General features: G+C 43.0%; 1 protein-coding gene across 1 annotated transcript; it reads left to right on the top strand.

Annotated features, from left to right (window-relative positions):
* Positions 1-10,498: 10,498 nt before the first annotated feature.
* Positions 10,499-51,315, top strand: LOC120064828 (ERC protein 2-like). The gene is made up of 19 exons (XM_039015425.1): positions 10,499-10,597; positions 12,512-12,673; positions 12,957-13,223; positions 15,140-15,214; positions 17,629-17,784; positions 19,274-19,441; positions 21,852-22,019; positions 23,464-23,601; positions 28,262-28,402; positions 28,647-28,787; positions 35,689-35,921; positions 38,368-38,532; positions 48,388-48,520; positions 48,723-48,883; positions 49,174-49,321; positions 49,754-49,802; positions 50,086-50,292; positions 50,337-50,392; positions 51,289-51,315. Exons 1-19 carry the CDS (start codon positions 10,499-10,501, stop codon positions 51,313-51,315), a joined length of 2,694 nt encoding a protein of 897 aa, XP_038871353.1.
* Positions 51,316-67,754: the final 16,439 nt, after the last annotated feature.

Genomic DNA, 67,754 nt, shown 5'->3' with positions numbered 1-67,754 from the left:
GTGCTGTGTTCTGACTCCACCCTGTCTGAAGTGATGATGTTTTGTTCTGACTCACCCTGTCTGTAGTGATGATGTATGTGTTTTCTGACTCACCCTGTCTGTAGTGATGATGTGTTGGGTTCTGACTCACCCTGTCGTGTAGTGATGATGTGTTGGGTTCTGACTCACCCTGTCTGTAGTGATGATGTGTTGGTTCTGACTCACTGTCTTTAGTGATGATGTGTTGTGTTTCTACTCACCCTGTCTGTAGTGATGATGTATTGTGTTCTGACTCACCCTGTCTGTAGTGGATGATGTGTTGTGTTTCTGACTCACCCTGTCTGTATGATGATGGTTTGTGTTCTGACTCACCCTGTCTGTAGTGATGATGTGTTGTGTTCTGATTCACTCTGTCTGTATGGATGATGTTGTTGTGTTCTGACTCACCCTGTCTGTAGTGATGATGTGTTGGTTCGGACTCACCCTGTCTGTAGTGATGATGTTTGTGTTTCTGACTCACCTGTCTGTAGTGGATGATGTGTTGGGTGTTCTGACTCACCCTGTCTGTAGTGATGATGTGTTTGTGTTCTGACTCACCCTGTCTGTAGTGATGATGTTTTGGTTCTGACTCACCCTGTCTGTAGTGATAATGTGTTGTTTTGACTCACCCTGTCTGTAGTGATGATGTTTTGTGTTCTGACTCACCCTTCTGTAGTGATGATTGTTGTGTTCTGACTCACCCTGTCTGTAGTGATGATGTTTGTGTTCTGACTCACCCTGTCTGTAGTGATGATGTGTTGTGTTCTGACTCACCCTGTCTGTAGTGATGATGTGTTGGGTTCTGACTCACCCTGCTGTAGTGATGATGTGTTGTGTTGTGACTCACCCTGTCTGTAGTGATGAGTTTGTGTTCTGACTCACCCTGTCTGTAGTGATGATGTTTTGTTCGACTCACCTGTCTGTAGTGATGATGTTTGTGTTCTGACTCACCCTGTCTGTAGTGATGATGTGTTGTGTTCTGACTCACCCTGTCTGTAGTGATGATGTGTTGGTTCTGACTCACCTGTCTGTTAGTGATATGTGTTGTTTGTGACTCACCCTGTCTGTAGTGGATGATGTTTGTGTTCTGATCACCCTGTCTGTAGTGATGAGGTGTGTGTTCTGACTCACCTGTCTGTAGTGTTGATGTATTGTGTTTCTGACTCACCCTGTCTGTAGTGATGAGTGTTGTGTTCTGACTCACCCTGTCTGTAGTGATGATGTTTGGGTTCTGACTCACTCTGTTCTGTAGTGGATGTGTTGTGTCTGACTCACCCTGTCTGTAGTGATGATGTTTGGGTTCTGACTCACCCTGTCTGTAGTGATGATGCTTTGTGTTCTGACCTCATCCTTGTCTGTAAGTGTCTGAGTGTTGGGGTTTGACTCACCCTGTCTGTAGTGATGATGTGTTGTGTTCTGACTCACCCTGTCTGTAGTGATGATGTGTTGGTTTCTGACTCACCCTGTCTGTAGTGATAATGTGTTGTGTTGTGACTCACCCTGTCTGTAGTGATAATGTTTTGTGTTCTGACTCACCTGTCTGTAGTGATGATGTGTTTGTGGTTCTGACTCACCTGTCTGTAGTGATTGATGTGTGTGTTCTGACTCACCCTGTCTGTAGTGATGATGGTTGTGTTCTGACTCACCCTGTCTGTAGTGATGATGTGTTGGGTTCTGACTCACCCTGCTGTAGTGATGATGTGTTGTGTTGACTCACCCTGTCTGTAGTGATGATGTTTGTGTTCTGACTCACCTGTCTGTAGTGATGATGTTTTGGTTCTGACTCACCCTGTCTGTAGTGATGATGTTTGTGTTCTGACTCCTGTCTGTAGTGTGATGATTGTTGTTTCTGACTCACCCTGTCTGTAGTGATGATGTGTTTGTGTTCTGACCACCCTGTCTGTAGTGTATGATGTGTTGGTTTCTGACTCACCCTGTCTGTAGTGATGATGTGTTGTGTTTGACTCACCCTGTCTGTAGTGATAGTATTGTTGTTCTGACTCACCCTGTCTGTAGTGATGATGTGTTGGGTCTGACTCACCCTGTCTGTAGTGATGATGCTTTGGGTTCTGACTCACCCTGTCTGTAGTGATGATGTGTTGTGTTCTGACTCACCCTGTCTGTAGTGATAATGTTTGTGTTCTGACTCACCCTGTCTGTAGTGATGATGTGTGTGTTCTGACTCACCCTGTCTGTAGTGATGATTTTTTGTGTTCTGACTCACCCTGTCTGTAGTGATGATGTTATTGTGTTCTGACTCACCCTGTCTGTAGTGATTGATGTTGTTGTTCTGACTCACCCTGTCTGTAGTGATGATGGTTGTGTTCTGACTCAGCCTGTCTGTAGTGTGATGTGTTTGTGTTCGGACTACCTGTCTGTAGTGATGATGTGTTGTGTTCTGACTCACCCTGTCTGATATGATGTATTGTTGTTCTGACTCACCCTGTCTGTAGTGATGATGTTTGTGTTTCTGACTCACCCTGTCTGTATGATGATGTTTGTGTTCTGACTCACCCTGTCTGTAGTGATGATGTGTTGTGTCTGGACTCACTCTGTCTGTAGTGATGATGTGTTGTGTTCTGACTCACCCTGTCTGTAGTGATGATGTGTTGTGTTCTGACTCACCCTGTCTGTAGTGATGATGTGTTGTGTTCTGACTCACCCTGTCTGTAGTGATAATGTGTTGTCTTGTGACTCACCCTGTCTGTAGTGATGATGTTTTGTGTTCTGACTCACCCTGTCTGTAGTGATGATGTGTTGTGTTCTGACTCACCTGTCTGTAGTGTGATGTTTGTGTTCTGACTCACCCTGTCTGTAGTGATGATGTGGAGGTTGTGTCTGACTCACCCTGTCTGTAGTGATGATTTGTTGGGTTCTTGATCAGTATACTCACCCTGTCTGTAGTGATGATGTTTGTTGTTCTGACTCACCTGTCTGTAGTGATGATGTGTTGGGTTCTGACTCACCCTGTCTGTAGTGATGATGCTTTGTGTTCTGACTCACCCTGTCTGTATGATGATTGTTTGTTCTGACTCACCCTGTCTGTAGTGATGATGTGTTGTGTTCTGACTCACCCTGTCTGTAGTGATAATGTTTTGTGTTGTGACTCACCCTGTCTGTAGTGATTGATGTGTGTGTCTGACTCACCCTGTCTGTAGTGATATGTTTGTGTTCTGACTCACCCTGTCTGAAGTGATGATGTGTTGTTCTGACTCACCCTGTCTGTAGTGATGATGTGTTGTGTTCTGACTCAGCCTGTCTGTAGTGATGATGTTGTGTTCTGACTCACCCTGTCTGTAGTGATGATGTTTGTGTTCTGACTCACCCTGTCTGTATGATGATGTTTGTGTTCTGACTCACCCTGTCTGTAGTGATGATGTTGTTGTGTCTGATTCACCTGTCTGTAGTGATGATGTGTTGTGTTTCTGACTCACCCTGTCTGTAGTGATGATGTGTTGGTTCTGACTCACCTGTCTGTAGTGAATGATGTTTGTGTTCTGCTCAGCCTTCTGTATGAGAGTTGTTGGGTTCTGACTCACCCTGTCTGTAGTGATGATGTGTTGTTCTGACTCACCCTGTCTGTAGTGATGATGTGTTGGGTTCTGACTCACCCGACTGTAGTGAGATGTGTTGTGTTGTACTCACCCTGTCTGTAGTGATGATGTTTTGTTGTTCTGACTCACCCTGTCTGTAGTGATGATGTGTTGGGTTCTGACTCACCCTGTCTGTAGTGATGATGCTGTTGTGTTTCTGACTCACCCTGTCTGTAGTGATGATGTGTTGTGTTCTGACTCACCTGTCTGTAGTGATGATGTGTTTGGGGTTCTGACTCACCTGTCTGTAGTGATGATGTTTGGGTTCTGACTCACCCTGTCTGTAGTGATGATGTGTTGGTTGTCTGACTCACCCTGTCTGTAGTGATGATGTGTTGGGTTCTGACTCACCCTGTCTGTATGTGATGATGTTTGTGTTTCTGACTCACCTGTCTGTAGTGATGATGTTTGTGTTCTGACTCACCCTGTCTGTAGTGATGATGTTTTGTGTTCTGACTCACCCTGTCTGTAGTGATGATGTGTTGTGTTCTGACTCACTCTCTGTAGTGTTGATGTTTGTGTTCTGACTACCCTGTCTGTAGTGATGATGTTATGTGTTCTGACTCACCCTGTCTGTAGTGATGATGTGTTGGGTTCTGACTCACCCTGTCTGTAGTGATGATGTGTTGTGTTTGATACTCACCCTGTCTGTAGTTATGATGTGTTGTTTCTGAATCATCCTGTCTGTAGTGATGATGGTGTTGTGTTCTGACTCACCCTGTCTGTAGTGATGATGTATTGTGTTCTGACTCACCCTGTCTGTAGTGATGATGTGTTTGGGTTTCTGACTCACCCGTGTCTGTATGATGATGCTTTGTGTTCTGACTCACCCTGTCTGTAGTGATGATGGTTGTGTTCTGATTCACCTGTCTGAAGTGATGATGTTGGTGTTCTGACTCACCCTGTCTGTAGTGATGATGTTGTTGGGTTCTGACTCACCCTGTCTGTATGATGATGCTTTGTGTTCTGACTCACGCCTGTCTGTAGTGATGATGTGTTGTGTTCTGATCACCCTGTCTGTAGTGGATTGATTTGTTGGGTTCTGACTCACCCTGTCTGTAGTGAGATGCTTTGTGTTCTGAACTCCCAACCATACATGTCTAGCTTCTGGCTGCCTTAGCGGGTCCAGTGTTCCAATCTTAGCTCGGTTGGCCCGGGGGGAGTTGCGGCCCCCCCCCCCCCCAGAAATATCAGAGAACTTGCAGGTTTCTTGGTGGAAGAGTGGGGTAACATCTCACAGCAAGAACAGGCAAATCTAGTGCAGTCCATGATGAGGAGATGAACTGCAGTACTTAATGCAGCTGGTGGCCACACCAGATACTAACTGTTACTTTTGATTTTGACCCCCCTTTTTTTCAGGGACACATTATTCAATTTCTGTTAGTCACATGTCTGTGGAACTTGTTCAGTTTATGTCTCAGTTGTTGAATCTTGTTATGTTCATACAAATATTTACACATATTAAGTTTGCTGAAAATAAACGCAGTTGACAGTGAGAGGAAATTTCTTTTTTTGCTGAGTTTATAATTGTTCCTAAGAAGGGCCTGAGATCAAAGTCAATATTCAGACCACTAGGGGTAAATGTTTTTAAATATGATATCCAGTAAGCCTCCCTCTGTAGTAGTAAGATGTGGATGTTACCTCCTCTCCTTGGTAGAACAACACGCTGAATGCCTGTGTATTTGAGGGAGGAGATGGGATGGTTAGCTTCAACAAAGTGAGCTGCTACTGGATAGTCAGTGTTCTTACACCTGATTGAGCTGCTACTGGATAGTCAGTGTTCTGACACCTGACTGAGCTGCTACTGGATAGTCAGTGTTCTGACACCTGACTGAGCTGCTACTGGATAGTCAGTGTTCTTACACCTGATTGAGCTGCTACTGGATAGTCAGTGTTCTGACACCTGACTGAGCTGCTACTGGATAGTCAGTGTTCTTACACCTGATTGAGCTGCTACTGGATAGTCAGTGTTCTGACACCTGACTGAGCTGCTACTGGATAGTCAGTGTTCTGACACCTGACTGAGCTGCTACTGGATAGTCAGTGTTCTGACACCTGACTGAGCTGCTACTGGATAGTCAGTGTTCTGACACCTGATTGAGCTGCTACTGGATAGTCAGTGTTCTTACACCTGACTGAGCTGCTACTGGATAGTCAGTGTTCTTACACCTGATTGAGCTGCTACTGGATAGTCAGTGTTCTTACACCTGATTGAGCTGCTACTGGATAGTCAGTGTTCTTACACCTGATTGAGCTGCTACTGGATAGTCAGTGTTCTGACACCTGACTGAGCTGCTACTGGATAGTCAGTGTTCTGACACCTGACTGAGCTGCTACTGGATAGTCAGTGTTCTTACACCTGATTGAGCTGCTACTGGATAGTCAGTGTTCTGACACCTGACTGAGCTGCTACTGGATAGTCAGTGTTCTGACACCTGACTGAGCTGCTACTGGATAGTCAGTGTTCTGACACCTGACTGAGCTGCTACTGGATAGTCAGTGTTCTTACACCTGACTGAGCTGCTACTGGATAGTCAGTGTTCTTACACCTGACTGAGCTGCTACTGGATAGTCAGTGTTCTTACACCTGACTGAGCTGCTACTGGATAGTCAGTGTTCTTACACCTGATTGAGCTGCTACTGGATAGTCAGTGTTCTTACACCTGACTGAGCTGCTACTGGATAGTCAGTGTTCTTACACCTGACTGAGCTGCTACTGGATAGTCAGTGTTCTTACACCTGACTGAGCTGCTACTGGATAGTCAGTGTTCTTACACCTGACTGAGCTGCTACTGGATAGTCAGTGTTCTTACACCTGACTGAGCTGCTACTGGATAGTCAGTGTTCTTACACCTGACTGAGCTGCTACTGGATAGTCAGTGTTCTTACACCTGATTGAGCTGCTACTGGATAGTCAGTGTTCTTACACCTGACTGAGCTGCTACTGGATAGTCAGTGTTCTTACACCTGACTGAGCTGCTACTGGATAGTCAGTGTTCTTACACCTGATTGAGCTGCGGTGTTCAGGAATGCGTTGTTTTAATTGTCTTTTCGTTTGTCCCACGTAGGCTTTCAGATATATACAGGTGATGAGATCGATTACTCCCTTTGTCTTGCATGAGATGATAATTCTAACAGGAATTTTTCAACCTGTATGTGGGTGTCTGAAGAAGGATGTTTTTGAAGTGATATTGCACTGTGAGCATGAGACACATTTGTAGTTCCCATTTGGAATGGGAGTCAAGAGTGTCTGAGTGGGCTCAGGGGGCAGGTCAGATCTCACTAATGCATTCATTCATGCATTCATTCACACTTATACATTCATACATACGGTTACTGACTACACTAATACATTCATACATAATATTACTAACTACACTAATACATTCATACATAATATTACTAACTACACTAATACATTCATACATAATATTACTGACTACACTAATACATTCATACATAATATTACTGACTACACTAATACATTCATACATAATATTACTGACTACACTAATACATTCATACATAATATTACTAACTACACTAATACATTCATACATAATATTACTGACTACACTAATACATTCATACATAATATTACTGACTACACTAATACATTCATACATAATATTACTGACTACACTAATACATTCATACATAATATTACTAACTACACTAATACATTCATACATAATATTACTGACTACACTAATACATTCATACATAATATTACTGACTACACTAATACATTCATACATAATATTACTGACTACACTAATACATTCATACATAATATTACTGACTACACTAATACATTCATACATAATGTTACTGACTACACTAATACATTCATACATAATATTACTGACTACACTAATACATTCATACATAATATTACTGACTACACTAATACATTCATACATAATGTTACTGACTACACTAATACATTCATACATAATATTACTGACTACACTAATACATTCATACATAATATTACTGACTACACTAATGCATTCATACATAATGTTACTGAACACACTAATACATTCATACATAATGTTACTGACTACACTAATACATTCATACATAATATTACTGACTACACTAATACATTCATACATAATATTACTGACTACACTAATACATTCATACATAATGTTACTGACTACACTAATACATTCATACATAATATTACTGACTACACTAATACATTCATACATAATATTACTGACTACACTAATACATTCATACATAATGTTACTCAACACACTAATACATTCATACATAATGTTACTGACTACACTAATACATTCATACATAATATTACTGACTACACTAATACATTCATACATAATATTACTGACTACACTTATACATTCATACATAATGTTACTAACTACACTTATACATTCATACTGTACATAATGTTACTAACTACACTTATACATTCAAGTCCGTCACTGGCCGCGGGCAGCATTTGGTACTTTAACGCACGCACACATTCATCACTTCTCCCTGCTCCGTTATCAGATAACAATGTGGCTCGACACACAAGTTAACTTCTCTATCTTAGTATATACATTTCACACTTACTTCAGTAACCGATTATGGGATAAATAAATAAACAGACAAGTGTTCATATTTAATATAAGTAATATTTATTATACTTATCGATGTTATGGATGAGCGCGTTGTTTGTTTGTTCTTTTCCTCTCTCTCTCCATCTCTGTAGCTTCCGGGTATGCTGGATAAGGACCCGAGCTAAGGGAATTGGGCTGACTTTGTAGTGCCTGTCCCGAATGGCTCATTAATGTAAATGGGCATATTGAAAGACACTGTCAGTAGTGATGTAATTTTGTAAATGTTATATTGTGATATTGTTTCATAAAAAACGTGTTGCAATGTATATACTTTAGTATGTTTAGTTAAATGGAAAATGTAGGTTTGTATAGGTAATTGCTCAATTAATTAGGGTTAATTGTTCTGAGGGGAGGGGCTAGCCCTACAAAAGGAGCCTCTCTTTCAGTTCATAGGGAGGCATTTTGGATTGAGCTGTGGATGGGGTAGCATTGCTTTTAGCTGGCCCATAAGGTATATGTTTGATGGCAGTACTGTTGTTTTTGTTCCAGAATCACTTTGTAAATAAACACCCTTGCACAGAAGAACTTCTGCGGCTCTGCCATCTTTTTATTTTGATAGAGGTTAGGTTTTCCAGTTTAGCCTTCTGGCCTACTCTACGTGACATACATAATGTTACTGACTAGCTGGGAATAATAATCGAAATAAATATGTTTACAACTAATGTCAGGATAAATTAATTTCCACTCATTTAGTGTTACGTAGTTTACATACAGCATTTTGATGAATAAACAATGATTGTTCAGCATATGACTTATGTGTAAACATACATCTTATGAGATGGTGGATTGAGTGTGAGAGAGGGAGATAAAGAGAGGCAATAGTGAATTAGTGTGAGGAAGAGAGCGGATGGCAGAAGACTGGTTGAGCATGTGTGAATGTGGTTTTGTGAGTGTGACTAAAGATTTGACAGGTTTTAAATGGTTTCAGTGTACTGGCCCAAGAAGGCTGGGATGCTTACATGAGGGAGTTTTGCCCAACGCAGCGGAAAGATACTGGCAGTCCATTAGAGACAGCCTGAGAGACAGCACTCTGCTAAAGGGACCACTACCCTCTGCTGGATGGAAGAACATACTACCACAGCACAGGCTTAACACTAATAGGGCAGGGTTCTCCAAACAAGTTTACAGAGCAATGCTTTTTTTTCTTAAATTGTTGTACATAAAACACTGTAAAAACACTAGCAAATCAGCTCCAAGTGATTTTAATTTAAGAAATCGGTTCCAAAGTTTTCCTATGCATAATAGAGATATATATGTAATCGTGTACAGTGCATTTGAAAATTATTCATTTTGTAACGTTACAGCCTTATTCTAAAATGGATTACATGTTTTTCCCATTAATCTACACACAATACCCCATAATGATAAAGTGAAAACAGGTTTTTAGAAATGTTTGCAAATTTATAAAAAAACAAAAACAGAAATACCTTATTTACATAAGTATTCAGACCCTTTGCTATGAGACTCAAAATTGAGCTCAGGTGCATCCTGTTTCCATTGATCATCCTTGAGATGTTTCAACAACTTGATTGTCTCGAGGCACAGATTTGGGGAAAGGTACCAAAACATTTCAGCAGCATTGACGATCCCAAAGACCACAGTGGCCTCCATCATTCTTAATTGTAAGAAGTTGGAAACCAACAAGAGCTGGCCAAACTGAGCAATCGGGGGAGAAAGGCCCCGATTATGTTCCAGCCCCCTGACCATCCACTCAAGAAAAAATTGGGTGAATCTATTTGATTATCCCTGATATAAGGGGCTGTTTTCCGGACCCAGATTAAACCTAGTTCTGGACTTAAAAGTACATTCATTAATCTTGCTTTTTAATCCAGGGCTAGGCTTAATCTCTGTCTGGGAAACCGTCCCCACAATAGCACACTAGTATGAATTTGTTCTGCCTTGTATCAATTAATATGGTGAGACTTAATGCCGAAATGTATTCACCATCAAATAACCTCACAATTTCACTCTTTCCATTAAGGTTTCCATTATATTTTAGAGTGATTATAGTATGTGTTTGTGTGAGTTTGTGAGGTTCCTAACTGTATCATTTACATCCAATAGTGATACATGATTTGAGGGCTGGATGGATTAATAAATAAATGGCTAAAATTCTGAAACGTTTCTCACACATTCTTCACACGTTCTCACGTTCTTCACAACATTGTTCTCACGTTCCTCACATGTTGTTCTCACGTTTCTCATGGGAGCTCTTACAGTAGCTCATATGTTCTCCACGTGCGCTTCATGTTCCCGAGTGTTCTGATGCTGTGTTCTCCGTGCACTGTGTTCTCTCTGTTGGTTCTGCCCGTGCTACTACAGCTGCTGGACGCCAGGAGGACCAAGGTTTGTCCCTATGTCTGCCACCGCTGCCCTGGCCGCCGTGTGTGTACAACATAGAGTCACCACCAGTGTGATGTCGTCGTGTCTCCTCAGTGACCACCAGAGACCTATGCCCCCCCCCCCCACACACCCCTAGGTCATATCTCAAATGGCACCCTTTTCCCTATATAGTGCACTACTTTTGACCAGAGCTTGTGGGATCTGGCCAAAAGTAGTGCACTAGGGCCTATATTGTGAACAGAGAGCCATTTTGGACATACTCCTAATTTGACTCTTATACACACCCGAAAGGAGTGTGATGGGTCTAGCCTGTTCCGTTCCCTACACCCTACCCTCTGACCCTCTCCCTTCCCCTACACACTCTGTTTAACAGAGTGTTGTTTGTTCAGCTATTCCTTATTTACTCCAAGCACACCTGATCCTCCTCGTATGTTCCCCCTATACAGACCAACATACTGTGAGTGTGGTTCTCATATAGGGGTGTGGCTGCTCCTCTGCACTGTGTGTGCATCCCTTGTGACGCTATAGTATACAATAGACTGTGTTTTGTTCTGTATTTATCTGCCCCCTAAACTCCAACACCCAGGCTAGGTTCCAATGTCCACACTAGCATACCACTGAGAATGCATGGCCCAATCAGTGCACAGTGGTATGCTAGCGTGTATATTGGGAGAGTCACAGAGCCTCAGTCTCCTTTTCCCTTGTCCTAAACACACTACACACACTACAATGGATGTGTGACTCGTTTAGTTATCAGGTACTGTACCCCTTTACTTTTCCCGTGTGCTTCCTGAAGCAGTGTGTGCAGTCTAATGGAGGAGCATTGCTTTTCCCTAACACACACACACACACACACACATGCATGCACGCACACACACGCACGCATACACACACACATACACACACACCACCCTAACACACAGCATATGGATGGGCATGAACCCAGAAGTCCGCTGAGTCTACTGCTGTCGGTTAGTCTCCAGCTCTGTGGGAACATTGTTTACTGTGCTCTACATGGATCTCTGCTGCTCTCGACTCAGGCTGTATGGACAGCACCCGCCCTACAATAATGATAGATAATTATCAATAATGCTGCAACAATCATACATGAAAGCAGCACAGCACAACCTCCTTTGAAAGTGCAAGCTGTTGAACGCAACCGTTAAACAATGAACACTTGACATGATCGTCAAACTATTATCGAAGGATCATGGTCCTACAAGTTCTTTGCTTTCCTACTGGAATAGGGTGCCATTTCGGTTGCACAATCGGTTTCTCCCAGCAACACACAGATTCAGTCATTCACTGGATGGCTTTGTTTAAATGTCTCTTTTAGTATTCCTGTTGTCAAAACCTTGAGAGACATTCCTAAAGATTAGATGACTGATATACAGTACTGTACATAGATAGCAATTTACAGTACTCACTACTCACCCTAAAAATGGTAACAGAAGATGGAAAGCAACAAGCCGTATAGTTGATTATGAACAGTATATAAAACAGTTGTATTTTCTCTTTCTCTTCAACCCATAATTTCTCATGATGCCATACTTTGTGTGTGTGTGTGTGTGTGTTTTCTATGTGTCTTTCATGCCATAGCCAGGTAAGGCCTCAGTTCTTTCGGCTGTAACTTCTCCAGAGGATGAATAGATTACAATGTGTGTTTGTGAGTTTCTCTGTGTGTGTTCTTCCTAATGCATATCTCCTTTCCACAGGACCATCAAAATGTCCCTTGTCCCCCCTCTCTATAACATGTTTTATTTGTGTGTGAGTTTGCATGTGTGTCTGAATATGTCATTCCATGAGTATGTATTCAGTGTCGGGTCTGTAGTTTATTTGAATCCATCTTAGGCTAAGTGCTGTGATCCTACCAGATTGAGACTCCTTGATATGTGTGTGTGTGCGTGACCCCCACAGCACCTGCAGCTGACCATCCAGGCGCTGCAGGATGAGCTGAGGACCCAGAGGGATCTGAACCACCTGCTGCAGGAGAGTGGCGGCCGCTCTGGGGAACACTACACCAACATCGAGCTGACCGAGGAGAACTTTAGACGACTGCAGGCCGAGCACGACCGCCAGGCAAGGATTCTTAATAAATAATTCACAATAAATGACTGATTAAATAAATAAATTAGTTAGTTATTAGTTCCAGGTTATTATGACCAGGGTTGAAAATTCTGGTAACAAAATTCCCAAGTTCAGATTTACTTCTTATTCCCTGGAGGAATTCCGTGAATCTTCCAACCGGAGATTTCTGGATTTTCTTCCAACTTGGACATTTTGGGAAAGTTCCGAGAATTGCGCTGCCCTAATGATGACATCCTTAATTTAAAATTCCATAAAATTCCTTGCTTTCCTGCAGGCCAAAGAGCTCTTCCTCCTGAGGAAGACCTTGGAGGAGATGGAGCTGCGGATGGAGACCCAGAAGCAGACGCTGGGGGCCAGGGACGAGTCTATCAAGAAGCTGCTGGAAATGCTCCAGAGTAAGGGTCTGCCTGGGGGGCCAGGCAGGGTCAATGAGGAGGAGGAGCAGGAGAGGGCCAGGCGCATCGCTGAGGCCGAGGCACAGCTGGGACACCTGGAGGTCATCTTGGATCAGAAGGAGAAGGAGAACATACACCTCCGAGAGGTACAAGAGTATATGGGTGCGTCCCAAATAGCACCCTAGTCTATATGTCTCTATGTAGTGCACTACTTTTGAACAGAGCCTGGTCAAAAAGTAGCGCACTATGTAGGGAATAGGGTGCCGTTGGTGACGTGACTTATGTAGTGCTTATGGTTAGCATATGGCCATATAGTACTATATACTGTAGCTACTGTAGGGCCACAGTAGACTCAGAGTAAATGTAGTGCTATTATTCAACCACTAAATGTACATAACTATATAACTACTGGGTCGTTCCAAGAAATGAGTGCCTTTTTGCATCCCTTTGATATTTTAAGTTGAAACTTTTCACAAATATAGAATTTTAAAGGCCTGTTATGAAGTTCCCTTTAATAAACACCACATAGAAAATTCAATAAATCTGAGTTTTTATATGAATAAAGGCTTGCTAAAGTGGCAAAATTCAGCATTTTGACATGTTCCTCCGTGCACCCTCAGTGCACCCCAAGTTTTCACCATCATTGTAAAGCCCTAGTTATTTGTTGCTTTGACAGAAATTTGTGATGATTGTTATTTATTTCATGTGATTAGTGATTCATTTTAAGGAAGAAAAAAAACATGTGAACTGAACTCTCGTTTTAATATGGCGAAACGATTTATTAGAAAAAATATGTTTTCAAAAGAAACATTGAACATCTAATAATCTTATCATAGTGTAAAAGCAAGTGAGCTTGTTCTACTCTTTTTTGACATTTTCTGGTGTTTTGTGGTGGAAAACTGAGCGGGTTGAGCAGAACACGTCAATCCTTTTACCCATAGATAGACAGGCTAGAAATGTTTTACCAATTTCAAATATTTTGTGAAGCTTGCATTCAATTGCCCCTCCCTGTAGCACACAACAAGCATTAGTGATGATTTAAGATGAAGTCATCAACTCTGTTATGGTCAACCTTGTTGCTTTACTTGGCACTTAATAGGCATTTACTATAGTCATTTATTTATTTAACCTTTTGAAATGGCAAAACATGTTTTTTAGGAAGATGAACGCGTGCTCTTTATGACAGAATGTAAAAATGAGGTGAAATCAAAAACATTTTCCATTAAGTTACATTACTTAAAGGGCATCTAATTGGTTGAACCACCCTACTATCTGCCCACAGTAGACCCAGTAGATTCCACCTGGTCAGGGTAGCCTCTGTAGGCACTGGTCTCACTTGTGTTTGAGGTGTTACTGATTGTGCTGAGTCATATTATTTGTTCGGGGCTGGTTTTAAAGCAATTTCCAAATTTTTCTTCTAAGGTAAAGTGTATGCGTATCAACACTAGAGGGCAATACTGTATGTCTTTCTGTCTGTTTACTGTGCTCTGACTGAAGTGATAGGAACAGTGTTCAATCTGTGTCAGAGGAGGCTGGTGGGAGGAGCTTTAGGAGGATGGCTGGAATGAAATAAATGGAACGGAGTCAAACATGTGCTTTCCATATGTTTGATGTGCTTGATAACGTTCCATCATCCTATAGCTCCTCCCATCAGCCTCCTCTGAATTGTGTACAGTATTTTTCCCAGCAGGGCAAGTATAGGACTGATGTAAATGGTAGTGCAAATAAACGTAACTTATTTCAATGCTGTCTCTAGAGTGCTGAGCTAAGTCATTACCCATTGAAAATACTGAAAAGTTGTGTTGTGGTATTTGCTAAGATGCTTTTGGAGAGATTCAGAGCCCATATTTATAAAGAGTCTCAGAGTAGGTGTGCTGATCTGGGATCAGGTCCCCATTATCCATGTTATCTTATTCATGATGATCTAAAAGGTTCATCTGAATCTAGATCAGCACTCCTATTCTGAGATGCTTCATAAATACGGGCCAATTGCACTATGTCTTAAGAGAGGCGACATTTGATGCTTGTCTTGTCCATTTCATATCAACTGGTGTTCTCCCAGGAACTGCACAGGAGAAACCAGATGCACCAGGACCCTGGCAAAACCAAAGCCCTCCAGACCATCATAGAGATGAAGGTAAGAACCATGGGGGATTATGGGTACTGTTGTACATCATGCTACACCTGACTAGCACCATCACTGAGACCAACCATGTGGTCAGATGAAGTACGCAAACATTAGTTCTAAGAAGAACGGTTTTTCTTAGTTTGATTGCACTTTGATTCTAGTCTGTGGATAGCCTCGAAAGGCAAGGCTTTGTTCAACGAGACGATATTTGGAAGTACGGCCTTGTGAGACTAGTCTGTGTGGATGATGTTACAAAGGTACATAACATGCAAAAGCTATGAAAAATATATTCAAAGCACTAACTGAACCACTGTAGAGCCCATCAGTCTACTGTAGCTGCAGAGCTGTGATATCGCCTCCTAAATATAAAGCATGAGCTCACAGCCCTCCAGCACGCCACTCTCTCACACATCACATCAGATGGAGATGGATTGGTGCTGAGCAAAACCCCAACATCCCCTACCACGGTCATGTGACTCTCCTCTCGCATGGTCACATGACACGCTGGCTCCTGGAGGCTCTGGATTTGCATACAGAGTCAAGCCCAAGCCCCGCCCCCTCTCTTTCTCTCTCGCTCTCTCTCTCTACCTTACTCCTCAAACACCAAGGAGAGCACACAGCCAGCTTGCTGGTACCATGGAAACAGGTGTGGTTGTTTATGACACTGAGGCCAGAACACAGGGAGGAGAGAGAGAGAGAGGGATAGAGAGAGATAGGGATCAAGACTGAGAGAGAGACTGAGAGAGATAGAGAGGGATAGAGAGAGAGAGAGAGAGAGAGAGAGAGAGAGAGAGAGAGAGAGAGAGAGAGAGAGAGGGGGATCGAGACCGAGAGAGAGATAGAGAGCGAGAGAGAGGGATAGAGACAGAGAGAGAGAGTGCGTGAGAGAATTACATCCTCACCTTGATCAGCATGATCTACTGTAGCAGTGAAATCAATTGGATGACATAGCTTCTCTGACCCATTGAGCTACGGTATGTTGTTGTCTATACTATGTTCTAATGTACTACTATGTTCTCTCTATGGTAGCTTGCATCTGGCTGCAATTGGAGGATAGTGATGCATTGACGAGGCACATGGACATGATAACAGCTTTCACACCTTCACATTAACCCCTTAGATCAGGACCGTCTGTTGTTTTTTCCGTCATCCTATAGCGAGAGAATCTCATGCAGCCGGTGTTCCTAGTTCTCCACTGGGTTCTGGATGACCCTGCGAAAGTTCTAGTTCAATTTCACAAGTTCAGAACCAGTCGAGGGAAGGACAGGCCGGGAGAGGGTGAGAGAGGGAGAAGAAAAGGGGTTATTTCTCAGTGCTCTGCAGGAGGAGTGCATGGGAGACGGACCACGGCTAATCTGTATTATTTATTTGAAAACCCTGCGAAGTCAAAGCTACACTCGGAGTCGCAGTCGCAGTCCAGAGACTGGCTCCTGCATTGATGTGCGACGACTACAGAGCAGAACGGACCTTTTTCCTGCTTCTTCTCCAGGCGTTTCTTTCTGGGCTGGACCCTCTCCCAGGCTGGATGTGATGTGTGCTGCTCAGTATTTCCAAATGGTGATTCATCCACTGAGAGGCTGTGAGGGAGCTAAAGCTGGATCTGCAGCAGGCGGAGAAGGAGGAGGAAGCTTTGGATTTTTCTCGAGATACTGCAGCGGCTCTCCTCCTTATTACTTCAAAGAGCTCTTTCTCTCTTTTTCTCTTAATCTCTGACTCTCTGGCTGTCTCTCTCTCTTTCTCTCTTTCTCTCTTAATCTCTGACTCTCTGGCTGTCTCTAACTGTCTCGCTGCCCCCTTCTCTCTTTCACTCTTTCTTTCTCTATTGCCCTCTTCTCTCTCTCTCTCTCTCTCTCTCTCTCTCTCTCTCTCTCTCTCTCTCTCTCTCTCTCTCTCTCTCTCTCTCTCTCTCTCTCTCTCTCTCTCTCTCTCTCTCTCTCTCTATCCCTCTCTTTCAAGTGTTTTGTGTTTTGTACACTGGTCAACCTTTGGAAATGTTCTACTACTGGTTTTTAAGTGTGGATGTAGTGTACAGCCAGTGTGTGTGTCTGCATGCTTGCATGCGTGTGTGTCTGTGTGTGCATGCGTGTGTGTCTGTGTGTGTGTGTGTGTGTGTGTGTGTGTGTGTGTGTGTGTGTGTGTGTGTGTGTGTGTGTGTGTGTTTGTGTGTGTGTGTGTGTGTGTGTGTGTGTGTGTGTGTGTGTGTGTGTGTGTGTGTGTGTGTGTGTGTGTGTGTGTGTGTCTGCACTTGCGTGCGTGTGTGTGCATGTATGTATGTGTGTGTTGACCAGGACACCAAGATAGAGTCTTACAGCTGTTGTGTGTGTGTTGACCAGGACACCAAGATAGCGTCTTACAGCTGGTGTGTGTGTGTTGACCAGGACACCAAGATAGAGTCTTACAGCTGGTGTGTGTGTGTTGACCAGGACACCAAGATAGCGTCTCTGGAGCGCAACATCAGGGACCTGGAGGATGAGATCCAGATACTGAAGGCTAATGGCTTGCTGAACACCGAGGACAGAGAGGAGGAGATCAAACAGATGGAGGTCTACAAGAACCACTCCAAGTTTATGAAGACCAAGGTACACACACATATACAGGAAAAAACACAAACTCACACATGCACACACACACATGCACGCACGCACACACACAAACACACACAGTGTGTGTGTATGATGTGCCAAACATAATCACTCACAATGTCGGTTTTGCTGTGCAGGTTCAAAGTGAACAGAACAGAACAGAGCTGACTGTAAATAAACTAGCTTTAGGATTAAATTAACTGATTTCATCAGGGAAGTGCTTCGCTGGCAGCTATCTGACTGGGAGACGCTTACTTGTTGATTTGTTACTGACTGTACATTTAGCAGAGAGACAGCAGAGAGAGCAGAGGAAGACAATAAAGAACATAATTCCTTTGTTATTAAAATCTCTCTTTTATGATCACCTCTGAAGCCTTGTCAATATGGTTGTATCCATCTATCATGACTGATAGTAGAGTATTACACTTGGAACCAACTGCAACAAACTGCTTACGTTTCATTTTCTCATTAACCCTTATCTTATCACTTCTTATCCAGTTGGTCCAGCTTTGATTTGCTCAGTCATATTATACAGTCTGTCGTCAGTTGTCTCACAGTCAGGTTAAGTTCCCAGCCTCTTTCTAAGCCTCCCTGTCTGTATGTCTGTCACCTTGTCTGTCTGTCCGACCTTCCGTTCGCCAGCCCGCCTGTCTGTCCCTCTGTCCGTCTGTCTGTCTGTCCGTCCATCCCTCCGTCCGCCAGCCTGCCTGTCTGTCCCTCTGTCCGTCTGTCTGTCTGTCCGTCCATCCCTCCGTCCGCCAGCCTGCCTGACTGTCCCTCTGTCCATCTGTCTGTCTGTCCGTCCATCCCTCCGTCAGCCTGCCTGTCTGTCCCTCTGTCCGTCTGTCTGTCTGTCCGTCCATCCCTCCGTCCGCCAGCCTGCCTGTCTGTCCCTCTGTCTGTCTGTCTGTCTGTCCGTCCATCCCTCCGTCCGCCAGCCTGCCTGTCTGTAAAACAGATGTGTTTGTCTTTCGAGCCCTCTATCTGTCTGTCTGTGGTGTCTGACCATGTCAAGGGGCATGTTGTCCCCAGGGTCTAGCCTCTAGCCTATCTGTAGAATTGTGTCCGTGTGTTTACATCCAACTCCACACGCACATTACCCATTTGTGGCTGAAACCAGCGGGGGGTTTGTTGTTGTATTTTTAACCCATTATTCATCAATCATAGATAGGGCTGATGTATACCTCATGAATAATGCAGGGGAGTCAGGCCAAAATGCATATTTAATGAGAGGAGAGCCTGGCTGAAAGGAACACAGTGGATAAACTGTCCGTCAGTTTCAGTGAGAGGCTGTTCTGTCCAATGTCCACTGCACAAAACACACTCAGTACAGTCATACACAGACACCTAATACAAACACACACACACATGCAGGCACACACCTGCCATAATCATACTAGTTAGCTGTCAACTTCATACAATAACTAGTTGTGATACTCCCTGTTCTGTGTGTGTGTGTGTGTGTATGTGTGTCTCTCCTCCACAGATTGACCAGCTGAAGCAGGAGCTGTCCAAGAAGGAGTCTGAGCTGCTGGCCCTGCAGACCAAGCTGGAGACCCTGAACAACCAGAACTCAGACTGCAAACAGCATATAGAGGTTCTCAAAGAGTCCCTCACTGCCAAGGAGCAGCGCGCTGCCATACTGCAGACAGAGGTAGCTACACCGTACACACACACACACACACACACACACACACACACACACACACACACACACACACACACACACACACACACACACACACACACACACACACACACACACACACACACACACACACATACACACACACACACACACACACACACACACACAGGAACACACATATGCAGACAAGCACACACACACACACGCACAGGCACACGCGCACACACACACACACACACACACACACATGCCTATGTACACCCTTGGATGATGTAAAATATTTACGTTTTAATGATGTGTGTAGAATCTTGTTGGGGTCATTAATAAAATGTTCTTCCCCTGCATGTAATTTGGTCCTTGTCCTGTTTTGGTCCACATCATATCCCTCTCTCCTGGTCCTCTGCATCACACACTTACATACAGTTGAAGTCGGAAGTTTACATACACCTTAGCCAAATTCATTTTAACTCAGTTTTTCACAATTCCTGACATTTAATCCTAGTAAAAATTCCCTGTCTTAGGTCAGTTAGGATCACCACGTTATTTTAAGAATGTGAAATATCAGAAAAATAGTAGAGAGAATGATTTATTTCAGCTTTCATTTCTTTTATCACATTCCCAGTGGGTCAGAAGTTTACATACACTCAAATTAGTATTTGGTAGCATTGCATTTTAATTGTTTAACTTGGGTCAAATGTTTCGGTAGCCTTCCACAAACTTCCCACAATAAGTTGGGTGAATATTGTCCCATTCCTCCTGACAGAGCTGGTGTAACTGAGTCAGGTTCCTAGGCTTCCTTGCTCGCAGACGCTTTTTCAGTTCTGCCCACAAATTTTCTATGGGATTGAGGTCAGGGCTTTGTGATGGCCTCTCCAATACCTTGACTTTGTTGTCCTTAAACCATTTTGCCACAACTTTGGAAGTATGCTTGGGATCATTGTCCAATTGGAAGACCCATTTGCGACCAAGCTTTAACATCCTGACTGATGTCTTGAGATGTTGCTTAAATATGTCCACATAATTTTTCTTCCTCATGAGCCATCTATTTTGTGAAGTGCACCAGTCCCTCCTGCAGCAAAGCACCCCCACAACATGATGCTGCCACCCCCGTGCTTCACGGTTGGGATGGTGTTCTTCGGCTTGCAAGCCTCCCCCTTTTTCCTCCAAACATAACAATGGTCGTTATGGCCAACAGTTCTATTTTTGTTTAATCAGACCAGAGGACATTTCTCCAAAAAGTACGATCTTTGTTCCCATGTGCAGTTGCAAACCGTATTCTGGCTATTTTATGGCAGTTTTGGAGCAGTGGCTTCTTCCTTGCTGAGCGGCCTTTCAGGTTATGTCGACATAGGACTCATTTTACTGTGGATATAGATACTTTTGTACCTGTTTCCTCCAGCATCTTCACAAGGTCCTTTGCTGTTGTTCTGGGATTGATTTGCACTTTTCGTACCAAAGTACGTTCATCTCTAGGAGACAGAACGCGTCTCCTTCCTGAGTGGTGTGACGACTGCGTGGTCCCATGGTGTTTATACTTGCGCACTATTGTTTGTACAGATGAACGTGGTACCTTCAGGCGTTTGGAAATTGCTCACAAGGATGAACCAGACTTGTGGAGGTCTGTACAAGGTTTATTTCTGAGGTCTGGCTGATTTGTTTTGATTTTCCCATGATGTCAAGCAGAGAGGCACTGAGTTTGAAGGTAGGCCTTGAACTACATCTACAGGTACATCTCCAATTGACTCAAATAATATCAATTAGCCTATCAGAAGCTTCTAAAGCCATGACATCATTTTCTGGAATTTTCCAAGCTGTTTTAAGGCACAGTCAACTTAGTGTATGTTAACTTCTGACCCACTGGAATTGTGATACAGTGAAATAATCTGTCTGTAAACAATTGTTTGAAAAAGTACTTGTGTCATGCACAAAGTAGATGTCCTAACCGACTTGCCAAAACTATGGTCTGTTAACAAGAAATTTGTGGAGTGGTTGAAAAACAAGTTTTAATGACTCCAACCCAAGTGTATGTAAACTTCTGACTTCAACTGTATCACCTCCCCTCTTGCCTCCTACCCTTTAGAGGGGAATGAACATTGTATTGTAAATGCCAAGTATTTCAGAGAGGACACTCCTTCGTCAACTAGACAATAATAATAGCATTGAACTTTGAGCTTTGCCCTTCAGTGTTAAATGCCCTTCAGCCGGGTTACTATGAAAGCACTTTGTGACATCTTGACTTAAACCCTTTTGCTCTTTGGGGAGCATTCACAAACTTCCTCCAGTGGTCTGGGTGTTGGGGTGGTTTTCACTTTGTGACCACTGCTAATGTCAAAAGGGCTTCATGAAATCCATTTGATTGAATTTGACTTCTGAACTGTGACATTTTACCTTTGACCTGTGACCTCTCCCCTCCCAGGTGGACGCCCTGCGCCTGCGCCTGGAGGAGAAGGAGTCCTTCCTAAACAAGAAGACCAAGCAGCTGCAGGACCTGACGGAGGAAAAGGGTACGCTGGCCGGAGAGATTCGAGACATGAAGGACATGCTGGAGGTCAAGGAGAGGAAGATCAACGTCCTGCAGAAGAAGGTTAGGGGCAGGGGCAGCGGTCAGGGGTTTAGGGTCAGGGTTAAGGATCAGGGATTGGTCAAGGTAGACTGTGATTGTTCACTAGTTTGTTTAAATGGACTTAAACGGCATGGGTGAACAACATCTTTTTCTCCAACCATTGCTTACAGTACTGGAAGTGGGGCAGCCTAGCTCTGCTTTTAGGCATAACATGCTTTTCAGTAGAAATACGTGTAATGGATAGCGACTCGGAGGCCTCAGCTACTCGCCTAAGAGCAAATCTGAGGGAAACATTTGATACATTTGACTCAGACAGGTTTACAAGAAAGCTCTCCCCCGAAATGAGAAAAATCTTGAGAATCAGACATAGGTTTACAAGAAAGCTCTCCCCCGAAATGAGAAAAATCTTGAGAATCAGACATAGGTTTACAAGAAAGCTCTCCCCGAAATGAGAGAAATCTTGAGAATTGTTACATAGAACTTAGGTGAGAGCTTGCTGTATATCAGTACAGGTTGTTTGGATGTTTGGTTGGATCCCTGTCTCCCTGAGACCTGGCTTGCTTCCGCTATTGGCCCTTGTCGTAAGAAGTGCACTGAATAGGGAATAGGGTGCTATTTGGGACACATCCTTGGGCTAGTTGGTCTCTGAGGACACAAATTGATGGTTGTAGCTCTGTCCATCAAGTGTCTCGGTGCTGTTCTCAGGTTAAAAGTGTGTCCACACACACACAGACAAGGAGGATACGAGGGAGTTTCTGCCACACTGCCTCTAGTGTGTTCTAAAAATATACAGTGAGGGTTATTCTCTCACCCTGACCTCCTCTCTTTCTCCCTCTTTCACTCTTTCGTTCTCTCTCTTTTAACTAGATCTTTCTCTCTCTTTTAACTATATCTTTCTCTCTGTCTCTTCTTCTGGTGTGGCTATACTCTCTGTCAGTGCAATGTGTCTCTCTGTGTCTCTCTGTATTTTTGATTGGTTTCTTTCTCAGATATCCCTCTTTCTCTTTCTTTCTGTCTGGCTAGACTATCTTGTGTTATTTCTTACTATCTTTGAAAAACATCTCACTGTGAAAATGGAGACTCCGTATATAGCCATTTACATCTAAACTCTCTCTCTCTCTCTCTCTCTCTCTTTCCTCTCCCTCAATTACCAGCAAATCTAAAAGAGCTTTAATTAAATTCAGAGATCCCACAGTATGTCTTTGGCTGAAATAATAAAGGCTTCCTCTCACAGGCTTAAAAAGTCCAACACAGTCATATGTCCTAAATGGCACTGTATTCCCTATATAGTGCACTACTTTTGACTTTGCACTATATAGAAAATACAGTGCCATTTGGGACACAACCACAGTCCCCTCTAGTCTTTTAGCCTGCAAACATCACTCACACTAACTAACTTTTAATGCAGTTTCTCTATCTACAGTTATTTTGACCTCATGCTAATTTTCTCTCTATTCCCCACCAGATTGAGAATCTGCAGGAGCAGCTGTGTGATAAGGACAAGCAGCTGGGGAACCTGAAGGACAGGGTGAAGTCTCTACAGACTGACTCCAGTAACACTGACACTGCCCTGGCCACCCTGGAGGAGGCACTCTCTGAGAAGGTACAGAACTTTGAAATATAGGGCCTATAGTTTTACAGTAGGATAACTTAGAACCAGGGCACAGAGTTTTACAGTAGGAGAACTTAGAACCAAGGCCCATAGTTTTACAGTAGGAGAACTTAGAACCAGGGTACAGAGTTTTACAGTAGGAGAACTTAGAACAAGGGCACAGAGTTTTACAGTAGGAGAACTTAGAACCAGGGCCCAGAGTTTTACAGTAGGAGAACTTAGAACCAGGGCACAGAGTTTTACAGTAGGAGAACTTAGAACCAGGGCCCAGAGTTTTACAGTAGGAGAACTTAGAACCAGAGCACATAATTTCAGATCACATGACCTGGATATGCATTACTGAGTTCAAATGGAAATGTGAGTAACACACAATAGATCAATAACTTGCTTTCAGTGTTGTTTTGTGGCTCGTCTTTCCTCTGAAGAGAGACTGTATGTTTTCAAAAGTAATAAGGATTTTGATATAGATAGCTTTGTTGTGGTAGACATAATGTGTTGATGGTAGACATAATGTGTTGATGGTGGACATAATGTGTTGATGGTGGACATAATGTGTTGATGGTAGACATAATGTGTTGATGGTAGACATAATGTGTTGATGGTGGACATAATGTGTTGATGGTAGACATAATGTGTTGATGGTGGACACAATGTGTTGATGGTGGACATAATGTGTTGATGGTGGGACATAATGTGTTGATGGTGGACATAATGTGTTGATGGTGGACATAATGTGTTGATGATGGGACATAATGTGTTGATGGTGGACATAATGTGTTGATGGTGGACATAATGTGTTGATGGTGGACACAATGTGTTGATGGTGGACATAATGTGTTGATGGTGGGACATAATGTGTTGATGTTAGACATAATGTGTTGATGGTGGACATAATGTGTTGATGTTAGACATAATGTGTTGATGGTGGACATAATGTGTTGATGGTGGGACATAATGTGTTGATAGTAGACATAATGTGTTGATGTTAGACATATTGTGTTGATGTTAGACATAATGTGTTGATGGTGGACATAATGTGTTGATGGTAGACATAATGTGTTGATGTTAGACATATTGTGTTGATGTTAGACATAATGTGTTGATGGTGGACATAATGTGTTGATGTTAGACATAATGTGTTGATGGTGGGACATAATGTGTTGATGGTGGGACATAATGTGTTGATGGTAGACATAATGTGTTGATGTTAGACATATTGTGTTGATGTTAGACATAATGTGTTGATGGTGGACATAATGTGTTGATGTTAGACATAATGTGTTGATGGTGGACATAATGTGTTGATGGTGGGACATAATGTGTTGATGGTAGACATAATGTGTTGATGTTAGACATATTGTGTTGATGTTAGACATAATGTGTTGATGGTGGACATGATGTGTTGATGGTGGGACATAATGTGTTGATGGTGGGACATAATGTGTTGATGGTGGACACAATGTGTTGATGGTGGACATAATGTGTTGATGGTAGACATAATGTGTTGTGTTAGACATAATGTGTTGATGGTAGACATAATGTGTTTATGGTGGACATAATGTGTTGATGGTGGACATAATGTGTTGATGGTGGGACATAATGTGTTGATGGTAGACATAATGTGTTGATGGTGGACATAATGTGTTGATGGTGGACATAATGTGTTGATGGTAGACATAATGTGTTGATGGTAGACATAATGTGTTGATGGTGGACATAATGTGTTGATGGTAGACATAATGTGTTGATGGTGGACACAATGTGTTGATGGTGGACATAATGTGTTGATGGTGGGACATAATGTGTTGATGGTGGACATAATGTGTTGATGGTGGAAATAATGTGTTGATGGTGGGACATAATGTGTTGATGGTGGACATAATGTGTTGATGGTGGACATAATGTGTTGATGGTGGACACAATGTGTTGATGGTGGACATAATGTGTTGATGGTGGGACATAATGTGTTGATGTTAGACATAATGTGTTGATGGTGGACATAATGTGTTGATGTTAGACATAATGTGTTGATGGTGGACATAATGTGTTGATGGTGGGACATAATGTGTTGATGGTAGACATAATGTGTTGATGTTAGACATATTGTGTTGATGTTAGACATAATGTGTTGATGGTGGACATAATGTGTTGATGGTAGACATAATGTGTTGATGTTAGACATATTGTGTTGATGTTAGACATAATGTGTTGATGGTGGACATAATGTGTTGATGTTAGACATAATGTGTTGATGGTGGACATAATGTGTTGATGGTGGGACATAATGTGTTGATGGTAGACATAATGTGTTGATGTTAGACATATTGTGTTGATGTTAGACATAATGTGTTGATGGTGGACATAATGTGTTGATGGTAGACATAATGTGTTGATGTTAGACATATTGTGTTGATGTTAGACATAATGTGTTGATGGTGGACATAATGTGTTGATGTTAGACATAATGTGTTGATGGTGGGACATAATGTGTTGATGGTGGGACATAATGTGTTGATGGTAGACATAATGTGTTGATGTTAGACATATTGTGTTGATGTTAGACATAATGTGTTGATGGTGGACATAATGTGTTGATGTTAGACATAATGTGTTGATGGTGGACATAATGTGTTGATGGTGGGACATAATGTGTTGATGGTAGACATAATGTGTTGATGTTAGACATATTGTGTTGATGTTAGACATAATGTGTTGATGGTGGACATGATGTGTTGATGGTGGGACATAATGTGTTGATGGTGGGACATAATGTGTTGATGGTGGACACAATGTGTTGATGGTGGACATAATGTGTTGATGGTAGACATAATGTGTTGTGTTAGACATAATGTGTTGATGGTAGACATAATGTGTTTATGGTGGACATAATGTGTTGATGGTGGACATAATGTGTTGATGGTGGGACATAATGTGTTGATGGTAGACATAATGTGTTGATGGTGGACATAATGTGTTGATGGTGGACATAATGTGTTGATGGTAGACATAATGTGTTGATGGTAGACATAATGTGTTGATGGTGGACATAATGTGTTGATGGTAGACATAATGTGTTGATGGTGGACACAATGTGTTGATGGTGGACATAATGTGTTGATGGTGGGACATAATGTGTTGATGGTGGACATAATGTGTTGATGGTGGACATAATGTGTTGATGGTGGGACATAATGTGTTGATGGTGGACATAATGTGTTGATGGTGGACATAATGTGTTGATGGTGGACACAATGTGTTGATGGTGGACATAATGTGTTGATGGTGGGACATAATGTGTTGATGTTAGACATAATGTGTTGATGGTGGACATAATGTGTTGATGTTAGACATAATGTGTTGATGGTGGACATAATGTGTTGATGGTGGGACATAATGTGTTGATGGTAGACATAATGTGTTGATGTTAGACATATTGTGTTGATGTTAGACATAATGTGTTGATGGTGGACATAATGTGTTGATGGTAGACATAATGTGTTGATGTTAGACATATTGTGTTGATGTTAGACATAATGTGTTGATGGTGGACATAATGTGTTGATGTTAGACATAATGTGTTGATGGTGGGACATAATGTGTTGATGGTGGGACATAATGTGTTGATGGTAGACATAATGTGTTGATGTTAGACATATTGTGTTGATGTTAGACATAATGTGTTGATGTTAGACATAATGTGTTGATGGTGGACATAATGTGTTGATGGTGGGACATAATGTGTTGATGGTAGACATAATGTGTTGATGTTAGACATATTGTGTTGATGTTAGACATAATGTGTTGATGGTGGACATAATGTGTTGATGGTGGGACATAATGTGTTGATGGTGGGACATAATGTGTTGATGGTGGGACACAATGTGTTGATGGTGGACATAATGTGTTGATGGTAGACATAATGTGTTGTGTTAGACATAATGTGTTGATGGTAGACATAATTTGTTGATGGTGGGACATAATGTGTTGATTGTAGACATAATGTGTTGATTGTAGACATAATGTGTTGATGGTGGGACATAATGTGTTGATGGTAGACATAATGTGTTGATGGTGGACATAATGTGTTGATGGTGGACATAATGTGTTGATGGTGGACATAATTTGTTGATGGTAGACATAATGTGTTGTGTTAGACATAATGTGTTGATGGTGGACATAATGTGTTGATGGTAGACATAATGTGTTGATGTTAGACATAATGTGTTGATGGTAGACATAATGTGTTGATGGTGGACACAATGTGTTGATGTTAGACATAATGTGTTGATGGTAGACATAATGTGTTGTGCTAGACATAATGTGTTGATGGTAGACATAATGTGTTGATGGTGGACATAATGTGTTGATGGTAGACATAATGTGTTGATGGTGGACATAATGTGTTGATGGTGGACATAATGTGTTGATGGTAGACATAATGTGTTGATGGTAGACATAATGTGTTGATGGTGGACATAATGTGTTGATGGTAGACATAATGTGTTGATGGTGGACATAATGTGTTGATGGTAGACATAATGTGTTGATGGTGGACATAATGTGTTGATGGTGGACATAATGTGTTGATGGTAGACATAATGTGTTGATGGTAGACATAATGTGTTGATGTGTGTATGTGTGTCTCTCTCAGGAGCGGATAATAGAGAGACTGAAGGAGCAGAGAGCGAGGGAGGACAATGAGAGGATTGACGAGGTGGAGTCCTATAAGAAGGAGAACAAGGACCTCAAGGAGAAAGTCAACACCCTCCATATGGATTTAACAGAGAAGGAGGTCAGTGTGTGCGTGTGTGCGTGTGTGCGTGTGTGTGTGTGTATTTGTTTGTGTGGATATACAGTACATGTGTATTGCATGAGCAATTGGCAGTGAACAGTGAGCAAAATAACTGTACCCTTTCAAATACATGGAACGCTGCTCCCTCTGGTAGCGTGACCCAGTTAGGCCTGTTCAGTGTTTTTACTGTGCCACCTGGTCTGGACTGGTCCTATCAGTGCTGTCCCTGTCTGTCCCCCTGCAGTCCAGTCTCATTGACCTGAAGGAGCATGCCTCCTCCCTGGCCTCCTCCAGCCTGAAGAAAGAATCCAAGCTCAAGTCTCTGGAGATGGCCATCGAGCAGAAGAAAGAGGAGTGTAGCAAGTTGGAGACACAGTTACAGAAGGTAGGTGTCCTAGCACTGCACCACTTAAAAGTGTCAATGGAAGTGGGGAATGCATGGCTGGGATTCAAAACTACAGCATACTCTCAGAGGCCTTTGCGGTTTCATTCTGATGTCTATTATGTAAACTAGCAATGACCACCTGAACAACTAATTTGGGACGGCCTCAATGATTTAGTCTGTCAGTTAAAATCACTGTTAGAATCCCTGTTAAAGGGATGGCAAGGATTTATAGTAACACTGTATGGTACAGAGCTTACTGAAAGTGTTTGATAATGGAGAGAAACCTACAGTGCATTGTGCACAGTTCAGCAAGTATTAGGTTAAATGGTTCAAGGAAACAAGTGGAAGAGATCCCTTTTAAACCATGATAATGTCCTCTACTAATCTGCTTACCTTCAGTTGCATTTTTACAATTCAGTCTAAACCTGCAGTATCTGGTAGACAGTGTTATACCTGTATGGCTGATGAAGACTTTTACTTTACCCTGCATCAAATAGTCACATTAAAAGGGAAGTTCAGTATTGCGTGTTTGCCCCTATCACCTCCTTTGCTTTTTAGCTAGCTGTGGCTCAAATTAGCTTAAGTTTGTAGTGGCTGTTTAAAGAAAACCGAACCATGTATTACAGATTATCCTGACCCGTAGCCTACTTTCAGTACGAGGAACCATCTTACATTAGGTTGGAAAATACTGAACTTCCCCTTTAAACCACTAATTATTTAAGTATGTTTCATCAATCCAATTCTTGAAAAAATATACGTCTGTATTGCTTTAATACAGTAACATCCTCAATTCAAGACCATTTTGGTTACAACCTGGTTATGTGTGCTACTCCTGCTGGTTACTGGACTTGAGCGTGTGTAAAGCTGCCATGTTCTATCTGTCATGGTAGATAACAGGGTTGTGGTCAATTCGAAATGAAGGTAGTCAATTTAGTAAGTTATTTGCGTTTAAACTTCAAACATTGAAAATCTTTTGAAATTAATAGCTTTCAGTTTATTGAGAAGTTATTGAAAATACAGTAGATGGCTTTTTGATCAATTATTGAATTAGAATTTAAGTTTACATCCTGAATTGACTGCCTTCGATTCAACTTGAACCAAACCCTGGTGGATAATTTTGGAGCATTCTCTACTATTAGCATGTCTAATATATACAACCTCATCAGTCCCTGCCAACACACATCCTTTTTACAGTGCTGCTGCTGCTACTATTAGCACATGCATACACAACGCTGTAGCAACATTGTGAAAACGTCCAATCCTCCATAAATTCCCTGCTTGTTATAACCCTCTTATCAACGGAATCAAATAATTTGGTTTTGACTTCCTATAGTGATGGAATGTAAAACCCGGATCAGAGTTTTCTGCATTTAATTAACTTACTAACGGGATACTATTGGACTAGTTATGTCTGGTCGTCACTAGTTACCACAATCACAAAGTTATAAACCCTGCCTATTTCTACCGTTTCTCTTCTTAATATATTTTAAACCGAACCCTAACCTCGAACCCTAACCTTAAACACAATGCTAACCTTAAGCCTAACCCTAACCTTAAACACAATGCTAACCTTAAGCCTAACCCTAACCTTAAACACAATGCTAACCTTAAGCCTAACCCTAACCTTAAACACAATGCTAACCTTAAGCCTAACCCTAACCTTAAACACAATGCTAACCTTAAGCCTAACCCTAACCTTAAACACAATGCTAACCTTAAGCCTAACCCTAACCTTAAACACAATGCTAACCTTAAGCCTAACCCTAACCTTAAATACATTTTTGTTTTCATACATTTTTACAATATGTGACCGAATGGCTTGATTCGGTATTATGTAACAAAATGTTTAATTATGTTTTTTACATTGGATAAAAGCAGAGACACAGAGCTACAACATAGTATATCATACACTGCATTTGAGGAACAATGGGAAAGTAATTCTGCTTCGAATTAACTTGTAACCTCACTTTTGAGAAAATGGCCTTTGAATGTTTTGATACCTACTGGAGAGCGCTTCTTTCTCTACACCCATTCAGCATCGTTCACACCCTCTTAAGCATGGGCTCCACCAATTTCCTTCAGGGTTGATCTGAGCGTTCTGTCCTAAAAGCAGCAGTCAAGCATCCAAGCTAACTGGCTAACAGTTGTCGCAGTGAAATTCTATTAAAATTGACACTTGCATAGTGGAGTCTTTTGTTAAGACATGAAGCTAGCTAAACAATTAACCATAATCACAACTCATGACATTAGTACCCTGTAGGAATCTGCAGGTAGCTAACCAGGTTCAATGTTAGCTAGCTAATATTAGGCTATAACTAGCCAAGAAAATGGCTCTGAAATACGAATAATAAGATTATACACGTAACGTTAGCTAGCGAGCCAGCCAACTATTTTTAGCTAGCTAGCTAACAGTACACGTTAACTTGAAATTAAATCTAAATGTGTAATATCTAAAAAATGTAGCTAGCTAGACTATCTTACCCATCCGTATACATCATGGATGGACGCTTCTCCCTGTCACAGATGCCATGGTTGCCCTAGTTTGAAGATGTAATCTGGAAACAGGTGTTTTCTCCATCTCCTTTGCTATCATACTCTAATTCCACTGATTTCAAAACTCTGTCCTCCAGAAAGTGGAGAGCAACACTTATGCAGTTCTACTAAGCAATATATATATATTTTTTAAGCCACGTTAGACAGGATTACCAACACATACTAACCAGCTCAAATAGACAGAAGCGGGCTATGTGGCAGACCAATCCGAACTCATGTCCAGCCCACGCATTATCTCAGCCAATCATGGCTAGTGGAAGGTTGCCGGCTTTTCTGTGGCTAAACCAACTAGGTTCGTAATTTAACAATTTTATTTGTATTTACAGATGGCATACATGTTTGTTATTAAGGCACCTGAAAGTTCACATGTTCCAGAAGGCATTTCTGCCAAAAAACAAATTTAGATAAAAAAAAAAAAGATTACATTCAAATGTCTCTCGTGTGAGGTTGTCACGACTCCCACTGAAGTCGGTTCCTCTCCTTGTTTGGGCGGCATTCGGCGGTCGACGTCACCGGTTTTCTAGCCATCGCCGATCCACCTTTCATTTTTCCATTCCATTTCCATCCTACACACCTGGTTTCAATTCCCTCAGTATTAGACGTGTATATAACCCTCTGTTCCCCCCATGTCTGTGTGTGGAATTGTTTGATGTTTCGTGTATGTGCACTCTAGACTGGTTTGCGCTGGGTTATGTCAACCCATATTGTGTTTAGTGTTCTTAGTGCCGTGTGTTTTGTTCTCCAAAATAAAAGGCTCCTTTGGCTACCCAACTTCTGCTCTCCTGCGCCTGACTCCCTTACAGCCAGTTACGCATACCTAACAGAGTTAGTGACCCTCGATATCCGCCTAGTTTTCTGAAACGGGTAACATACAGCCAATTTTGACGTTGTGGCTGTGGTAACTAGTGGAAATCGTTATGTCTGGATAACGTTCAGATAATGTTCCTACAACACCGTAGAACCCCTGAGATGGGGAGCAAAGATGTCCATCAGATCTCCCCCTTGTGTCTCTCTGTCCCATAACCACCCATTCTGTATCCTCCTCCTCCTCCTCCTCCTCCTCCTCCTCCTCCTCCTCCCCTTCACTCCTCACTCCTCACTTCTCATCCTCCTACTCCATCCTCTGTTCCTGTCCAGTGGTCCTAGCTGTCTCAACCATAGAAATCCAATTACAAAATCAAGTCAAGGTTCCGTGATGGCTGGATCGGCTTCCAAATTGGGTGTAATTTTATTTCTATGGTCTCAACATACTGTTCAACATGTACAGTAACATATACATTAAACATGTTCTCTATATTGACACTTCTTTAACATGTAACATGTAGGCTAACATGTAACATATTTTTTCTTAGCCTGGTCCCAGAACTGTTTTTGCTGTGTTGCCAACTCCTTTGGTCATTGTCTGTTTGGGATGAACAGATCTGGTACCAGGCTAGTCTGTTCTCCCCGGATCCTGCTGTTTCTACTCTCCTCTGGCTAATAGAGCTACATGCTAATACTATCTTCCCCGGTCTCCCCCCTCCCCCTCCCTCCTCGTCTCCCCCCTTCACCACCTTCCTTTGCAATGTAGCAAGCAGAGCAGCTGTTCACTCAGATGAACAACCCTGTAAGTCCTTCTTTGCTCCGTCTGGAGCTCTCTGTGGTGGCACATATTGAAAGCATGAGGACACCCACCAAAAGCTACTCTAAAACCCTAGAACATGCTAGCTAGCTAGTGTGTAATCGTGTCATGGTCACATGGTCTCAGTCCCACTGTCCCTGGTATCTCTTTCAGATAATGTAGATGGATGTTGATCTTTTCACTGTATAAGTATGATTTAGCTTTCCAACTGCACGCACATTAGCCTCTATTCTGTATGAACAGAGTGTGAAGTGAGCATTTAGTTTAGGATTTAGCTTAGCATTTAGCTTAAAATGTTGCTTAACATTTAGCTTAAAATGTTGCTTAACTTTTAGCTTAGCGTTTATCTTAGCATTTATCTTAGCCTAACTTGTAATCTGTATGACCACACAGTTGGGGTTCTATTTATTTGCATCTTGATAGCCTAATCTAATGTTGTTGCTCAACCATTGGTCTCTGTATTGAATACTTGTATAAAGACTTGTACAATGGTGATATAATGTGTTTTTTACTGTGGTCGAATGTTTCTTACAAAGCTTCATAGCAAAAAAAAGCTGAGTTAACTGAAAGTTACGGATAGTTTCTTCTTCTATAGTGTTCTCACATTCGGCATCATGGCTGATAGTAAGATACCAAGATATCATTTAGCTCTGTACCATTATTTTAACAAACTCTAAATTAATAATCAACACAATATGTATCTAACTGTAGGCCTTGCATACCTGTATAGGGCCTACAGGGGTGTGTCCCAAACAGCAGCCTACTCCCTACATAGTGCGCTACTTTTGAGCAGGGCCCACAGGCTAGTCCTAGAGGTACACGCCACCCACCTCTGAGACCTTTAGATTCTCCCCAAACTGTTGGTGCTCACTTTACTCCTCATGCTTGAAATATGTCACTTGTTGTCACTGCTGGATTGACCTGACTCTGTTCATGGGGAAAGCATTGCAAAGATTGTTTTCCCAGCTATGTTAGTTTGCATGCTATGATTTGTCCTCCTTATTACAGCATGCTTTGTTTTCTCGTCACTGTTTGGCTCCCTTCACTGTCTCCATGTTAATAAGTGGTCAATAGAACAGAGGCCTAATATTAACCTTCTAACACTGGTAATGGTTGACGTGGCTCACTGTGGGGGTCTATATTTATCTAGTCATGCTCTGTGTTGTGTTGCTCTGTTGTTTTGCTCTGTTGTATTGTTGCTCTGTTGGGTCTATTGTGTTGCTCTGTTATGTTGCTCTGTTGGGTTGCTCTGTTGGGTCTATTGTGTTGCTCTGTTATGTTGCTCTGTTCTGTTGCTCTGTTGTGTTGCTCTGTTGGGTCTATTGTGTTGGTCTGTTGTGTTGGGTCTGTTGTGTTGGGTCTGTTGTGTTGCTCTGTTGTGTTGCTCTGTTGTGTTGCTCTGTTGGGTCTATCGTGTTGGTCTGTTGTGTTGGGTCTGTTGTGTTGGGTCTGTTGTGTTGGGTCTGTTGTGTTGGTCTGTTGTGTTGGTCTGTTGTGTTGGTATGTTGTGTTGGGTCTGTTGTGTTGGGTTTGTTGTGTTGGGTCTGTTGTGTTGGTCCGTTGTGTTGGTCCGTTGTGTTAGGTCTGTTGTGTTGCTCTGTGACTGTCAGCGTTGTCGATGTGATGTCTCAGATGTGTTGTGTAATTCTGATCTGTGTTGTGTACTTCTGTTATGTGTGTTTGAAAGATGACTCAAGCTGTTCAGTTTTTACTGAATGGTGGTCAAAAGCCTATCCTCTTTCAGTGACTTAGACACACTAGAGGTGATGAGGTGTGATTATCCAGAGAGATATGAGAGCAGAGATGAGAGTGATTCTACCAAGTGATTATAACAGGAAGGACATGGCCTGAATTCACAAAGCAGCACAGAGTAGCAGTGCTGATCTAGGATCAGTTTAATATTTTAGATCATAATGAATATGATTATATGGACAGCTAAGGACCTGATCCTAGATCAGCACTCCTACTGGGAGATGCTTTGTGGTTACAGGCCCTGGTCTTGTCCTTCCTATACAGACACGGCCTGTTTCCACAACCCAGATGACTCCTGCTTCTGGACTAAAGTGAATTTATGCTAAATGTTGAATCTCCATTGAAAGTGCTCTTTTGACCAGGACTAGGCTTAATCTGTGTCTGGGATACTGGCCCACAGTCCACTTTGGCTCCTAAAAAGTTATTGTCATGAGGTCAGCAAGTCTGTAAGAAGCTACTCAGGAAAACTAATGATACTAAATGACAGATGTACAAATCTCAACTGTTCTATATCGCTTGTTTTTCTTGTTAGCATTAGCATATTGTAACAGGCACAAGCAGCCTTTAGTTCCAATCGCTCTGGTACACTAGTCTCACAGGAATGGTTCATTTAATGGAGCTAAATAACAGCTTCAGAGAGCTAATGAGCCATAGTAGTACTGATGTCCCCTGTTCACCATGCTTTATTTATACAGTACAGAGAGAGGGAAAGAGGGAGAGAGAAAGAGGGATAGAGGAGAGTGAGAAGTTCATAAAAGACACTAACTGTTGAGCTTGTCTGTTCTGGGTTCTCTCCCCTCTCCTATTTGTGAGAGTTTGTGCGTATGTGCATGTCTGTGCGTGTGTTCCATTCATGCGTATGTGTGTGTGTTTATTGTTTATTCCTGCGTCCATTTGTGTGTGTGTGTGTGTGTGTGTGTGTGTGTGTGTGTGTGTGTGTGTGTGTATTTCCCCATATCCATGACTATGCAGAAGGCCCATGAGGTCCATGAGGTCCAGCAGGTGGGAGTGGGAGTGGGCTCCAGGGGGAACCCAGAGTATGTGGAGCGGGAGCGGGAGCAGCGAGTCAAGGTCCTAGAGAAGGAGGTTTCCTACTACAAGGAGGAGTCTGGCAAGGCCCAGGCCGAGGTGGATAGGCTACTAGCCATCCTCCGAGAGGTGGAGACTGAGAAGAACAACAAGGATAAGAAGATTGCTGAGCTGGAAAGGTAACTGGGCTATACTACCCTTAGATTTACATTTCTATGGTAGTCGGCGGAAGTGCTTTATATTTACAGATATATCAAGTATATACAGTGCCTTCGGAAAGTATTCAGACCCCTTGACTTTTTCCACATTTTGTTATTCTAAACTTGATTAAATCGTTTTTTCCCCTCACAAATCTAAACACAATACCGCATAATAACAAAGCAAAAACATGTTTTTTGAAATGTTTGCTCAATTAAAAAAATAAAAAATTAAAAAATCACGTTTTCTTGGGTATGATGCTACAAGCTTGGCACACCTGTATTTGGAGAGTTTCTCCCATTCTTCTCTGCAGATCCTCTCAAGCTCTGTCAGGTTGATGGGGAGTGTTGCTGAACAGCTATTTTCAGGTCTGTCCAGAGATGTTAGATCGTGTTCAAGTCCGGGCTCTGGCTGGGCCACTCAAGGACATTCAAAGACTTGTCCCGAAGCCACTCCTGCGTTGTCTTGGCTGTGTGCTTAGGATCGTTGTCCTGTTGGAAGGTGAACCTTCGTCCCCGTCAAAGGTCCTGAATGCTCTGGAGCAGGTTTTTATCAAGGATCTCTCTGTACTTTTCTCCATTCATCTTTCACTCGATCCTGACTAGTCTCCCAGTCCCTGCCGCTGAAAAACATCCCCACAGCATGATGCTGCCACCACCATGCTTTACCGTAGGGATGGTGCCAGGTTTCCTCCAGACGTGACACTTGGCATTCAGGCCAAAGAGTTCTATCTTGGCATGGTTTGAGCGTCTTTAGGTTCCTTTTTGGCAAACTCCAAGCGGGCTGTCATGTGTCTTATGACCTTCTGGAAGGTTATCCCATCACCACAGAGGAACTCTAGAGCTCTGTCAGAGTGACCATCAGGTTCTTGGTCACCTCCCCGACCAAGGCCCTTCTCCCCCGATTGCTCAGTTTGGCCAGGTGGCCAAACTGTCTCGGAGCTCTACGGACAAGTCCTTCGACCTCATTGCTTGGTTTTTTGCTCTGACATGCACTGTCAACTGTGGGACCTTATATAGACAGGTGTGTGACTTTCCAAATCATATCCAATCAATTGAATTTACCACAGGTGGACTCCAATCAAGTTGTAGAAACATCTCAAGGATGATCAATGGAAACAGGAAGCACCTGAGCTCAATTTCGAGTCTCATAGCAAAGGGTCTGAGTAATTATAAGGTATTTCTGTTTTTTATTATTACATTTGAAATAAATTCTAAAAATCTGCTTTTGCTTTGTCATTATGGGGTGTTGTGTGTAGATTGCTGAGGAGTTTTATTTATTTAATACATTTTAGATTTAGGCTGTAACGTAACAAAATGTGTAAAAAGTCAAGGGGTTTGAATACTTTCCAAAGGCACTGTAGGTCTTATAATAGATACATATATATATTGATGTTGAGTAGTTGGAGGTGTGGCATAAGCATGGAAGTGCTATGGATAGAGAAACAGACAGAATTATAGATAAAGATTATCATATTTGTTGAACTGATTATCAGACTAACACCATCGTCTAACGCAATACTATTACTTACTGTTAATGCAATTTTTGAAAGTCTTATTTAATTATTACAAATCACTTGATTGAGTCACAGTATGAATGGAGGTTTTGATAGTTTTTTAGTGAGCAAGCAAGGCTATGGGTGAAACCCCTACAATGTGCAGCGAAGGTGAAAGCTCATTGGATTTGTATGACAAGGCACTGGATGTGCATGGTCCTCTCCAAATGGCCCGCTGTTGACTGCTTTACTGCTATGCTTTGTTTCTGTAACTCTGTGCAAGTTGGCTTAAATGTGCTCTTGTGTAGTTAATCTACTCTCTCATCCGGTCTTTGTTGATATGTGGATGTCACGTCATCCTGTAAATCTGTGTACTGTGCTGCTCAGGTGCACCCCAACCCCCCCCTGGGTACAATGCTGGCTGATAGTGAAAATCTACATCATACTTATAGAGTATTTATGAATAGAACATTTCATCTTTAGACTTTGGAATGGCCATTTTAGTGTTAAATATTGCAGAAAAGGGTCCAGGTAGGCCAAACTGTATGTGCTCGCCACATGAGTGTCCCCTGGCAGTAATACGGTGCCATTGCATTTCAGTGTGTCATTCTCATGCTGTGACTGATTCATTTAACTGAGTGTTTCTGTCCTTCTTTACCATCTTCGCCCAAATCTTCCCCCCTTTATATTTTCCTTGTTCACAACAACTTCTCCTTTTTCCCTCTCTCCCTTCTTCCGTGTCACCTCTCTCTTTCTTTCTGTTTTTTTCTCGCACCTCTTCCTTACCACTGTCTCTCCCTCACATTTCCTCTCTCTCTCTCTCTCTCTCTCTCTCTCTCTCTCTCTCTCTCTCTCTCTCTCTCTCTCTCTCTCCCCAACACTTTCCCCTCACCCTCCTTCTCACGCTCCTCCTCCTACTCCCCCTGGCACAGCCCCCCTCACCTTGCCCCTGTCCCTCGCCCTGGTTTCGGCCTTGGTTCCGGCCCTGGCTCCGTCCCTCGTCACGGTCCCGGTGGTAGAGCTCCCCCTGACCCGCTCCCCCCTGTGTCCGCTGCCCCCCAGCAGATTGGGGGCATGGTGTGGGACTTCCTGGGAAAGTGAGTGCTCTGCCCCTGGCACTTCAGCAAGGCTGCCCTCGTGGGTTACGTCTGGGACTGCACCTGCATATGGTCTCACCTGTTAATTTATTTGGTTTGATTTGGAGACCCATCGGCCCATCCATGTTATGTAAAGATCACTATATCTGTTGTGCAAGAAGTCTTGCAAAAGCCTGCAACAGTGTGTGTCTTATGTTGTATGTGCATCTTTGTGCACGTGTGTCTGCGCATGTCTTCAGCCTGCTTCTCCACCCATGCCTGTACACACTTTATGACTCAATCTAATACATTTTTCCTTTACCTTTATTTAACTAGGCAAGTCAGTTAAGAACAAATTCTTATTTTCAATGACGGCCTAGGAACAGTGGGTTAAATGCCTTGTTCAGGGACAGAACGACACATTTTTATCTTGTCAGCTCTGGGATTTTGCAGCCTTTCGGTTACTAGTCCAACACTCTAACCACTAGGCTACCTGCCACCTAAACAAGGCGCCAGGTAAACAAACTATATCAAAAACGAATCTGTAGTAGCATGTATGAATCAATACTTACATATTTGTATTAATACTGAACTTATACTGTATGCATATGATTTCACATATGAAAGCATTAAGGATGTCATATATTTCTCATATACAGTATGTCAGTTTCAACACATACAGTGCTTTCGGAAAGCATTCAGACCCCTTGAATTTTTCCTAATTTTGTTACGTTACAGCCTTATTCTAAAATTGTTTTTTTTCTTATTTTCTCATCAATCTACACACAATACCCCATAATGAAAAATCAAAAACAGTTTTTTATAGTTTTATAGTGTTTTTATAGTGTTATAGTGTTATAGTGTTTCTATAGTGTTTATAGTGTTGAAGGCCCAATGGTACTGAGTGAAGGGTCTGAATACTTATGTAAATGTGATATTTCAGTTTTTTTATTTTGATGCATTTGAAAAAAAATCTAAAAAACGGTTTTTGCTTTGTCATTATGAGATATTGTGTGTAGATTGATGAGGGGAAAAAACGAACTCATCCATTTTAGAATAAGGCTGTAACTTAACAAAATGTGGAAAAAAGTCAGGAGGTCTGAATAATTTTCGAATGCACTGTATATACTGAATCATATGTATTTCTTTTCATTTCCTGGATGATATTTAATTTGACAGTCTGTATGCCCTGTTCCCTCCCTTTACCATGAACTCATTCTCATTACAACAGAGCACCATTATGGGATCTGAAGAAGCCACCTCCATCCCTAACCCTAAAAAATGACAAAAGTTTCACCGGGAGAATGTTCTGACCCACACTCTAAAATCACATACACAACTTGATCTGTAGCAAATGCAGTACAGATCCCATATACCTTACACATAGACAATAACCAGACACTGATTCCACACACACACACACACACACACACACACACACACACACACACACACACACACACGCACACGCACACGCACACGCACACACACACACTTTTGTCTGTGGCCTTTTGTGTTTTGACTGTTTTGTGTAGCTTCTGTACACTCTTAGAAAATGGGTTCCATAATGTCTGTCCCCATAGGGGAATTATTTTTGGTTCCTGGGGAAAGGGTTCTACATGGAACCCAATAGGGTCCTACCTGGAACCAAAAAGGGTTCTTCAAAGGGTTCTCCTACAGTCGTGGCCAAAGGTTTTGAGAATGACACAAATGTTATTTTTCACAAAGTTTGCCGCTTCAGTGTCTTTAGAAATTTTTGTCAGATGTTACTATGGAATACTGAAGTATAATTACAAGCATTTCATACGTGTCAAAGGCTTTTATTGACAATTACATGAGGTTGATGCAAAGAGTCAATATTTGCAGTGTTGACCCTTCTTTTTCAAGACCTCTGCAATCTACCTTGGCATGCTGTCAATTAACTTCTGGGCCACATCCTGACTGATGGTAGCCCATTCTTGCATAATCAATGCTTGGAGTAATGTCAGAATTTGTGGTTTTTGTTTGTCCACCCGTCTCTTGAGGATTGACCACAAGTTCTCAATGGGATTAAGGTCTGGGGAGTTTCCTGGCCATGGACCCAAAATATCGATGTTTTGTTCCCCGAGCAACTTAGTTATCACTTTTGCCTTATGGCAAGGTGCTCCATCATGCTGGAAAAGGCATTGTTCATCACCAAACTGTTCCTGGATTGTTGGGAGAAGTTGCTCTCGGAGGATGTGTTGGTACCATTCTTTATTCATGGCTGTGTTCTTAGGCAATATTGTGAGTGAGCCCACTCCCTTGGCTGAGAAGCAACCCCACACATGAATGGTCTCAGGATGCTTTACTGTTGGCATGACACAGGACTGATGGTAGCGCTCACCTTGTCTTCTCCGGACAAGCTTTTTTCCAGATGCCCCAAACAATCGGAAAGGGGATTCATCAGAGAAAATGACTTTACCCCTGTCCTCAGCAGTCCAATCCCTGTACCTTTTGCAGAATATCAGTCTGTCCCTGATGTTTTTCCTGGAGAGAAGTGGCTTCTTTGCTGCCCTTCTTGACACCAGCCCATCCTCCAAAAGTCTTCGCCTCACTGTGCTTGCAGATGCACTCACACCTGCCTGCTGCCATTCCTGAGCAAGCTCTGTACTGGTGGTGCCCCGATCCCGCAGCTGAATCAACTTTGGGAGACGGTCCTGGCGCTTGCTGGACTTTCTTGTGCGCCCTGAAGCCTTCTTCACAACAATTGAACCGCTCTCCTTGAAGTTCTTGATGATCCGATAAATGGTTGATTTAGGTGCAATCTTACTGGCAGCAATATCCTTGCCTGTGAAGCCCTTTTTGTGCAAAGCAATGATGACGGCACGTGTTTCCTTGCAGGTAACCATGTTTGACAGAGGAACAACAATGATTCCAAGCACCACCCTCCTTTTGAAGCTTCCAGTCTGTTATTCAAACTCAATCAGCATGACAGAGTGATCTACAGCCTTGTCCTCGTCAACACTCACACCTGTGTTAACGAGAGAATAACTGACATGATGTCAGCTGGTCCTTCTGTGGCAGGGCTGAAATGCAGTGGAAATGTTTTTGGGGGATTCAGTTCATTTGCATGGCAAAGAGGGACTTTGCAATTAATTGCAATTCATCTGATCACTCTTCGTAACATTCTGGAGTATATGCAAATTGCCATCATACAAACTGAGGCAGCAGACTTTGTGAAAATGAATATTTGTGTAATTCTCAAAACTTTTGGCCACGACTGTATTGGAATAGCCAAAGAACCATTTCAGGTTCTAGATAGCACCTTTTTTTCTAAGAGAGTAGCAAGGTCCTGTCTTTAGTCCTTCTACTGCTGTGAGCACGCTGCTTCCCCTGCTCATTCCTGCCCCCCATCTGCCCACCTCCACCCCAAACTCTCCCTCAGATCCAACCCATTCGATGTTCCGATACCTCCACCCCTAACCCTCCCCCAGAACCACCCTCACCCTTCTCTGTTTTGATACCTCCACCCCTCACCCTTGTCTGTTCTGATACCTCCATCCCTAACCCTCTTCCAGAACCATCCTCACCCTTCACTGCTTCGATACCTCCACCCTACTACTAACAGTGATTCCCACCTTCTCTACACTGACCTCCGCCCTGATCTCCCTGCCCTCTCCCATTCCCTGTCTAGCTTGCTGTGCCCAATGTAAAGGCTAGCATTCAGCCTAGTAGCCTGGCCTGCATGACTAGAGCTGCTGTCCTCCAGGTCAACAGTGTTCTGCTCAGTGAGTGAGCTGTTTAGTAGGTAGGGTCTGTATGTACTATATGCCCCCCCCCCAGTTGTTTGGTTGGTCCCCCTCTTTCTGTCTGTCTGCCATGGCTCCCTTGACTGGTTCCCTTGCTGCCTTGCCCACTTGGTCTCCTCTCCTCCTTGCTGTTTAGCTATACTAGCTCTCTTGTCCCTCCCCTCCTCCTAGCCTACCCTCGCTCACTCCACCTCTCTCTATCACGGCTAGTGTCCTCTGTCCCCTCTGTCTGACTGACTGCATGCCCAGCCCGCACTCACAGGCTGTGCAGCCAGCAGCTAATACAAAGACATACAGGGCTGTAACCTGGCTGTCAGAAGAGAAGGTGTATCCTGTGCATTCCACGTTAGCTATGTCTGTGTTTTCCAGTGACTGTCTCTCATTGGTGCCTCTTATGATGATGATGATCTCTCCCTGTCTGTCTCTGATTGTGTACACTCTATTCTGATTATGGGTCCTCTGTTGTCCTTCTTTTCTGTTATGATTCTAATGTTACATTTCCTTACTCTTCTCCTGTCTCCTGTTTCTGTCTGCTGTTTCCCCTTGTCCTGCCATCCCTCCTTACACCTCCTCCTCCTGTTCCTCCTCTTCTCCACCTGCAGCCTAGCTCCCAGGTAAGTAGCGAACCTCCATTAGAATCCCCCCCCCCCCACCACCATCCCCATCCCTACACCTGAGAGGTGCAACTTCCCCCCTACTATTGTAACTCTGGTGCCTAAACCTGTGAGTCATTTCAGAGATCTCTGAACATACTGTATTAGAATGGACTTGTCTTTATCTCATCTGTATCTCTCCTGAATGCTGTTCATTGTTTTTGCATTCAAATTTCAGTGTCAATTACAGTACCTGTATGTCTAACCTGAGTGTATATTAGTGCATTCGGAAAGTATTCAGACCCCTTGACTTTTTTCACATTTTTTTACGTTACGGCCTTGTTCTTAAATGGATAAAGTAGTTTTTTCCCTCATTAATCTACACACAATACCCCATAATGACAAAGCAAAAAAAATCATCAAAGATGATCAATGGAAACAGGATGCACTTGAGCTCAATTTCAAGTCTCATAGCAAAGGGTCTGAATACTTATGTAAATAAAGTATTTATGTTTTCTAAAAACCTGTTTCGCTTTGTCATTTTGGGGTGTTGTGTTTCGATTGATGAGGGAAAAAAATATTTAATTCATTTTAGAATAAGGCTGTAATGTACCAAAATGTGGAAATAGTCAAGGCATCTGAATACTTTCCAAATGCACTGTATATACTAAATAAAAATATAAATTGAACATGCAACAATTTCAAAATGTTACTGAGTTACAGTTCATATAAGGAAATCAGTCAATTTAAATAAATAAATTAGGCCGTAATCTATGGATTTCACATGACTGGGAATACATATATTCAAATGTTGTCCCACTCCTCTTCAATGGCTGTGCGAAGTTGCTGAATATTGGCGGGAACTGGAACACGCTGTCATACACGATCCAGAGCATCCCAAACATGCTCAATGGCTGATATATCTGGTGAGTATGCAGGCCATGGAAGAACTGAGACATTTTCAGCTTCCAGAATTGTGTACAGATGAATGGCACGACAATGGGCCTCAGGATCTTGACACAGTATCTCTGTGCATTCAATTGCCATCGATGAAATGCAATTGTGTTCATTGTCTGTAGCTTATGCCTGCCCATACTATAACCCTACTACCACCACAGGGCACTCTGTTCACAATGTTGACATCAGCAAACCGCTCGTCCGCGTGACGCTGTCTGCCATCTGCCCGGTAAAGTTGAAGCTGGGATTCATCCGTGAAGAGCACACTTCTCCAGCATGCCAGTGGCCATCGATGGTGAGCATTTTGCCCACTGAAGTCGATTACGACGCAGAACTGTTGCTCTCGGAGGTCAAGACCCTTGTGAGGAAGACGAGCACACAGATGAGCTTCCCTGAGACGGTTTCTGACAGTTGGTGCAGAAATTCTTCGGTTGTGCAAACCAACAGTTTCATCAGCTGTCCGGGTAGCTGGTCTCAGACGATCCCGCAGGTGAAGAAGCCGGATGTGGAGATCCTGGCGTGGTTGCACGTGGTCTGCGGTTGTGATGCCGGTTGGATGTACTGCAAAATTCTCTGAAATTACATTGGAGGCGGCTTGTGGTAGACAAAGAAACATTTCATTCTCTGGCAACAGCTCTGGTGGACATTCCTCCAGTAAGTATGCCAATTGCAAGCTCCCTCAACACTTGAGACATCTGTGGCATTGTTATGTGACAAAATGCACTTTTTAGAGTGGCCTTTTATTGTCCCCAGCACAAGGTGCACCTGTGTAATGATAATGCTGTTCAATCAATATTCCACACTTGTCTGGTGGATGGATTATCTTGGTGCAGGAGAAATGCTCACCAATAGGGATGTAAACTTATTGTGGACAAAATTTGAGAGAAATATGTTTTTTGTGCATGTGGAAAATCTTTTATTTCAGCTCATGAAACATGGGAAAAACACTTTACATCTTGTGTTTATAATTTGTTCAGTGTGTATATATATTTGTGTTAATTTTTATTGTGTTATGTTGTGTCCATCTGCATGTGTTTCTAATGAGTCTAACAGTCGCTTTGTATCACCCACATACAGTTGAAGTCGTAAGTTTACATACACCTTAGCCAAATACATTTTAACTCAGTTTTTCACAATTCCTGACATTTAATCCAAGTCTTAGGTCAGTTAGGATCACCACTTTATTTTTAGAATGTGAAATGTCAAAATACGAGTAGAGAGAATGATTTATTTCAGCTTTTATTTCTTTCATCACATTCCCAGTGGATCAGAAGTTTACATACACTCAATTAGTATTTGATAGCATTGCCTTTAAATTGTTTAACTTGGGTCAAACGTTTTGAGTAGCCTTCCACAAGCTTCCCACAATAAGTTGGGTGAATTTTGGCCCATTCCTTCTGACAGAGCTGGTGTAACTGAGTCAGGTTTGTAGGCCTCCTTGCTCGCACACACCTTTTCAGTTCTGCCCACACATTTTCTATCGGATTAAGGTCAGGGCTTTGTGATTGCCACTCCAATACCTTGACTTTGTTGTCCTTAAGCCATTTTGCCACAACTTTGGAAGTATGCTTGGGGTCATTGTCCATTTGGAAGACCCATTTGCGACCAAGCTTTAACTTCCTGACTGATGTCTTGAGATGTTGCTTCAATATATCCACATAATTTCCTCCCTCATGATGCCATCAATTTTGTAAAGTGCATCAGTCCCTCCTGCAGCAATGCAATCCCACAACATGATGCTGCCACCCCCGTGCTTCACGGTTGGGATGGTGTTCTTCAGCTTGCAAGCCCCCCCCCTTTTTCCTCCAAACATTGGTCATTATGGCCAAACAGTTCTATTTTTGTTCCATCAGACCAGAGGACATTTCTCCAAAAGGTACGATCTTTGTCCCCATGTGCAGTTGCAAACCGTAGCCTGGCTTTTTTATGGCGGTTTTGGAGCAGTGGCTTCTTCCTTGCTGAGCGGCCTTTCAGGTTATGTTGATATAGGACTCGTTTTACAGGCGATATATATACTTTTGTACCTGTTTCCTCCAGCATCTTCACAAGGTCCTTTGCTGTTGTTCTGTGGTTGATTTGCACTTTTCGCACCAAAGTACATTCATCTCTAGGAGACAGAACGCGTCTCCTTCCTGAGCGGTATGACGGCTGTGTGGTCCCATGGTGTTTATACTTGTGCACTATTTTTTGTACAGATGAACGTGGTACCTTCAGGCGTTTGGAAATTGCTCCCAAGGATGAACCAGACTTGTGGAGGTCTACAATTTAAATTTTCTGAGGTCTTGGCTGATTTCATTTGATTTTCCCATTATGTCAAGCAAAGAGGCACTGAGTTTGAAGGTAGGCCTTGAAATACATCCACAGGTACACCTCCAATTGACTCAAATGATGTCAATTAGCCTATCAGAAGCTTCTAAAGCCAAGACATAATTTTCTGGAATATTCCAAGCTGTTTAAAGGCACAGTCAAGTTAGTGTATGTTAACTTCTGACCCACTGGAATTGTGATACAGTGAATTATAAGTTAAATAATCTGTCTGTAAACAATTGTTGGAAAAAGTACTTGTGTCATGTACAAAGTAGATGTCCTAACCCGACTTGCCAAAACTATAGTTTGTTAACAAGCAATTCGTGGAGTGGTTGAAAAACAAGTTTTAATGACTCCAACTTAAATATGTAAACCTCCGACTTCAACTGTATATGTGTGCAACTAACTTTAATCCGTTACGTTATCAGAAAAAATATTGTTATCAGACTTCAGATACTTTTGAAAAATGATGATTTCTTCTAGGAATACTTTTAAATTCATAAAGGTAGTTTGCGAGAAAAAAATCTTTGACACCTTTCTGTTTACTCACAACATTCAAATCAGCATTGAAAAAAAAGACTCACGTTTAAGTTTGTTCCACCTGAGCGAGTCTCACCACAAGTCAGAGACCACTATGATGACACACTAAATGTATTTGATGGATCGCGGTAAAAGAGCAGGAACAGGCTTTTATAGGCTACAGTCCAAGCTATGTCTTACAATGGTGCGACTGCTGTCAAAGGCATTCAAGGATAATCCAATTTGAATAAAGGCTTGGAGGTAAGGATGACAGTAGTGGTGTAGTCTACGGCGATAAGGATATCAGTTATTATTGACATCTACATAGCGAATTCAAGTGAATCACACTGCTGCTCTCTCATTTAGCTTTATGCACCTAACGGATTGTGTTTGTAGTGGGTGGCTGTTCACAAATGTATATGTGTATTTTAACCCAATAGTGGTTGAACTAAAGAAGTTTAGCTGCCTACCAATTATTATTTTTGCAACCAGTGGACAGCCAGTGAAAAATGTGCTCTTGCAACAGCTGCATAGTGCAGATCCAGGGCCTGCTTAATGCAGTGGCTTACAGGAGCTGAAGCCCCGGGGCCCAAGCCCGTAGGGGGCCCTTGAGGCAGAGAAAAATGGAAATGTGTATATATATTTTTTTTTTTACTGCAACCGCCAACCACAGGAGCCTGCTCTCTATGAGTGTAGATAGCCTGCTGCCGCTCTGCTAATCATCAGATGTGGGGAGGAGAGAAGTTAGGGGGCCCTGCCTTGGTTGGGTAACTGATTCAGGGCTAGTTACCTGCAATTCTACACATTTTGCCTCGACTTATGCCATGTAAATTATATCTGAGTGAGAGTGACTAACAAAATCGATGGGTGCCCCCTGGAGGTCAGGGCCCCTGGGTACGTGCCCTGTGTGCCCAGTCGGTAGTCAGCCATGATTAATACAAGGTTAGATAATTGGATAGACTAACTTACAAATCTAAAAATTGTTAGCTGACATGGCTAGTTGAGTGACAATCAGTGATTGACATAACAAGTGAAAACTGCTGATGCACAACCACAGTTCTAAATTGCACCTTGTGTATTCTACTATTCTAACTCTGAACAGTAAGCTGAGACCCCAACTGAGATCTCCTGAAATGTTTCATAGTATAAACAGTATTTACAGATTTCTAAGTCATATTCTTAAAGATCAAAGGATATTACATTAATTGGAATGATTGTAAATCTGACACTTTTTACAGTGTAGCCTAATCGTATTATTATCTGTTGTAAAAAGCAATGGGTTAGAAGAAGCCTACGTAACCAACCCATAAAGTAAAATCCAACATCCATTAATAGCCAGCTTTGTAAATTATAATATTGATTTATCCTGCAATAGATTTCATTCAATTGGTAATATATATTTTTGTCTTCTTCTAATGCCTCTTAAAGGGAAAGTAATCTCAAAGTAACTGAAAGTTACATTACCGATTACAATTGTGGACAGGTAACTAGTAACTGTAACATATTACATTTAGAAAGTAACCTACCCAACCCTGTATGTGTGGTATGTGAGTTCTGTGTGTCTATATTTACTTATAAAGTACAGTAGACAAAGTATTACTAATGCCTTAGTAATGCCTCAAGGGGACGTATGAACCATTGATACCAGTTGTTCGGCTAGTGATGTGGTAAGACGGTGACTAGTATGATAGAGAGTTGAATTCTGACATAATCTGTGGTTCTCCATCCAGGCAGACCAAGGAGCAGGTTACTAAGAAGGGGGGTCCCAACCTCAAACTGGGCGCCCAGGGGGAAAAGAAGCCTGGTCAGATAATGGGGGACCCTCGAAAAGACAACACCATGGACCTTGGTCACCATTTGAAGGTCTGTTTAAAAAGTGTGTGTGTGTGTGTGTGTGTGTGTGTGTGTGTGTGCGTGCGTGCGTGCGTGCGTGCGTGCGTGCGTGCGTGCGTGCGTGCGTGCGTGCGTGCGTGCGTGCGTGTGAGAGACATAGAAAATATAGTATGTCTGTAATTCCTAGGTGTGTGTGTGTGTGTTTGTGTGTGTGTGTGTGTGTGTGTGTCAGTTGGAGGAGATGATGAACACCCTAGAGAGAACTAAACAGGAGCTGGATGCCACCAAGCAGCGCCTCTCGTCTACCCAGCAGTCCCTGCAGGAGAGGGACGGTCACCTGACCAACATGAGACAGGAGCGCAGGAAACAGCTGGAGGAGATCCTGGAGATGAAGTAAGTCATGGGATGTCGTACATCAGCAGAGCAATGAAACATGTTCATAATCATGTTCATATTCTGTTTAACAATGGTAATCAAAAGAGCTGCAGTCAAATCATTCAAATAGGTAAAGGATATAAAGAAAAACTGGCTTGGTCGTGTGAATGCTCAAACGCCATGTCAATACTTTTTTGTTTCACGTAAATAGTGAGAAATGGTCAATTATGTTATCTTCATATGTGGGAAAGATGCATGTTTTGTCTCAGCTGTGCTGACTGGTATCTTTTTCTCTTGTCTGTCTATAGACAACAGGCCCTGCTGGCAGCCATCAGTGAGAAGGATGCTAACATCGCTCTGCTAGAGCTGTCTGCCTCTGGGAAGAAGAAGACCCAGGAAGAGGTTCTGGCTCTGAAGAGGGAGAAGGACAGATTGATGCACCAGCTAAAACAGCAGGTCAGGACTGGTGACACAACTCAGGTAGACATTTTATTCAACCTTTACTCAGGGTCCATTCCATTTCAATTAAGTCAATTTAGTTATTAAACTGAAATGGCAATTCCATTTCTTTCTCATTGAAAAGTATTTAGAAATATTTAATTGGAATTGGAATTTCAGTTTACTTCCTGAATTGACTGAATTTGGAATTGACTCCAACCCTGCCTTTATTTACACAGGTTTGTCTCATTGAGATCCAAAAAGTCTCTTTTGCAGGAAGGACCTGCTCACGATAGCAGCAGTTGTTCCGTTATAAGCATATTTCAGCTACTCAGTTGCTATTCTCTCGCTGCTAACTCGATCAATTCCTTCCATTCATAATGACTAACTCAGTGTTTGGGTCTCTCGTGTTAAATTGTAGAACTTACATGTCTGTGTTTTGTTCCACAGACACAGAGCAGGATGAAGCTGATGGCAGACAACTATGAAGACGACCACTACCACCCCCATCCTCCCTTCCATTCCCTACCCCAGCAACCCCAACCGGGTCTCCAGCCTCAGTCCCCCCAGCCCCAGCCCCAGTACCAGCACCCTCCACATCCCCAGCAGCAGCACGCCCCGTACCCCCATGCCCCACACCCCCAGCAACCCCAGCCCCCATCCCAACAACACCCTCACCCTCAGCAGCCTCAACAGCAGTACCCCCCTCATCCCCAACAGCACCCGCAGGGGCACCCCCAACAGCCCCAACAACACCAACCACGGCCCCAGCACCCGCTGCAATCCCAGCACCCACACCCACAACAACAACAACACCCCCACCCAGGACAGCATCCTCACGGGCCTCCGCCACAGCAGCAGCACCCCCACCTCCAACAGCACCCACAGCAGCACCCTCACGGCCCCCTGCAGCAAGCCCCCCACCCCCAGCACCCACACCCCCAACACCCTCAGCAGCACCCCCATCACCCTCCCCATGCCCCGCAACAGCAAGGTGGCCACCCCCGCCAACCGTCCCCACACCACCGCGGAGGACCAGGGCCTGCCAGAGGACCCCCCCATGCCAGCCACCGCCCCTCCCACGACCAGGTCACATGTCTCCCGTTCTTGTGTTTACAATCAGGGGCTGGATTTATAAAGCATCTCAGATCAGCAGTGCTGATCTAGGATCAGGTCCCCCCTGTCCATATAATCATATGATCTAAAAGGCAAAACTGATATGTTTTATGACTATGGGCCCAGAACTCTGATTGTAAGGCTTTAACTCTTTGTAGCTACTAAAGTGGTGCACATAATTTACTTATTCCAAACCATATTCTCGTATTTACTCAGAATGAATTGCATTGCCATTATGTTTTTGCAATTACAGATGTTTTTGCGAACGCTATTAGACAAAAAGCAGGCTGCCCCTCTGTTTCCTATCCTCGTTGTGGTGTGGTGGTCTAATGGCTAGACTGTTGCATTGTGCGTTTAAATCTATGTTTAGATTAACTCTAAGGCTGTGTCTCAAATGGTACCCTATTCCCTATAGTGCATTACTGTTGACCAGGGCCCTATGACCGCTCTACTGCAGGGCCTTCCTGGTGTGAGGTCAAAATAGACCCAATGTTTATTCTCAGCTTTGCTCAACATTCATGCCTGGATCAAGCTGACCACTGTTAACCCATTCAACCAATACTGTCTGTAAATATTACAGAGTGGGCCTTTAATTAACCTATGCAATGCAGATTGGATTGACAAGCAAAAACCAGACTTACAATGCCTTTATGCCTTTGCTCTTCTCTATATTAATCCTATATAATCCTGTATACAGTGTAACATTATCATGACTCTTAATATAGTGCTTTCAATAATTTCTCTCCTGCATATTTACCTACTCATGACATGCTGTCATATAATAACCTTTGATCTATGCTAACTCTTGTTAACCCTTTCTTCACTTCCTGCTAACTTTTTCTGCCGACCTATAACACTGTCACCAATAGGATGACGAGGAGGGCATTTGGGCATGATCGTGCCAATGATGACAACAAAAGCTCTGATGTTGTTCTGAGGGGTGAGATGTTTTGAAACACTGCTTTTTTGTACCTTTTCGCTTTCACTTCCTGTTTTCTCTTCAGTTCTGTTCCAAATCTCTGTGTGCTGTGGATTTATTTGTTTAGCTGACTGATGAGTAACTCTCTCGCTCTCTCTTCCTGTTTCCCTCCCTCTCTCCCTCCTTCTCTCTCTCTCTCCCTCCCAACCCTGCCTGCCTCCCTCGCCACGTCTCTCGCTCTCTCTCTCCGTTCATCTCTCTGGATCCTAGATGATTCAGTCACTATTGGAGGAGCACAGCCATGCCATGATGCTGAAACACATTGACTACCTGACCAAACATTTTTTACCGCCACACAATCCACACTTCAAAATGGGGCCTTTATTTTTTACTGAGGATGAGGAAGATGATGAAGATGAGGAAGGATGAAGCAGGTGGGAAGGCCAGACGAGGAGACTGATAGTTGAGCAGGTAAAACTTATTTCTAGATTCAGTAACACTTGATTTGCAGGGTCCCCTTTAGGGGTAACTTTTGGAAAGAATCCCCTGGGTTTCCAGAAATCCCGGTTGGAAGATTCCTGGATTTCCTGATTATTCCCTCTTAATTCCAGGAATATTCCAACTGGGCTTTCAGGAAAACCTGGGAATGTTGGGAAAGATACCTGAATTTTGCAATCCTAGTCCCCTTACCGGAGGTCTGTACAGCACTTTGAGATATCAGCTGATGTAAGAAGGGCTATATAAATACATTTGATATTGATATTATATTGATTGATAGATATAGAATTAAGCACTGTGAGTTATTGTTTAGTGTTCATTCGACAATCACTGTAAATGGACAGGAACGGCTGTAGTGTTAATTACACCATTATGTGTATTTTTACAGATGACTGAGGAGCCATCATGTGAAGAGCACTCTACAGACATTGGAGAAACTGGCCAGCTCTTTGAGAGTGACTCTGTGGAGGATGAGTGGCCCTACACAGACACAGAGGTGCTTTCTGTGAAGTTAAACTGGGTTGGACAGACTGGGTCCCCCTCAGACAAACAGAGACAGACAGACAGATGAGCTGTCTGGTCTCAGCTCCGTGGTCCTGCTCACACAGCCAAACTCACACAGCCACTCTGGCCCAGTTGTCAAGCTGCTCAGCTCACCTGTTGCCCCCCCCCCCCCCCCCCATTCTCACCAACCTGTGTCTAATTGGTTCACTCTCCTAACTCCACCTTGCTTACCTGAGCTGCGCTGTTTACCTGATTTGCCCTGCCCTGTTCATCCCCGGCTGGCTCTGATTGGCTCCCCTGCCTGTCAGTCTCCTCCCTATTTACTGACAGTCTTCACAGTGCTTATTTTACTCATATGTAGTTTTTTGTAGTTTTTCTTTTTCAGAGATAGCCTGCTCTCTTCCCACATATGTTATGAAGTGCCATACAAGTACAGCTTTAGATTACTTTTAAATTGTTGTGCTACTTACTTTTATCTTCTATTTACCTTTTCTTGAGTGTGTTTCATCTGCAGTACTTGACTATGGCTATAAGTGTTTTGTGTTAAGTGCATCAGAACAAGGAAGAGGAACCAATAGGCAGCCACTAGTGCTATTATCTGACCAATAGGCAGCCGCTATAGCTGTTATTGGACCAATAGGCAGCCACTACAGCGCTTATCTGACCAATGGGCACCCACTAAAGCTCTTATCAGACCAATAGGCACCAACTACAGCTCTTAACTGACCAATGAGCAGCCACTGGCCTTGCCTGTAGTACTGAAGGTTTACTTGTGCCGTTAATGTGCAGTCTGGCATGGCCTTATGGGTATGGCCATGTACCAGGGGTTTGCTGGGCCTTTGGGCTTGGGGCTTCCAACTGTGTATCTATCCTGTTACCTCAGTTGATGTCACAGTTAAAACTCCAATCTATGCAGATATCAGAACTAGTTATGCAGCTTTTATCCAGTCATGAGTCAAGGGCACCAATCAAAAGCATGTAGATGTCTTAAACCAGTACCAATCAGAATGGTATTTTCAGAACATACACCAATCAGATTACATGATTATATGCACCTATGCACCTTCTCCTCCCCTGTTTCAGGGATACTTCTAATGGTGCTTTTAGATCACTGGTGCTCACAACATGATGTTCAACCAGAGACACAGCCAAGGGACACGGCCATTGGATGTTGTGCAACCATGTCACTAAATAGGGATGTTGATCCCATAACCTGGCTTGCTTATGAACTGTAGAAGACTGTATTGTACGTAGGATCAGCTGGAGAGATTTTATATGTGTAATGGCATCCATGGACACCCAGGTGTATGAGATTTCCTGCCATACCTTTATAGCCCTCTCTCCGGCTCATCGTCTCCCTACTCCCTCCTCTTCTTCATGACCTCTTTTCTCATCCTCTCTTCTTCTCTTTCAGCAGTCATAGTCTGTGCTAACCCAAACCCAAGCCTAGTGACTTGTTTTTGTTCTTCTCAACAAGGTGGCCTTGTGCCTCGTTCATTTTATATACATATTATAGATATATATAGAAAGAGATCTATAGTCTACATGTCTATGTGGTCAGAATATTGTGCCAGGAAAAAAAGAATGAGGATAAAAATACATGTTTTTTTTATTTTTTAACTGGCCTAAGGATTTTTTTTAAACGTATTTAGTGTGTGGAGTAACGTTTGTGACTTTCCTCTGTTTTGTACATTACAAGAAAAAATACAGCACTCAACATTCCCTGTATGAAAACAGACTGGCTCTCAAGAAACCTTGAGACACAATCCAAAGGAAAGAAGACTATCTCATTCTCATTTAGAAGAGATCTTACATTCCTGCTACAGCGTGAGAAATATTTTTTGAGACACACACACACTCACTATAGGATCAGTACTTCTGAAACTTGTACTTGGCAGTGAGGACTATCACTACCATTGTTAAAGTGGAGGGTTGGAGTGACTCCGTCATTGCAGATGCTTTATCCAGTCTCAGTGTTGTGTGTTTGTTTGTTGTCAATGTCATTGTCCCAGTGTATCCAGATGTGGTGACATACATGACAGTTGAGTGTGTAGAGAACAACAAAAACCCTTCTATTGGCAAAACCCTCCCCCTCCATCACTACCACCACTAACCCTCCTCCATCACTACCACCACTAACCCTCCTCCATCACTACCACCACTAACCGTCCTCCATCACTACCACCACTAACCCCCCTCCATCACTACCACCACTAACCCTCCTCCATCACTACCACCACTAACCCTCCTCCATCACTACCACCACTAACCCTCCTCCATCACTACCACCACTAACCCCCCTCCATCACTACCACCACTAACCCCCCTCCATCACTACCACCACTAACCCTCCTCCATCACTACCACCACTAACCCCCCTCCATCACTACCACCACTAACCCTCCTCCATCACTACCACCACTAACCCTCCTCCATCACTACCACCACTAACCCCCCTCCATCACTACCACCACTAACCCCCCTCCATCACTACCACCACTAACCCTCCTCCATCACTACCACCACTAACCCCCCTCCATCACTACCACCACTAACCCTCCTCCATCACTACCACCACTAACCCCCCTCCATCACTACCACCACTAACCCCCCTCCATCACTACCACCACTAAACCTCCTCCATCACTACCACCACTAACCCTCCTCCATCACTACCACCACTAACCCCCCTCCATCACTACCACCACTAACCCTCCTCCATCACTACTACCACTAACCCTCCTCCATCACTACTACCACTAACCCCCCTCCATCACTACTACCACTAACCCCCCTCCATCACTACCACCACTAACCCCCCTCCATCACTACTACCACTAACCCCCCTCCATGGTGTGTGTGTGTGTGTGTGTGTGTGTGTGTGTGTGTGTGTGTGTGTGTGTGTGTGTGTGTGTGTGTGTGTGTGTGTGTGTGTGTGTGTGTGTGTGTGTGTGTGTGTGTGTGTGTGTGTGTGTGTGTGTGTGTGTGTGTGTGTGTGTGTGTGTGTCCTCCAACGGGTACCATACAAAAAGTGATCCACTTACCAACGTCACCTCTGTATCCATTTGTCTGTCAGCTTCAACATAGAATTCAGACAGGACATGAATCTCACAACTCATCCTCTCATTGCCCAAGAATTACAAGTTCCGATGAAATCAAATTGAAAAAAAGAGATGGAGAGAGATGGAAAAGCACATGGACAGAGGAGTTAAAAACCTCTCACTTTACCATCAGGCTTTGTTGAAGGTGGGAAGGTTAAGACAATGTAATAATTCCATGTGGAAACATTCAAAAATAAAAAATTAATGGCACCAGCGATGTTGCTGGATTCCACATTAGCATTGAAACATGACCAGCGGTCAGGAAGTCCAGTAATAAAGTCTAAATGAATAGAATGACAGTAAAGCAGTTATGTTATGTATTCAAGGAGTAGTTAGCTGAAATTCATTACAGTTGTGTTTATTTTTCACTTTGATGGCAAACTTTCTGTGTTGCTACCATTCACTCCCAGTCATTCCGAATGCGGAAGCGGGTCCCTTGTTGAGTATTGGTGCAAAAAGTTATGGGATATTAGAATCTTCTTGTCTTAACCTGGATATTTTGAACGTAGCCATCAGGGGGAACGGATTCAGAATCTCCCATTTTCAGGTCCTTTACTACTGAATAGATAAAGCATGGGTTCTCCTACCATGATAAGTGACTGTACAGCACTTGGTAAATAGAACATGGTAGAAAACGTTGAACACTTCATTTGTGCCCATGCATGCAGATTTTTACGTGATGTGCCAACTGAGAGTGATAGTCTGGGGATATTTTCTTGTCTTCTATGCAGAGATCTTGATGTGCAGTCATCAGTGGCCTATCAGTTAACATACTCCAGGGTTGTGTTCATTAGGGTATGCAATGTTTTAAAACGCTTTGCAACGCAAAATGAGAATGAATGTTTCTTATTAGGGTGGCAGGTAGCCTAGTGGTTAGAGCATTGGACTAGTAACCAAAAGGTTGCAAGATCAAATCCCTGAGCTGACAAGGTAAAAATCTGTTGTTCTGCCCCTGAACAAGGCAGTTAACCCACTGTTCCTAGACCAGTTAACCCACTGTTCCTAGACCAGTTAACCCACTGTTCCTAGACCAGTTAACCCACTGTTCCTAGGCCAGTTAACCCACTGTTCCTAGACCAGTTAACCCACTGTTCCTAGACCAGTTAACCCACTGTTCCTAGACCAGTTAACCCACTGTTCCTAGGCCAGTTAACCCACTGTTCCTAGACCAGTTAACCCACTGTTCCTAGACCAGTTAACCCACTGTTCCTAGGCCAGTTAACCCACTGTTCCTAGGCCAGTTAACCCACTGTTCCTAGGCCGTCATTGAAAATAAGAATTTGTTCTTAACTCACTTGCCTAGTTAAAAAAATGTTAATAAAATGAAATTGGACAAGTCCAGGTAGTCCTTCCCTGTTTCACTAGATTTTTTTTCCGTTTGGCGGCTAATGAACATGACCCAGGAGTTAAAGACAACAGACTTCACCAATAGCGATCAAGGGAGTAAAAGGGCTTCTGATTGGAATAGGAGTATGAGAAGCCTAATACAGGCGGACAGATTCACCTTCTTTGTCTTGTACAAGTTGCATTTGATTTATGGTATGATGTTGAAAATGCAAACCATTGGATCAAACAAAACACTGTGACCAATGGCAGAAACATTTTTGTTATCTTTTGGGTTTTTACTTTTGTAGATTTAAAGCTGGAATCCGTAATGGTGAAACTGCCAGGTCTGTTTGGGATATTACAACAACAAAGTAGTTACTGCAACACTGTTTGTTTCTCTCTGACATCATTGCACACGTGATAGAACAGCAGCATATCAACCTTTGTTTTTTACCTTGACGCGTGACGCTCCCCACCTCTTCTTTGTTAACAAAACAAAAACAATAACGGCGGTGGAGCTGTTTTCCCATATTGTGGATTCAAATCTTTAAGTTAGACTTTTTTTTCAGTTCGGCTTATTGAATATGTCAGTTTGGGACTGTACTATGTGTATAAGTAAATGTGTTCTGTACAGTAAGGATTTAGGAACAAGTTAAATGAGTATCCAGCATGTTGAGTCATTACTTGTGTGAACCTGGGCTTATTTCCCATGGTTCCGTGTAGCTCAGTTGGTAGAGCATGGCGCTTGCAACGCCAGGGTTGTGGGTTCGTTTCCCGCGGGGGGCCAGTACAAAAAAGTATGAATGTATGTACTTGTAAGTCGCTCTGGATAAGAGTGTCTGCTAAATGACTTAAATGTAAATGTAAATGTGCTCCAGTCGTCATACATGAAGTGCATTTGCATGGTGACGGTGTGATGTTGTGTTTGAGAGTGGTGTGTCTCCTCACTTGTCCTGTCCCCCTAGTAGGCAGCCTGTGCAGTGTTATGAAAGAGGAAGCATGTTTTTGTGGTGTTGCGGGAGTAAATCTGTGAGAAAGATTGTGTGTGTGTGTGTATGTGTGTGAGAGAAATGATGAAGTGTGTGTGTGTGTTTGTGTGTATGTGTGTGATAAAGTGTGCGTGTGTGGGTTTGTACGTGTCTGTGTACTGTATATGTTTTTGCTTGTTCGCACGCGCGAGTGCAAGAGTCAAAGATAGAGGGAGGGTTGCAAAACCTTATATTGCAGGGAGAGAGAGAGAGAGAGAGAGAGAGAGAGAGAGAGAGAGAGAGAGAGAGAGAGAGAGAGAGAGAGAGAGAGAGAGAGAGAGAGAGGTGAAACCCTCTATGGCAGAGAGAGAGAGAGAGTTGTGTTCAGCATGGATACTGTGTGTCATGTTTGGTGTTTTTAGGAGGCTGTCTCCAGTGCCCCAGACATTTCTATTGTATGTGCTGTATCAGAATATTACTATTGAGTGTTGGCCAGCTTGTTTATATACATTCAATAAAGGTGACTTTCTTTCTGACTTGTGTGTAGGCTGGTCTCTGTACTTAGAACATATTGTTTTAAACCCGCTCATGTGGTTTTCCTGTGGTGACTGAACACTTCCTTATGATGACTGTTTAACGACACAGTTCATCAGTCTGCCCACCAGACACAGATGGTCTCTGTAAAATGGAGTTGATCAACCACAGCGCTGGTCTCCTGTTTTCAGTCGTCTTCTTCCACTGTAAGTGTTATATTTCTTATATTCTCTAACACAACTTTATGTTACATCACATGTATAGTTTGCTTCAAGATACACCAGCCTGTGTAATGGAAGTCATTATGTACTGTGTGATTGAGTTGTTACTGCTAATGAACAGTCTCCATTTACCAATGTACTGTATCTGTATGAATGCAATGTGAATGTAAACAGAGGACACACAAAGACATTTGAAGGATAGTTTTTTTCTCCCAGAATGAGTAACATGCTTGTTTTATTTCTTTCTAGATGCTGTTTTGTTTCTCCAAGCTCAAGGTTAGTGAGAAAACATTGTTAAGGATGGTAAAGTAACATCAACACATGTTAGTTTTGCAGTAGTTTTGCTATTTTAACTATTTCAGTTACACCATTAAAGGAAACTTGCTGACAATCTGTTAAGTGAAAGGCTAGTTCAGTATGGAGATGTCATTCACTGTTTCTCTGTGTGAGATATTTTTACACTGTAGAGACACACTTTCCATCGACTCACAGTGAGCCTGTCTCTGTCACTATTCTTGGTAAGATATTATTGTTCAAATGGATGCTGATGTGCTTGACTTACTGTACTCAGATATACAGTACCTTCCTAAAGTATTCATACAATTAACATATTCCACATTTTGTTGTTTTACAGCCTGAATTCCAAATGGATTAAATATTTTTTTCTCTCACCCATCTACAGACAATACTCCATAATGACAAAGTGAAAACATGTTTTGCAAATTGATTGAAAATGAAATGCAGAAATATCTCATTTACATAAGATTTCACACCCCTGCAACAATACATGTTAGAATCACCTTTGGCAGCGAATACAGCGTTCTGTAATCCTGTCCAAGCGTTCTGCCCTGGACCCATCGTCTTAACGCCACGGAGAAGAATCATGATGTGGGGAATCGAGAACTACTCGCGGTGAAGATGGCATTGGAGGAGTGGAGACACTGGTTCGGAGGGGGCGGAACTTACATTCATAGTGTGGACGGACAACAAGAAACTAGAATATCTCCGCACCACCAAGCGTCTCAACACCAGGCAAGCTCAATGGACCCTGTTGTTCAACCGGTTCAACTACACCATCTCCTAACGCCCGGGGTCTAAGAATGTTAAGCCAGGCGCGCTTTCACGCCGCTATAGCCCCGCATCTATACCCTCGGACCATCTTTCCTACCTCGTGCCTGGCGGCTACCCTCGTCTGAGGAATAGAGAACCAGGTCCGTGAGGCGCAGCGCTCCCAGCCGGACCCCAGGGGGAGCCCGGCTAACCGGATGTTTGTCCCAGACTCTGCCTGCTCCCCACTCCTGGAATGGGCTCATTCCTACAGGCTTGCCTGCCACCCTGGCTCCCGTTGGACCCTGGCCTTTGTGAGACAATGCTTTGGTGGCCCACCATGGTCCCTGACGTCTCCGCGTTCGTTGCCGCCTGCACTGTCTGTGCTCAGAACAAGACTGCTTGACAAGCTCCGGCTGACCTCCTTCAACCTCTTCCTGTCCCTCACCGTTCCTGGTCACAGATATCCCGGGACTTCGTCACTGGTCTCCCTTCGTCTAATGGCAACACCAGTATCCTCACGGTTGTGGACAGGTTTTCCAAAGCCGCCCATTTCATTCCCCTCCTCAAGCTACCTTCTGTTGCAGCACGTCCTCTGGATCCATGGACTTCCGGTGGACATGGTCTCCGACCGGGGTCCTCAGTTCTCATCCCGGTTCTTGAAGGAGTTCTGCAGACTCATTGGGTCATCGGCCAGTCGGAGCGTGCCAATCAGGACCTGGAAACGACTCTTCGGTGCCTCGTCTCAACCAACCCCACCACCTGGAGCCAGCAACTCGTGTGGGTGGAGTACGGTCGGAACACCCTTCCCTGCTCGACCCCTTCGAGTGCTCTGTGGGTTTTCAGCCCCCGCTCTTCGCGGAGCAGGAGGAAGAGGTGAGGTCAACATACCCTCGGCCCAGATGTTCGTCCGCTGCTGTCGGTGTACCTGGAAGAGCGCTCGGTCTGCTCTTCTCAAGACCACCTCCAGGTATCGTCGACAGGCGAACCACCAGTGGGCCCCGGCTCCCCGCTATCGCCTTGGGCAGAGGGTATGGCTGTCCACTCGGGATTTGCCCCTCCGGGTAGATTTGCCCCCGTTTTATCGGCCCTTTCCCCATCTCCAAGATCCTTAACCCCTCTGCTGTTTGTCTTCTGTTGCCCCGCACCCACCGTATACATCCCACATTCCATGTATCAAGGATTAAACCTCTTGTCTCCTCTTTCCTCTGCCTTTCTGTACCTTACGGACTCGTTTTGTAAATAAACTTTTGTTATTTCGAACTGTCTGCATCTGGGTCTTATCCTGACGTCTGATAGGCTTGCAATAACAAAGGGGTTGAATACTTATTGATGCAAGACATTTCAGCCTTACATTTTTCATTGATTTAATTTAAAAAAACATAATTCCACTTTGACATTATGGGGTTTTGTGAGTCAGCCAGTGACAAACACAATCTCAATTTAATCCATTTCAGGCTGTAACACAACAAAATGTGGAAAAAGTCAAGGGGTGTGAATACTTTCTGAAGGCACTGTATTAATGTGCTTGATTTACAGTAATCAGATATATTAATGTGCTTGACTTACAGTAAACAGATATATTAATGTGCTTGACTTACAGTAAACAGATATGTGCTTGACATATTATTTGTCAGTATGAACAGTTTCATTTGAATATTGTCTAATTATTAAAGAGAAAAAACACTTTTTAAAGTTTGTAATTGTTATGTAAACCATAGATCCATAATTTGAATAAATATCTGCATTTAAGCTTTCGTTGTGAAAATGGAACATACAATAATATACAGACAGAATGAGATATGCATAGTAGTGTGTTCTACTTCACAGTTCAGAAACCAGTGATTACTACCAGTCGTAATGAGGAGCATTTCATCATCACCTGTTTGATTTCTGGACCTGCTGGTAACGACACCAACTGTAACCTGTATGTTGGAGAGAAGAATAAGCCATTCTTGAAAACACGGACATGGAAAAAGAAATCCCGAAAAGCCAAACAATGGTACTGTACATTCTCTGTGACCGAAGACAATCTGATCAGACATCTACAGTCAGTGAGGAGTAAGGAGGTGAGCTGTGACTACAGAGTGAGCTTAGGACCAAACTCTCTCCACGTAATGATGGGTACAGCTTTACAGGTGAGTCATGATCTAAACAAATCTATCAGTGCTGCAGGTCTTCATGATCTGACCTCCCTTTGAATTTACAATCTTCTTAGTATTAATGTATTCATTCTGACCCACAAACTAAAAAACACATTTACTGTAAATCCCAAATACTCTTAGATCTGGTGGAAGTTCACATTAGTGATCCAACAACTATTACAGCAGGTAGGCCTACACATGTATACAGCTGTTCCACTTCTATCTTTGTTTCCTGATGATTTGTAACAGAACACTGTTGTTGTGATTAAATTATTACCCTGAATAAGATGATCTTTTGACTGCTACCTTTGTTCTTGCTCCTTTGATCTGTTTTCCTCAGGTTTGACGGCTGGCGCTATAATGAATCCTACAACAGGTGTGTTAGTCCTCTAGAGAACATATTTATTTTGTTTACAAATATCCAATTACAGTGCCTTGCAAAAGTATTCACCCCACTTGGCATTATTCCTATTTTGTTGCATTACAACCTGTCATTTAAATGGATTTTTATTTGGATTTCATGTAATGGACATCCACAAAATAGTCCAAATTGGTGAAGTGAAATTAAAAAAATAACTTGTTTCAAAAAATTTAAAGCGGAAAAGTGGTGTGTGCATATGTATTCACCCCCTTTGCTATGAAGCCCCTAAATAAGATCTGGTGCAACCAATTACCTTCATAAATCACATAATTAGTTAGATTGCACACAGGTGGACCTTATTTAAGTGTCACATCATCTGTCACATGATCTCAGTATATATACACCTGTTCTGAAAGGTCCCAGAGTCTGCAACACCACTAAGCAAGGGGAACCACCAAGCAAGCAGCACCATGAAGACCAAGGAGCTCTCCAAACAGATTAGGGACAAAGTTGTGAAGTACATATCAAGGTTGGGTTACAAAAAAATATCTGAAACTTTGAACATCCTACGGAGCACCATTAAATCCATTATTTAAAAATGGAAAGAATATGGCACCACAACAAACCTGCCAAGAGAGGGCTGCACACCAAAACTCACAGACCAGGCAAGAAGGGCATTAACCTCTCTAGGGTATGCTCGTCAACAGCCAGTGAAACTGCAGGGCGCTAAATTCAAAACAACAGAAATCCCATAATTTAAATTCCTCAAACATACAAGTATTTTACACCATTTTAAAGCTACACTTGTTGTAAATCCAGCCAAAGACGAAAGCACACTAAACGATTATGTTAAGGAATGAGCCAAGTCACAGAAAAAGACAGCCATTTTTCCAGCTAAAGAGAGCAGTAACAAAAATCAGAAATAATAAAATTAGAGATAAAATTAATCACTAACCTTTGATAATCTTCATCAGATGACACTCATAGGACATCATGTTACACAATACATGTATTTTTTGTTCGGTAAAGTTCATATATATATACAAAAATCTGAGTTTAGGCAAGACGCTACTGTATCACTTGGCAAAAAGCCTGAGGAAATGCAGAGCGCCAAATTAAAATTAATTACTATGAAAATTACTATAAACTTTAATTAAATCACACATGAAAGATACCAAATTAAAGCTACACTGGTTGTGAATCCAGCCAACATGTCAGAATTCAAATAGGCTTTTCAGCGAAAGCATACGATGCTATTATCTGAGCATAGCACCATAGTAAACAAAAGAGAGAAAACATTTCAACCCTGCAGGCGCAACACAAAACGCAGAAATAAAAATATAATTCATGCCTTACCTTTGACGAGCCTCTGTTGTTGGCACTCCAATATGTCCCATAAACATCACAAATGGTCCTTTTGTTCGATTAATTCCGTCGATATACATCCAAAATGTCAATTTATTTGGCGCGTTTGATCCAGAAAAACACCGGTTCCAACTTGCTCAAACGTGACGACAAAATATCTCAAAGGTTACCTGTAAAATTTGCCAAAAAATGTCAAACTACTTTTGTAATCCAACTTTAGGTATTTTTTAAGGGCAGGAGAGGGTTGGCGGTTTTTGGGAAGAGTAGGGGCTCTGAGCTGCATCCTAGTCTTTGAAACCTTTCTGATACATCCAAATCCACCACCTGCCGGTACTAATTATATGACGCCATTGTCATTGATAAGAAGTAAAAGATAAACTATATAATTCACTGATGAGTGACTAACAAAATAAGGAGTCAAAGAAGATCAAGATGTAGGATTTAATATATTTTGGTGGTTTATACGTTATAGCTATTTTTGCCTTGAATCAATGCTGTTGTTATGTTTGCTATTGTGCTAAGCTAATATAACGCTATATTGTGTTTTCGCTGTAAAACACTTGATAAATCGGAAATATTGTCTGGAATCACAAGATGCCTGTCTTTCAATTGCTGTACACTATGTATTTTTCAGAAATGTTTTATGATGAGTATTTAGTTATTTGGCGTTGGTGTCTGTAATTTTTCTGTCTGCTTTCGGTGCAATTTCTGACTGTAGCTGCAATGTAAACTATGATTTATACCTGAAATATGCACATTTTTCTAACAAAACATATGCTATACAATAAATATGTTATCAGACTGTCATCTGATGAAGTTGTTTATTGGTTAGTGGCTATTTATATCTTTATTTGGTCGAATTTGTGATAGCTACTGATGTAGTAAAAAACTGATGGAGTAAAAATAGTGGTGTCTTTTGCTAACGTGGTTAGCTAATAGATTTACATATTGTGTCTTCCCTGTAAAACATTTTAAAAATCGGACATGTTGGCTTGATTCACATGATGTGTACCTTTCATCTGGTGTCTTGGACTTGTTAATGTGTGAAAGTTAAATATTTAAAAAAAAATATCTTTTGAATTTCGCGCCCTGCACTTTGAGCTGGCTGTTGTCATAAGTGTACCGACGTCGGGCTTGCACGCCAAACAGGTTAAACTATGTTTGAACCGACTCGGTTATAACTCTGGGGAGATAAGATAAGACATGGAGAGCTGTCAGCTGTGTGGTAATAAACTTTGGTGAGACTCCAGGAGAAGAGAGAATCCAAAGTTTAATGTGTATGTATGTGCGTAGGTTAAGAGAAGGTATTAAAGGAACGTTTTTGTATATACACAGCAGAGCTCTCTAAATAAACATTCCTGACAATTGTAGCTGGGCCTCCGCCTGATTCATTTCAACCAGTTTCTTACAAATTCTGGGTTTCAGGCTGAGTAACTAATTCAATTGGGTATTATGAACAACTGAGAACAAAATTCTCGTAACAATTGGTCCTTCGAAGCCGGATCTCAAAATCTGCCTCTGTCGTCCCAGGGAACTGCTGAAAACCGTGCACGAGCAGATCTAAGATCCGTAAGACAAAGACCTGACCTCTGAGTTGAGGGTTAATTTCAGGCCAGTGGCGAACTGGTACACGACAGAGGTGGTGACGAGATCCAACATACATTGCTTTTTGCAGTCTTCAAGAGAAGGTCAGTAATGTTTATTTACGAAATTTTGGGGAATTGACATTCAGACTGCATTTAGATAAATATTTATTATGATTCTTGTATGGTTTGGATATTGATCTTTGGAATTCTGTAGGCATTCTTACCTGGTGACCTATCTTTAGAATTTTGTGTAGAGAAAAGTTTTAAAGGGAATGAAGTATCTATACAATAGGAAGATAGGAATCGGGTGTAGAGCCACCTAGGAGAGAAGAAGTCCTCAGCGACTTAGGTCCGAAACGACTTAGGGTATCTGCAGTACCAGAGTAAACTAGCTAATATTCAAAACCTGATTCAGGGTATATTGGCGGTTCTGTGATAGAAACCTAATATAGCGGTGTGAGATACGAGATATTAACGTCAAAAGTCCCAAGGAACAAATAGGCCGTTAACTAGGGCTATATAGATCTAATGTCCAATCGAAAGACACCTCTATAGATAAAGTTTCCAGAAAGAAGAAACACATACAGGAACCCATTCTAGAAGTATATAGAGTGAGGACACATAGAGATGTAGAAAGAGCGGTGGAAGGAATGATACATCCGAATACAGGCATGGAAGAATTTAGGAGAGATTTAGAAAGTTTAGTGGCGAGCTTTAAGTTGAATAATAAAAAGTGGAGAGGAGCAGAATACTTGATGGCTACTCTAGGTGAGATAGCAGAGAGAAACAATGACAAAAAGGGATGGAAACCTTCCAGCAAGGGAGGAAAGGGGACAGATAGAAATAATGATAAATGTTATAATTGTAGCCAGAGCAGGCTCTTTGACAGGGATTGTGAGGCACCGTGTAAATATTGTAACAAAACAGGACATAATAACCGAGAGTGTCTAACCAAGAAGGATAGAAAAGGTTTTAATTGCAATGAGACAGGACATGTCGCCCGGGAGTGTAAGGCTCCCTGTAAACATTGTGACCGAGTAAAAAAAAAAGTAAAGAGAGGAAAGGAAGAGAGAGGAGGAGAATCAAGGAGAATCATCATTGGAGAAACGCTTGGACCTTAAAATTAGGGCAAGTTTCTGGGAATTGTCTCAGTAGAACGTGACTGATTTTACAACTAATTAGACAATTATAAATAGGGTTATTCGCGAGGAGTTTTCATCATTTCAATAGTGTTGGTGGTGCGTTAGAACTCTTGCCTACAATTGTCACGTTCCTGACCGGTTTTCTCTTGTTATGTATTTATTTAGTATGGTCAGGGCGTGAGTTGGGTGGGTTGTCTATGTGTTGTTTTCTATGTTGGGGTTTTGTGCGTTCGGCCTGGTATGATTCTCAATCAGAGGCAGCTGTCAATCGTTGTCCCTGATTGAGAATCATACTTAGGCAGCCTGGGTTTCACGTGTGTTTTGTGGGTGTTTGTTTCCGTGTTTGTGTTTTCACCACACGGTACTGTATAGGTTTCTGCACTTCGTTTATTTGTTTTTGTAATTCAGTGTTCAAGTTTCGTTATAATAAATCATCATGAACACTAACCACTCTGCGTATTGGTCCGATCCGTCTCGCCTCTCCTCGTCCGAGGAGGAGGAAGAATATGAAAGCCGTTACAGAAACACCCACCACCAAAGGACCAAGCGGAGTGGAAACAGACAGCAGCAGCAGCAGAGACCGAAGACACAGGACTCATGGACTTGGGAGGAGATCCTGGACGGCAAGGGACCCTGGGCTCAGCCAGGGGAATATCGCCGTCCCAAGGCGGAGTTGGAGGCAGTGAAGGCAGAGAGGCGCTGGTATGAGGAGGCAGCGCGGCGACGCGGTTGGGAGCCCGAGAGTCAGACCCAAAAATTTCTTGGGGGGGGCACACGCGGAGTGTGGCAAAGCCGGGTAGGAGACCTGAGCCAACTCCCCGTGCTTACCGTGGAGTGAGAGGGCGTCGTACTGGTCAGACACCGTGTTATGCGGTGGAGCGCACGGTGTCCCCAGTACGCGTGCTTAGCCCAGTGCGGGCTATTCCACCTCGCCGCACTGGTAGGGCTAGGTTGGGCATCGAGCCGGGTGTCATGAAGCCGGCCCAACGCATCTGGCCTCCAGTGCGTCTCCTCGGGCCGGCGTACATGGCACCAGCCTTACAAATGGTGTCCCCGGTTCGCCAGCATAGCACAGTGCGGGCTATTCCACCTCGCCGCACTGGCAGGGCTACAGGGACCATTCAACCTGGTAAGGTTGGGCAGGCTCGGTGCTCAAGAGCGCGTGTCCTCCTTCACGGTCCGGTAATTCCGGTGCCACCTCCACGTACCAGTCCTCCGGTGGCAGCCCCCCGCACCAGGCTGTCTCTCCGTTTTCTCTCTCCAGTTGCTCCCACCTGTCCAGCGCTGTCAGAGCCTTCCTCCTCTACAGCGCAGCCAGAGTCTGAACTGCCTGCCTGCCCAGCGCTGTCTGAGCTGCCTGCCTGCCCAGCGCTGTCTGAGCTGCCTGCCTGCCCAGCGCTGTCAGAGCTGCCCGTCTGTCCCGAGCCGTCAGAGCTGCCCGTCTGTCCCGAGCCGTCAGAGCTGCCCGTCTGTCCCGAGCTGCCCGTCTGTCCCGAGCCGTCAGAGCTGCCCGTCTGTCCCGAGCCGTCAGAGCTGCCCGTCTGTCCCGAGCCGTCAGAGCTGTCCGTCTGTGTTGAGCAGCCAGAGCTGTCCGTCTGTGTTGAGCAGCCAGAGCCGTC

Source organism: Salvelinus namaycush, chromosome 20 (genome assembly GCF_016432855.1).
Source record: "Salvelinus namaycush isolate Seneca chromosome 20, SaNama_1.0, whole genome shotgun sequence".
Lineage (NCBI taxonomy): Eukaryota > Metazoa > Chordata > Actinopteri > Salmoniformes > Salmonidae > Salvelinus > Salvelinus namaycush.
This window is presented reverse-complemented; position numbering and strand designations above follow the sequence as displayed.

What these genes read in the sequence shown, in the direction of transcription:
- LOC120064828 (XM_039015425.1), top strand. Translation starts at nt 10,499, where the DNA reads ATGTTCCCGAGTGTTCTGATGCTGTGTTCTCCGTGCACTGTGTTCTCT. An exon ending in CAACTATGAAGACGACCACT is followed by an intron (nt 49,803 to 50,085) that starts ACCACCCCCATC and finishes GCACCCGCTGCA; the next exon opens with ATCCCAGCACCCACACCCAC. An exon ending in ACCGCCCCTCCCACGACCAG is followed by an intron (nt 50,393 to 51,288) that starts GTCACATGTCTC and finishes TGTCACCAATAG; the next exon opens with GATGACGAGGAGGGCATTTG.